Raw genomic sequence first — 52,500 nt, 5'->3', positions numbered from 1 at the left:
CCGCTGCGGGCGGCCTCGCCGGGGGGGGGGGGGCGGAGCTGCCGTGACCCCAGCTCCGGCTCACCTGTGCCCGTGCCGCTGCTATCTGCCGACAGGAGCTGGTCACAGGGTTGCGACCAGATCCCTCCTCAAAATTCCTCCTCGTAGAACACAAGACCTGTCTGTGCGACGACGCGGCCCCGAACCCACTTCCGAGGTGCCGCGTAGCACCCAGTCCAGACCTCGGTGCCTACGCCGACTGACCGGAAGCGGCCGCCAGTCGCTGTCCGCTGACGCTGCGCGCAGTCCCGCAGCGCGTCTTCTGCAGTCGGGGTGAGTAGGTTCAGTTGTGTTCGGACGTAGCGGCCGAACATGATGCCCGCCGGTGCCCGTCCCGTGCTGGCGTGGGGAGTGGAGCGGTGCGCCATCAGCACTCGGGCCAACACGAGTTCGATGCCGCCGCCGGCTGCCAACGTTGCCTTCAGCGCATTTTTCAGCGTGCAGACGGTGCGCTCCGCCATGCTGTTGGAGGACGGGCGATGGGGTGCGACTCGGATGTGATGGGCGCCGTTTGACGTCCTGAACTGTGAGAATTCCTGGCTGACGAACTGTGTTTCGTTGTCCGGCACCAGCACCAGGGGCAGACCTAAGCGCGCGAAACAAGACCGTACGAGCGCAGACGGCCGCTCGGCGGTGGTGGACTTCATCGGGATCATTTCCGCCCACTTTCTGTTGTTGTCCACCAGGATGAAAAGCCATACCCTGCATCGGTCCGGCGAAGTCTGCGTGGACCCGCCGCCACGGCCCCTGGGCCGGCTCACACGAGTGGCGCTCCGCGTGCGGTGGAGCTGCGCGTTTCGTCTCGCAGAACGGACAGCCGCGGGCAAGCGCCTCGAGCTCGGCGGCCAGCTCCGGCCACCAGACGAAGCGACGCGCCAGTTCTTTCATTTTCGTGCGGCCGACGTGTCCCTCGTGTAGCTGTCACTTCATGCGGTCACAGAGACCCTGGGTACCACGACACGACCAGCCCAGAGCGCACAGTCCGCGTCTGTTGATAGCTCCTCTGTCCTGTGCTTGTACGGCGAGAGGTCCGCGTCCGCTGTCGCCGGCCAGCCTGACCGCACCGCGGCTAGCACGCGTCCCAGCACCGGGTCTGCGCGCGTCGCCGCGGCGACCGCTCTGGCCGTAAGGCAGGGCCACTGCTCCTCCGCCACGAACATGATGCCTCCTCCACCGTACTCGGCCTCTTCGTCCGCCGCCTGCCGCTCCTCCGCGGGGCTTGCCACTAGCTGCGCGACAGTATGTCCGCCGCGCGCATGCTCTGAGTGCGCCGCAGCTCTACGTCGTACTGGTAAGCTGTTAGCTGAAGAGCATGGCGCTGCATACACGCCGCTGCGAGCGTGGGGAGCTCCTTGTCCGGACTAATGATGTGCGACAGAGTGCGATTGTCCACCACCAGGGTGAAATGTAGACCCATCAGGGACTGGTGGAAGCGTCGCACCCCAAGCGACACGGCACTTTTTCTTTTTCCACTTGCGCGTATTTGCGCTCCGTTTGAGTCAGAGACCGCGATGCGCACGGCATCGGTATCTCCAGGCCTTCAGCGGTCACCTGCGTGAGCACCGCGCGCAATCTCGTCTCACTGGCGTCCGCCACCAACTTCAATGGTCCGGTGGGATCGAACCGCATCAGCACCGGCGCTGGCACCAACATCTTCACCTTCGTCACTGCTGCAGCGCATCGATCGGTCCAGCGCCATTTCTCACCTTTCTTCAATAGCGCTTACAGCGGCGAGCGCACTGTAACGAGGTCCGGCAGGGTTCGTTTGTAGTAACTGACAGTGCCTAGCAGCGACTTCAACTCCTGTTCGGTTTTGGGGTCCAGAGCTCTCAGAATAGCCTCCGTCTTCACCACCAGCGATCGGGGGGCGTCTGCTGACAGACGCCATCCCAGATAGGTCACTTCTGGGATGTTGAAGCTGCATTTTTATCGCTTCAGACGGATGCTGAACTCTTCCATTCCCGCCAGAGTCGCCTCCAGACGCTGTAGAAGTTCCTCGTCGGTGTCAGCCCCCACCAGCACGTTGTCCACGTAGCTGACTGTGCCGGGAAGCCCTGCCGTGATTTGATCCATCACGGACTGGAGCAGTACTCCGCAGGTGGAGATGCCAAAGGGTACCCGGTTCATCCGGTAGTCTCCTCGGGGCGTCGTCACTGTCGTCGTACTTTTGCTGTCCTAATCCAGTTTGATTTGCAGGTAGGCACTCTTGCAGTCCAGCTTCGCGAATAACTTTCCCCTGATGCCGGAGAACAGCTCCTCCGCCGTTTGCATCCGGTACTGTAGCGACTCAAGCTGCGGGTTGCCGGTCAGGCGGTAGTCTGCGCAGATGCCAACGCCGCTCTGCGTTGGGATGACCACTAGCGGGGTTCCCCACCCGCTCCCCGGCGGCACCTTCTCCGCTACTCCTTGTTCCTCCCACTTGTCCAGCTCCCTGTCCACCGCGTCCTGCAGTGTGAATGGCACCGGGGGCGGCCGACGGTGTACTGGTTCGGCGTCCGGCTTCAGTCGGAGACCGACATGGATCGGGGCGTGCCCCAGCTCCTCTCCGAAAACCGCTGCGCGCTTGTCTAGCACGTAGCGCAGGCTTTGCGCCGGCTGCACACAACACTCGGGTGACGGTGACGTCACGGCGCCTGGGCCCTGATCCAATCACGACCCATCAGCGGCCAGTGCGATCCGATGTCCGTGACCACCAGCCGGAGGCGCGTCGGGTTCTGCCCACACCCGAGACGATCACCTTCGCCTCCCCTTCAGAGGGATCACCTGTCCGGTGAATGGCGTCTGACGTAGACTGCACGGTTCATCACCAGGCCCCTTCGCAGCGGTGAAGTTTAACTGACGAGAGGCAGAGCGCTGCCCGTGCCTTCTATCATCGTCAGCTTCTGACCGTTGACCAGTGGTGTAAAGATTTCCGCACTGTCCGGGCTCACCGGGCGCACACACCACATGCCACCGTCCACACCTCCCTCATGGGTGTCCTGCACCAGCCGCACCCGCCTCTGTGGGCAGCCCGTCCTCACGTGGCCCGGACGGCTTCGCACAAAACACAGGCGTGGACGGCCCGTCCTCCCGTGGCCCGGCCGCCCACACGCAAAACACAGTCGCTGACTGTTAGTCCCTGCCCGGTGCTGCTGCTGGCTGCAGTCTCGCCGGTAGTGCCCGTACTCGCCACATCGGAAGCACGCTTCGCGTTGGCGTGCCGTCACCTCTGCCGCCCGTCGGGTCTCGGTGGCGCTGGTTGGTGCTGGTCCGCGGCTGGGCACTGGTCCGCGGCTGGGCGCTGGTGCGCGCCCCCGCGTTGCCGCCGGCCGCCGGATCAGGCCGACGCCGCTCTCCCCGCCGGCCGCTTCTTCCGTCGGCGCCGGGGCTCCGCCGGCGGGTCCGCCGCTGCGACCCAGCTCCTCCACAACCCGGCCGGTCTGATCTACCGTGTGCGCCAGGGTGACCACCTCCTGGAGAGTGAAGCCACGACCCCCTCTCTGCCGCCCGGTGGGTTACCTTTTCCTGGATTGGCGGTCTGCAGCCGGTAATCGCTTGGTCACCGAGGGCAACGACTCTCCGCGCAGGGCTAAAATTACATCTGTCAGCCGCCAAGCGCAACTGCACTGTGAACCCGTCGAAGTGTTTCCTCCGGCTCACGCGCGCGCGCTGAACTGTCATTCTGTCGACGATCGGGTCGCGAGTCCCGGCGAGGTACGACGTAAGCTTGGCGACGCATGTTGCGCCCACTCCCAGCGTCGCGGCGGCCGGTTCAGGTAGCGTCGTGTAGATCTCCTGGGATTCTGGTCCCAGCAGATGCAGCATAACGGCCTTTTCCTGTTTTTTGCCGTTGGGTACAGGTCCAGACTCGCTATCCACCGATTATTAGCATCCCCCAGCTTGTGTGGGCTCAATCCCGGCAGCCCATAGACGCCATCCTCGAAGCCCAGCGCCGCCACCTGATCCCCCCCCCCCCCTCCCCCGCGCCGGCCGGCGAGCGACCAATCGCCCCGCTGTGCCCCGCGAGCTGTAGCCAGCTGTAGTTTCTCCGCCCCGCGCCAGATGAACCACGCGTCGCGAGTGCCGACGCTGATTGGTCGCGTGGCCGTTGCGCTGACGCCGAGCGGAGCAAAAGCGGGCGCCACCGTGGGCCGGACCGCGGGGTTGCTGAATCTAGAGATTATGTGAGCCTTGGCATCCAGCGACGGACTCATAGGGGACCAGATTGCGTGCTAGATACGGCGTTTTATCGGCTAGATTGTTGGGCTAATGCAGCTTTTCTCAGTAAGACGGCCTCCTATAAAAACTCAACGTAGTAGGGTTTGGAGAGTGCCATGAGATCTTGGTTGACTTGTTATTCGAGTATATAACCAAGGTAAGCCGTAGCAATTTAGTAGATGCCGTTGTATGCTTAAGGTTTCAGTAGTGCTAAATTTGATACCTCCCAAATCCATTGTTGTCATGGTTACGGGCATGAGTCTCCACAATTTTATAGCACGACATAAGTTTGGGGAATTAAGTTTAAAGCCTAACTATACTGTTTTCGCCCATCCACGTCACCCAAGATTTCCTGCGCAGAATCGTGTCACGGCGCACCGTGAAACAAGAATGCGGCGGATGCTGCCTCATCACTATTTCTCAATGAAAACAAGGCAAGACGCGCAGTACGGCATGATTTCGTGCCTGCCGGCATGAAACACCTGCTCAGGATTTTAGGAGCCAGGGTTTGTTCGAAACATTTTATTGCATGTGGGTTCTGAACGCGATTTGCAGTTTCAACTACTCCATCTCGCGAAGGACCCTGCGCGCAAGCCCGACGTGAACACCGCAAAAAGAGACTCAGTGGCGGCGTCAGCGCCTTCCCTGATCGAAGGGTCGATGAGGAGAACACCGTCAAGGCGCGCTTCCCCTCCCTAAAGGTTTTTGAAGACATCTTCCCAGCATGTTATGCAATCGTGCCCAAGTTCCTATGTCATCTGGGGCATTCATAACCCGTGTTTGGCCACACAAATGTGTCCATAGCATCTGACTTCTGAAGCGATCTTTTTAGGCGATCTTCGACTGGTGCGTGCGGCGGGCGGCAACCAACAAGGCCGCCGTTTGTGGCGTCGGGTACCTCACCTGTTACATTAGTGGAGCCTTACATTATATATATATATGCTCAAAATACACAAACCTAGATGCCGTATGCTCAGAATGAAACTCTTGAAACGTTTATGTAGCTTTCATGGTGAGGTGGTTGGCGTCGACTCTCTCCGCTATCAGTTTGTGCTATAAAAAACAGCGAGTCAGCGCGACGGTGTGACTCTGAATTGGCGTTCAGACCTGTGAATGGCGTACCCTTCTCACTCGCGGGGACGCCAAAAATGTTGGCAAGCGCCAATTTTGAGTGTGAGTGATAATGCCAAATAACTAGGCTCAAATGATTCCAAATAACTAGGCTGGTCAGGTCCCTCCCCCCCCCCCCCATCACGCTTCCAGGAGCCGTTGAACGCGTTTCTGAGACGCGTGGTTCTGATGCGTAGAAGGCAGGTGACGCCCTCCAGACTAGATCGTGCTACTATCAGTTGGCCTGGACGTAAAGACTCCGGTGCATCTCTGTGCGTTTTGATGCGAACAGCATGGCGCCTGGCTTGCCCACTGCTACGACACTTTTGGTATTATTGCTGCTTTCTGCGCTTCCGGCATTTGGTAAATATACTACTATCTGGTATCGTGTTGTATTTCTGTGTTGTATTTCCGTTTTACATGTACTTTACATCCTGTACATCGCAATAGATGCACTGAAATTATTAGTTTGCTCGGGGTTGTAATCTTTCTGCATATGACCTGCATATACCTGGGCAGAGTTGTTTTTCGGGGACGGTTGTCCTTCGACCAACCTTCTCACGCAATGCTGATGATGAATTCAAAACGTCGCATGTCGTCGTCACGCGTTCAATATTCAGCCAGTTTAAGAGGGTTAAAAGCATCAATCATGATAAGACGACTATCAAATTCTCAATTCAACGTCAAACTCAATTGGCCCACACGTGAAGGTAACCAATACCGAAGCCGGCCGTCGTTTGACGTTTTACCTATAATGACAGGCAATTGACCCGAGAATATAGCTCAATGACGGAACAAAATAAAGGGAAGGCATTTGCGTGCAATGTGTTAATATATTTCGGACCCAGCAAGCACAGCTTGCATTCCAACGTGCAGACCGGCTCGAGAGGCAAGATGCAAGCAGGGCCCCTCAAAATTGATCTGGCAACCCCGCTGTGACGTCACGGCGGGGTGTCTGGACGAGCCACAGCATTGCAAGCCCATAGAAAAGGGTCTTTTTCAGAGGCAGCTTTTGGGCGGATTGAGAGCGTTCAGCCGGCTAAAATGCTTTCAGCGGTAGACGAAACGCATGGTCTCTCGTAAGCCAGCTGTGCTTTTGAAACTCAGTGTTTTGGCTTTTGAGTTGCAAGTCATTTTGCACAGGCGTTGCAACACTAGCCTAGGTGGCGCCACTACTACCAACGCATGGTTTATAGAGGGCGCTAGTGTTGTTCTTCCGCTATGATGCTCATCCAGTTTTCCTAGATACTTACATCTTGCTTCTAAAGGCGTTCTGTGCGTTGGAATGAAAACTGTGCTCGCTGGGCTCGAAATATATTAAAATCTTGCATGCGAATGCTTTTTCTTTATTTTCTTTGGTCACCAAGGCATGTTCTCGACTCATCTGCCCGCCATTCTAGTCTAAACGTCGCATGATGTTTGGTCACGGTACTAGTTACCTTCGTGTGTGAGCCTACTAAGTTTGGCCTTGAATTGAAAATTTGACAGCCGCCTGGTCTTGATTGACGCTTTAATCCTCCTGAACTGACGGAATATTGAACGCGTGACGACGACATGCGACATTCCGAACTCACCATCAACATAAGGTGAGCATGTTGGTGTAAGAAAACTCGTTCGGAAAACCGACGATTCTGCCCATGTCTGAGATGCGGGCCATATGAAAAAAGGTTACAACTCCGTGCACTGAACTCCCTGAGCACCTTCCAGGCGTTCCCATCGACGTTCTGAAGTGTTCAAAGGTACTTTCTTCAGAAACACTGTCGTTTTCGTCGGCTCGTTGGTCACCGCCTCGTGTTAGACGCAAGACCCAAACCACACGACCTCTGGAGGTTGCAATGTCGGGTGTCGGGATTCTGTGGTAAGGCTTGCGAGCGCGCGTGACCAAAACTGGGCTATGTATTTCTTCCCTTACTCGACCTGAACAAAGTTGAGCATTTTGAGACACGGGTGTCGATTGGTATTCCTATGTGAGGGCCCTGGCCCTCCCAGTGTTGAGTCGGGCTCCCCAATGTTGGCTTCCCCCCTACCCCCCCCCCCCCCCCCCCCCCCCAGTGTTTTTAGCTGGGACACTCCAAAAACGTGGGTAAAAGATGATCATAACACAAATACTGTCTTCTTTGATCTTTCTGCGCAGTGGTGTCTCGTATCACTCTGATACCAAAAGTCACGGTTGCTCTCACCTCAGGGTAAAAATCGTTTCAGCTGAGCGAATAAACAATGTAATAAATTTCACATACCTAGCGCATGAGACAATGGTTTGTGAGGTTGAAGTAAAAAGCTCTGAAATATATGGATGACCTTAGTCCTTCATGGCTAACCCCGTCCCCATCCCCCACAAAAAAAATGCTTGCCGCATTCCATGACCGTCATAGAAGAGCGTTATTGGCGCCCTACAGTGGCTTCTAAAGGGACGCCTTCACGTGCTGATCAGAAGAGACGCGTGCATCCAGTGCCTATCCCCTGCATGACGCTTTTACTGCTTAAATTATACTTTTTTGAATTATGCAAAGATTAAAAACATCTTGCGTTTAATCAAAATAAAGTGCGCTATATCCGACGAGAAAAAATGGAGGAGCGGGGGGGGGGGGGGGGCTTAGGCTGTCGGGCCTTCGGTTCGGCCGCCCCAATAATTTACAAAAACTGACACCCCTGTTTTGAGACCAAAACAACTTGACGTGCATGTAAATTAACAGCCTTATTTCGATCTCAGGTCTATGTTCACGATGACCCCGTTCAACCCGGAAAATTCCGGTATAGCCACATAATGCTCTCGGATTAGAAGGAGTCCACTGAAACATTGGAAAATGAATAGCACCTCTGTGTTTCCTTCAGTTATTGACTCTAAAATGCAAACAGCATTATATCTATCGATGACTTCTGGCTTTTAATAAAGGCAGTCAAGGGCTTGATTCCCTTTGCAACCGAGTGGGCAATATCCGGCGACTTCTTTGCGTGGGGGCCTTTCACCAGCGCGGGGGGGGGGGGGCTTTCACCAGCGGGGGGGGGGGGCTTAGTCAACCCTGTGTCCCACTCACCAACTACCAAGACTTTGGGTGCGTCTCGGCGTGGATACACCCATTGAGCACCGAGTATGCGCACGTATCATCGCATGGTAGCTGAAGAGCCAGCTCAACTAGCAATACTGTTACAATCAACATGCATTACGCAAGGCATTGAGATGGCGGATGTCTCATTTCTCACACTCTCGAAGTGGAACGGGTGAGGGTTCTTTTCTCTCCAGAGGCACAACAGCTTAGAACAGCGGTCCCGACGACTATAACGGGCTTCCATTTCGTGTTTGTTGAAAAGAGCGGGAAAAGGAATTCTCGACAACAAATCATGCATGGAGTGAATCTTATGATAATACAACTGCAGCCAACGATAAAAAAGTCCAGAACTGTTGGCCCAAAGCAGCTCATGGGCAAGTCCCGCTGCTCAGTGGAATAACGGCAGAGCTTCTTAGTCTGATGACCACTGAAAGACGTGTCAATCAAGTGACTGAAAATGGACCAACTAAGGTGCCGCTGGAACAAGTCCTGAACGAGCAGAAGGAAGTTTTTGATAACAAGCTGGGACAACTAGCCGACATCAAGGCCAGCCTGAAGTTAAAAGAAATAGCAGAGCCAGTGTTCAGGAGAGCGAGGCCCGTGTCATATGCGCTGCAAGACGAAGTCGACAGAGAGCTGAAAGAGTGGGAAGACTCATGGATCGCTGAAGGGATCGAATATTCTGACTGGGGCACACCCCTGGTGGCGATGCCGAGGCCCGGCGGAGGGGTGAGGCTGTGCGGCGACTATCAATGCACGGTTAACCCTCAGCTCGAAGTTCCGCAACATCCCATGCCGAGCTTGAAAGATACTTTGACGAAACTGGCCGGTAAAAAAAGGTTTTACAAACTGGATATCAGCACGGCGCATCTGCAGATGAGGCTGGATGAAAACAGCCAGTCAGCAGCTGACTGTATTGAACACACCCAAAAGGACTTCTAAAAATGAAGCGCTCACCATGTGGTGTCTCAACATCGCCTGCCATATTCCAAAGCACGATGGAGAAGGTGCTGGAAGGCCTCCCTGGTGTAACCTGCCTCTTAGATGACGTCTTGGCAGCAGTCTCAACGGATATCGAATCTCTGGAGCGGCTGAATAAAAATCTGAAGATACTGAATAGGTGGAAGCTCGTCTTGAAGGAGAAGAAGTGCGAGTTCATGATTATTTCAGTCCAGTATCTGGGAGTAGAGCTGAGCAGTGAAGGCGTCAAACCAGTGAAGAAAAAAGTGGACCCCGTGCTAAAGGCACCAAGACCTCAGAACACCGGCGAGCTGAGAGCCTTTCTGGAAGCAATAACCTTATGTGCCAGATTTATGGCAGACATGTCCAAGGTGACAGCTACGCTGCATCGATTGCTAAAAAGGGGGCAAAAATGGCAATGGACGGCAGCTGAAGAAAGCAGCTTCCAGACTGTGAAGGAGAGACTCGCTCAGGCTCCCGTGTAAGCTTATTATGACGGACGAAGGCCAGTGAGATTGGTCACTTATGCAAGTCTACATAGTTTGGGTGCCGTGCTAATGCAAGTGGACCAAAATAGGAACGAGCGACCTGTGAGATTTGCCTCAAGAAGTTTCGCTAAAGCTGAGAAAAACTACGCTCAAGTAGAACAGTAGAGACTGGCCGCCATCTTCGACGCCACCTGACTCAGGCAGTACCTCTGGGGCAGGAGATTCCCTCTGGTGACTGATAACAAGTCTCTCACTGCTCTGTTGGGACCAAAGACACGGGCTCCCGCGCTAGCGACGGCCTGAATGCAGAGATGGACGTCGGCTCTGGCAGCCTATACATACGATGTTGAATACAGGAAGGTAGAGGAAATTCCGATGGCGGACTTCCTGCCACGCATCACAGTTCAGAGGGAGGGAGATTCAGGCTGACACCCTAGATGAGGCTTCAGTTTTGCCTCCTGGAGCAGTTTGGCAGGATGGAGCCGCTGACCTGTGAAGCTTTAAGACGAGCCACCGGCCGTGATAAAGTGCTATCAGGAGTCGCTCAGAATCTCCACAGCAGCCAGCCGGAGCGGGGACCGCCGGAGCTACAGCCGTTTGAATCAAATAGAAATGAGTTGTCTCTCAGCTGTGGCTGTGTGCTGTGGGGCAACAGAGTACTCGTGCCCGAGCGCCTGCTGAGAGTAGTCCTGAATGAGCTGCACGACAGCCACCCTGGTATTAATAAGATGAAGATTTAGCCCGCGGCTATGCATGGTGGCCAAAGATTGATGAAGACATGAAAAATGTGGTGAGCAGCTGCGCAGGGTGCCAGACCGGGCAGAAAGAGAGACCGGCAGTGTTTTTACACCCCTGAAAACACCCGCAGAACCATGGGAGTCCAGTCACCTGGACTCCCATGACTTGCTAGACTGCTGGATCTTTCAGAAGCTACTTCTATTAGGTAGTGGTGGATAACTATTCCAAGTGGCCAGAAATCGTCACAATGAAGAACGCCACTACAGAAGTGACAATCAGTGAGCTGTCAAAGACATTCACAACATGGGGAATTCCAATGCAAGTAGTGACGGATAACGAAGCGCAGCTGGCGCCCAAAAGAATCGGAGGGTTCATGATCAAGCTCGGGATCAGGACACATACAGATTGCACCGTATCGTCCTAAGTCCAACGGACTCGCTGAAAGAGAATGGTGCTGACAGTCAAGCAGAGCCTAAGGCGTGTCTTGTGAGTGAAGACGACCGTTCGCTCGAGCTACAGCTATCATCGTTTTTGATGAGCTATCAAAATACTCAACACAGCACAACGGGAGTGGCACTCGCGGAAGTCATGATGGGAAGAGTCATGAGAACCAGACTGAAACTACTGAAGCCAAGGCCCGCCGAAAATGTGCTGAATGCTCAGGCCAAGCAGATGGGGAATGCCAGCAAAATATTTCCGGAGTGAGCGGCTGGCGATCCCGTATTGGTGCGTAACTATGCTGGCAGAGCAAAATGGAAAAAAAATTGCCACATTAATGGCCGCACTGGACCTGTTTTTTACCAAATAACGGTGGGCAGGATTGACATGGTTACGTCATGCAGGACAGCTGCTTCCTCTTGCCGATTTCACAAACCACGTAGAAGAGAAGAAAATGCTGGTAAGAGGACGGCGTCGTATCTGTCTGTGACGAGACCTGAAAACGGCAAAACGTCATAGACGAAACGATGAAAAAGCAAGATGCAAAACTATGCCATAGTCAGCGACGCGGCGGTGCATATCGCCATTAGCTAGAATGGAGAGGCTCCGATCCACAGGAACACGTGTCACTGCGGGCCAGCGGCAGTGGGTCAGTGGAAGATGGCAAGGGAATAACACATAATGTCAATAGTGAGACGTCAACTGGTAGATCTCCAAACGCACCGGAACGGAGTGAACGCAAGAATGAAGCGAAGGAAAATGGACCCACAAAGAACAGTGAGGAGCAAGCTCTGATCCACCAGTCACCATTCGAGCCAGCCAAGATGTTCACAAGGAGTGGTTGGGAGGTGCGCAAGCCCATTCGGTTCCAAGCGGGCCAAACCTGACGGCCACGGGCTAGGGCCACTTCACTCCCAGGGGTGTGAGTTGTTGTGTCGATCATTGACTTTTTAGTGTTATCGGTTATTGACCTCATAAGAGTTACCCGTGAGTAAGCCATCGTCCTGAGAGTGAGCTTAAATATTGGTGCGTATTCTCGGCGGAGAAATATGTTGTAGTCCGAAATGTAAGTTACTCGAATAAAGTCTTCTTCTGTATAGTTGCAAACTCTGATTTATAACAACCCCGTTCCCGAGAAATACATCGGTTGAAGTTTGAACCAGTCAGTCACGTGGGTCATGTGATACTATCATTCCCAAAGTCAAAGAACGCCTCGACAAGATTCACTGTGGTGAACGCGAAAGGGGAAAATCAGACCGATCTGTTGAATTTGTGGTCTGCGTAACGTTTCGTTCAATTCGCTGGATAACAGCTGTAGGTTTGCATTTCGTTTCTCCTAATAGTGTTTGAAGCTTTCATAGCATGTAATGCACAAACATTTGGCACATTAGTGTGTTGCAAACATTGTAGAACAAACAATGGGGAAAGAACAAGGCAATTGAAATGTACTACCACCATGGTGGTGAGCAGAGAGTGACATAGGATTTCTTCCGCAAGGTCAGGTACTTCAAATCAAAATGCTGAACTATTTAGGATTTCGAAAGAACTGGTATTACTGATCAAGTGGTCCGCACCCGATAGAAGTGAAAAGTAAGTGAAAGTGAAAAGCACAAAATGGTGGTGCACCCCTTTTAACCCGTTGATTGTACTCGCCTTGAATTATGTGAAACTCGAATGCTTTAAGCAATGCGCCAGCATCCTCAAAACAAAGTGCATTCATTTGTCAGCCCCATTGTGCCAGCCCCAGATGCCAGAGTACAGTGCACGTGCCAAAGCCCTTGACATTGCTCTAGGAAGTAGCTGACGCTGTGCGTGTGCGGCTGACTGGGAGGGCAGCTGTGACCGTGACGCGGCTCGGTGCCAGGCCAGGTGTCGGAGTGGCTGCAGTAGGCGGCTAAGCGGCTACGCCAGACCTGTGGACTGATGGTGCCGCCGCTCCGACTGTAGCCGTGCGCCGCCCACCAGACCTGTGGACTGATGGTGCTGCCGCTCCGACTGTAGCCATGCGCCGCCCACCAGGCCTGTGGACTGATGGTGCTGCCGCTCCGACTGTAGCCATGCGCCGCCACCAGGCCTGTGAACTGATGGTGCCGCCGCTCCGGCTGCAGTCATGCGCCGCCCACCAGGCCCGCAGACTGATGGTGCCGCCGCTCCGGCAGCAGCCGTGCACCGCCCACCAGGCCTGCGGGCTGCTGGTGCCGCCGCTCCGGCTGAAGCCGTGCGCCGCCCCACCAGGCCTGCGGACTGCTGGTGCCGCCGCTCCGGCTGAAGCCGTGCGCCGCCCGCCAAACCTGCGGACTGATGGTGCGGCCGCTCCGGCTGAAGCCGTGCGCCGCCCGCCAGGCCTGCGGACTGCTGGTGCCGCCGCTCCGACTGTAGCCATGTGCCGCCCACCAGTGCGCCGAGTAGGCCGACGCTGGTGACCCCCAGCGGGCGCGCCGCCGCGCCGCCCGGCGGGCCCGATTGGGGCAGCCGGGCCCGCCATTAGTGATTGCACCCGTGACCCCCCCCCCCCCCGCCTGACTGGGTCTATTGCGGGACCCTAGGGCGTTAGATGGTGATACCGGCGTCCTCAGAACACTGAACTGTGTGAAAACTGCTCATGAAGGCTTTGCCGTATGAGAAAGACCCTGCGCTCGGCAAACGAATTTGGCTGAAAAGCTATGCAATGCAAATATCAAAGGCGTAAAATGAAGCCAACGTTTCAGTAGGATTTTACACACTTATTTCCGCTTTTGTGCGATATGTTCCCCAAACAACCTGGCGACTAACGTTCTGATAAGCATTCGAACCCGCGCAGCTTATTTCAGCGCGATTGGCTGCTGAGTGCCCACGTGAACGTGCTGTTCAGGCAGGGTTTGCGCGATTGGCTACTGAGTGCCCACGTGAACGTGCTGTTCAGGCAGGGTTTGCGCATTCCATTCCATTTGCGCGTCGAAGGAGCTACGGTCGTAGAGGGGCACGGGATGGTCAAATTAAAGGACAGTTCATCCCACATGGAGCTGGGGTGTAATAAAGCTAAGGGAAGACGCCGGATGTTACGCCATCGCAATAAATGGTCCAAAATAAGCTCATGCTTTACTTCCGCCGCTGCGTCAGTTTGTCGTTTGGGCCAAGTATGATCCGTTATGTCCGACCAACCCGGGTCATCACTGCAACTGATGCGTTATGATATTAGTAAAGGCTGTCATATGAGCATGGGTAGGATAAATGGCCGGGGATTGGCTTGCGCTTGATTCGGCTTGGATGAAGTTTATTCGGAATCTGACGCAAAGCAAATGAAGCCCGATCCGATTTCGACATAAAGATCCTTGAAAATGGGACTGAATCCGAGCTCAAAAGCAGAAGAGGTGCACATTTGAATTTTTGCATAGAAGGACATTGCCATCCATGCCCGAATCTGGTTTGCTAGCCTCTAGCCGCCTGTGAGAGGAAACTGAGGCATTATGGGTGAAATCGACAGGCTGGTCCCGCAAACCAAAACCACAAAAACAGACGTTCGGTGACTCAGTTATACACAAGCGTTTGCACGCTTGCTCCGCTGCGCTAATTTAAAATTTAGACATATAATTACCTATCTTTTGGGCGGCCTGCCGGCGAGAGAGGGCGCATTTTGCCTGCGCTTTCTGTGATATAGGCAAACCTATTCCATGCGACCGACGACTGATCGTGGAACGTGGCCAGTGATTTTGTCCCCTTCCATCAACTGTCCGCTTTTTGAATGACGGCAGCGCGCACTGTCGTTGCATTAAACAATATTGTATTGTATCGAACAGTGAAAAACGGTGGGTATCGGCCAAACCAATTTTCCTGCCTCGCGCCCCCGTGACGCTGCCTTATATACCACGTGATTGTCGGCTCGATAACCCACCAATGCATGCTACTCCCGGGTGCGCCGGTAACCTGAGTGAAGAGATGTAGCACACAACGTTTAAAACTGGGGAAAAGATAAAAATCCATCATACTCAGTTAAAACCATCCATCCACCCACCCGAGTGAAGACGTAACATGTTTTGCGGTTCGATTCACGGCTCTGCCTGCTCTGTGTGCCGAGATGTGACACCAAGCGTGTAAACCTGTGGAAAAGAGCTAAAGCCATCTTCCTCGCTCGTGTGTGCCCGACACGTGTAACGTGCAGCCCCGCACTTGTGACACCATCGAATTTCCCGTTTAATGGTATATCGCAGCATGCCAGTCTCGTGTTACTATGTGCCATAAGGGCGAAAATCCCACGTAAAGCCTAAAAATGGACGAAATCGGCAAATCACGTCTTCACAGCTGATGTGCACGTGTCACACGACACGTGCAGCGTTATATTGAACACGTCTGAATGATTGCCCGACCAGATTGCCTATGGAAGCATACGAGTCTCGACGTACTTGACTCCCCGGGTGCTGAGATGTCGCAAAAACGTGCAAGCCCCCAAAAGGGCACAATCGTGTGAATCCATAGTTTGGCACGTGGGCACCATGACTTGTGGCACGTGTCACCACACATTATCATCGCGCTCCTTCCATTCATCATCGAAGCGCGCCAACCCCGAGTTTGTTCGTGCCATGGGTGCCGAGATGTGGCACAAAACGTGCAAAACTCGTGGAAGAGAGCGAAATCCATCTGTGAGCCTGTGCCACGTGATACGTGTTACCGTACCATTTTGCAAGATACACGACCCTTCCCGTGTCGTTATCACCCACCGTTATCGAGATATCGGTGCGAGATGGCATAATCAGTCGGAGGCAATTCCTTACGGCGGCCAGTCACGTCATCAGACGACCGTTTGACCTCGAAACAACTTCCGGCGTCGGCCGAGACGCCGGACGGCGCCATTCCGTCGCAGCGTAGAAAGCCGCCATGCAGCCCATTAATCTAGGCTCATTTGCGATCAACATATGTCAAAACGTGACCAACAACAGTGTGATATACGGAGAGAGTGAGTCGCCGACAAGCTGATGTAATTTTCAACGCCAAATCATGAATAGTTTTGACGGTAGTAGCTTGCATATTCGGCACCGATTCTTAAAGCTTGGAATCTTGTAATTTGTCCTGCAATTTGTAACACGACGGTGCGTTGCACAAACTCCCGGTGCGACTGAAAGTGTAGCCGCGTCAAATGCGGATGTTGGGAAACAAAATCCACGCCTGTACGCGCACTGTGAACACAGCGACCGTCACACGGCGCGAGGTCGACCAGCATGCGTCAGCCGAGATTGTGCTTACGGAGGACCCGTCCGCCAGTGAACAGCCGGACAGACTGCACGCAATGCTACTAGAGAAGGCTATGCAGACGTGACGTCACCATAGGGCTAAAGTTTGGGAGCCCGTAGTATGGTTTTTGGCTGATACTACGCGAAGGTTGGTAGATACTAGCAGCATGATTACGAACGGAGATCTCGCCCGTGAACTGGGTAGCCACCCTGTTCTACATCTTGTGCCTGTGCCATGTGCCTGAATATTTATATGTATTGCTTCTTGCGAAACGTATATTTATTAACAAATAAATGAATATCATCCGTTATGTTAACAATACATTTATAAGTGGGCAATAACTGCCCAGTTGTCGTCGCACTGCAGTACCTAAATGGTGACATGTGAACATAAGACAATGTGTGGAGGGCAGGTGCCAAAAATTTCGCTGCTTCTTTACTATGATCTTGCTAGTCATTGGTTAACTTGCAGGTCCGTAGTGTCGGATGGGTAAGGTGAAAAAGGTACGCAGGGAATAATTCCCCGACTACCCTTATATACCCAATATTATTTCCGAGCTTAGAAATGGGTCATCACCCTTGGACTGGCACAAATTGCGAAACTTGCCGGACATCGTCCCATTCTGAGTAAAAATCTGCTATCTTGAACTGAAATAGTGTGCTCTGCATATACGCCTCCCGGGGGCCACCCCTCACTGCCTCCATTCGTGAAAGCCAACCCTGCATCCTGCCCGGCAACAGGAATGGCTACAGGCTACAGGATGTGCATTCCAACTTCTCAATGCGCGTCCCAGGCTGCTGCAAGCCTGTCTGGGCCGCCGTTTCTCATCTTCACTCCACGCTGTTGTTGTTGTATGTTGTACTCTTACACAGACTGTTTCTAAACACTCTCGGCTAGAGTTCTCCGGGATAAATCACTGGTGAATGGGTGAATGGGTTACCCCATCTCTCTGTTGAGGGCAGACTGGTAGGGTACTTCAGCAATAATTGTGTGGTTCTGGTGCAAACTAACGCCATTTCCCAGCCGAAAATGTTTCATTGAATGTGCCAGATCGAACAAGTTCGGCCTTTGAAAATATTCGTGTTTAAACCAACCCACAAAGAACAGCGTTTTCGCGCCGCCATAGCGCTGGCGCCATTTGACTTGGTCCCATGATGCCGTCAAAGCATTGCTACCTAGAATGCAGTAATGCGGGGGCTTAGAAGCTATATGAACTGTGGGTCGACACCTGGGCAGATTTAGCAAGCGTGGGTTGATCGAGAAGAAAACACTGAAAACACGTGACGAGCGTATTCCACCGACATAAAATGCATGTTTCCCGGGCCGCCGTATTATAGTTATCACTGCGTGCAGAGTGACCGTCGTTAGCTCTGTCGGGCTGTCGGGCGGGGACTTGGGCAAAACAAATAATTTTTATCGTCGTGAGACTTGCATTGTTGGCCGACAATGCTCCAGCAATGACATCGTATGTACAAAGTTGCACTCTTCGCGCACAAGTAAATATATTTAAAACTGGATGTCGTATCTTTGGAAATCACCGCTCGGGCGGGCCCTCAGACACTGAGTTATACGCCGCAGTAGGATCGACCGAAGACAATTTGAAACCCAAATCGGAAGAGTGTTTTACTGGCAGCTGATAGCGCCTCACCGGTGCTGTTAAATGCACAGGGTCTCAATGCAAACTTCGGGTTGGATTATAAGTACTGTTCCGGGCCGCTAATCTGCGGCAGCCCAGCCGCCGTTAGCTTTGCTTTGTGATAGGGTAATTTGAACAAAAACGGTCATGTGCTCCCATGCAAGATTCCATAGCTGGCCGATAGTGCTTCTACAGTAACATCGTTAGGACAAAGTTGCACCTTCCGCGCAAGTCAAAGCATTCTAAATTGAGCGCTGTATCTGTGCAAATCATCGCTTCACTCGATCAGCCAGTATTCCGCGATACGCCATCGGTGGTTCAACCGAAAAATCGAAACTAGTCTGACAAATGAGTTGTGCTGGAAGTTGATAGCCCTATATCCGTGCTTTCAAATGGACACGTCTGCAATATTGGAGTTTGATTATACGCATTTACGCATACGCACACGCATACGCGTTTCCATGACCAATATCTGGCCACCACTCCACGTGTCAGTCGTTATGCGCCGACAACTGATAAGAGCAAAAAATGTCAGAACAGTCATGTCAGTCAGTGGGAAATTTACATAACCGACCGAGTGCTCCCACAGCGACATTGTGTGCGCAAGGTTGCAACTTCCCCGCACAAGCAAAAGCATTTCAAGCCGGACGCCGTGTCTTTGCAAATCATCGCTCCAGCCGCCCCGCCATTATTCGGTGATGTACTGTTGAAGTATCCGTCCCAAAAATCGAAATCAAAGTATAAACAATAAGTGCACTGGCAGCTGCTGGTCCTATAGCAGTGGTTTTTAAGTGTGTTAAGATTGTTGAACTATAAGGTGCCATGGAGACCGATGTCTTCTCGAAAGCCCCAAAGGAGACCGAAGTCAACGACACATTTGATATATCCGAGAATGAAAGGCAGTTACTGCGGAAAAAAATCCCTAACTAAGAGCCCGAAATTGCCCACAAAAGGTATTCTTTCTCACTCACAACACTAGATTTTGACGCGTCATGTATTTTTGGGTCATTTATGACGTCCAAGATTTGAGGCCGTTGTCTGAATTGTTGTCGGTGACCTCTAGCTAGAAAAATGGATGAGTGTAGGAGCCTCGGTGCCTTGTTTCGCTAAGGAATGCATGTAAGGAATCATGGAATGATATGGCAATGCTTCATTAACGTCGAGCTATCGAACGAACACAGCAGCAATCTCCGCACCTGACCATATTACTTTCCCGGGGTACTGCGTTATGGTTAGCACTCTGCGTCCCGGCCCGGAGCCGCCGATAACCTGCGCTGCGGAGCGAGTGATTTTAAACAAAGTCACGGTGCGCCGGTGCTGCGACTGGACGTATGCCGGATGGATAACGCTGCCCATCATTGACCTGTACGGCATGATGCCCGCTATGTTGTGTCAATATGCTCTTATCATTGTAACACCGGTTCCCGCGCTCAAGTAAACGTCTTGTGTTGGTACCGTGATAAGTTGCTCTCTGTCCTGCCAACGTAATCATCGTCCTGGGGGGCACAAGTGGTTTTTAGCGCGCATGCGCTGTGGAGCGTCGTACACATCTACGTTTGGGTTCGATATCAAGAGCTGCGGCCTTCCTTTTGTAGATCTTTTCTTCTTTCGCGTGTTCTCGCAAGCTACGTGGGTGGTCACGGGACCCGGCCAATCACAGGCCGTGGGAGTAGAGTCACATGGGCCTGGGGGTCGGGGTCTGCGTTGGGTCAGTGGTGATCCGGGCGGGCCGCCTGGAAGGTAACCAGCCTCTCGTTGATTATTCCCGACGTAGCTGGGCTCCTTTACCTTCCGCTCCCTTTGACTGCCCACATCCGGTCCTTCTACTACCCTCAGGCTTCTCGTTGATATACACGACGTACAGCGTGTCCTTGTCCATCCATTGCTATCCACCGATGTTGACACAGTCGTAGTGAGCCGTGTTGTTTACCGACAACTGCTACTGCCCCTTGGGGATCAGAGCCGCCGGTGTACTCTTACCGCACAGGGTTCTAGTGATGTAGGGAAATTGTGAATGACTTCACGTGCCTATATACTCCTGTGATCAATATACCCTATTTTGGTTAAACGCCTTTGGTCTACTAGAGATTAAATCGAGCCCGCCCAACATAAGTGTTTACAATTTTGGACTGGTGCAGTGGACATGGGACATTTGTCATTGTTAATTAATATCTTTGACATTTTGCACTGGACACGGACAATGTTATGACAGGCAGCAGGGTTACTGGATGGAAACACTTCAATCACAACACGCGATGCATCACTGCTCGCCGGGACGGTGTGGGCGATGAAAGAAATAAATTGAATGCAGGCAACTAAAATCTATCCGAAGTTAGATGAACTTTTTACCTTTTTGGAATCTGAGATAACCGAGTAATGATCCCGTTGTACCTTCACCTGTTCTATACAGGTCCACTCAACGCAGCTGATATCCAAACATAGCGTCAATGCTGCACCAGCCAAATCACGTGTCTGACTTGAACCAAATGATTAATCTGACTTTTCTTGGTCCGTGAGGTCCCGCCCAAAAGCCCAAAATGTCCCACCGGTCACTACTGCATAACGACGGAAAATACATTGCATAACTAGTATATTGCAACATAAGATCTCAGCAGCATGATTTCACGACCATACCCCATTGCAGTCAAATACACATTTATCACATGGCCAACTTATTAACAGGCTAGTGCCGGCAGGAGTCCAGACAGAGCGTAGCCCCGCTACTAAAAAAGTTGAAGAAATTCCTTGCTGGCATAGGCGAAAGACACGGTCGGCCAGTTAAGCACACGACACTGCACAAACCGGCGAATGAGTTCCTCTCGCAGACACGGACAGGGAGCTCAGCCATGGCCATGTCTGCATGTACAGACCGGCCTCGGTCATCACGTCTGCGTGTACAGACCGACCGCCGCCATCACGTTTGCGTGTACAGACCGACCGCCGCCATCACGTCTGCGTGTACAGACCGGCCGCCGCCATCACGTCTGCGTGTACAGACCGACAGCGGCCATCACGTCTGCGTGTACAGACTGGCGGCGAACACGATGTCGCGTTTGATGTCGGTGCTGGCCTGGCTCGCCTTCTCATAGAGCGTGGGGTTGCCGATGGTCCGGGCGGCGTTCCTGACATCGCGCAGCGTCTCATCCAGCCGCTGGATGCAGCGCACGATGATGCCCTCCTGCACGTCCGTCAGCTGCACGATGTTGTTGAACGTCTGCGGCAGACCGGATGGCGCTGAAGCCGGGCCGAAGCCGAGACCGAGCGCGGTGCAGCGGCGGAAGTGAAGGGAGCTGACAGGTGCCCGGTGACACCGGCCAGGCAGCCAGACACGGCAAAAGGCGCGGATGAACGCGACCGCACGGTCAATTATTTTGCGCAGTTGATTCTGCTTCCCGTTTGAAATACACAAGCTCAGCGCTATCGGAGAGGCGTTGCCCGCAGCTTACGTTCTCTTTTCCACATATGGTTTGATACCGCATATCATCCTAGCATTAAGCGACCGGCGGATCAGGCGATACAAAATCAATATTATCAATCTGGCATTGACATCATTATGCCTTGGTGAATGGGAAACGCACTCCCATATGGTGCCTGCTATGGCACTTCATGTGAATTTGTAACACCACGGCAGACGGTCCGCTATCAATGCGGCACGACTTCTTACATCAAATTGCACCATATTTGAACAGCCTAGGATTCGATCCCTGCACTCCAGTTCTGTGCCATCTGGATTCGCTTGTATCACGTAATTTGGACCTGATCTGGGCCCTTTCACTCTTGCAATTCATGCAAGTCTTTGGAATTTGGACCTATTCCCCCTGGTATGTCATGCTCGTATAATTGGGTCGACTTGAAACTGATATGAAACAAATCTCCGTTTTCGTCCTACCATTCTGCAAGTTAAATGATCGATAAGCGGCGTCTTTCGGCAGGAAGCATGATGTGCAACGAACACAATCGTTAACACTGTCGTCGCTTATCTCATAACATCTCAAAATATTTTGCACATGAGATGCAGTGGATGACAATGGGCGTTCTGCAGTTTGATACTTTTTTAAGTTAGAAAATCAAGAAGACAATTACATCCATCCAGCGACATTCGTGAATGCTTGTAATCATTTTCACGGCGGAACTCGAATCTATAATAATTAGCTCAAATACATTTATAATCGCCCAGAACTCTACTTGTACTGATTTCGTTGCACAGCTATAAACGCACGTGGGTCACCCGGAACTGCACCGTGGTATTACATACGCTTTACACTGAGGAACCGCCCTGTGACGCACCAACACAATGAAATCAGATGTCCTCCCTCCATAAACGTGGTCTTTTAGTATCGCTTTAACTTTCGGATTGCCAAAATTAACTAAATAGCTCTAACATTCCTGCGGCAAAGGAGCTTCAATTGCATCCCTGAACAGGAATAGGAAACCTTATCTGCAGCCCTTTTCAAAGAATCACCCGAATATTCCATTCACGAGTCACCGACCCCTACCGCCTTAATGACCCGAGGTTCCCAAGTTCTTGCTAGTTTGCCCGAAAACTCTCAATCCACAAGCACTTAGCCGGAGCTAGCAAAAGGTTCCAGTCTCCTCGATAGTATCGATCAGGAAATTCTCGCTGCCGAGCGCGGCCAAGCTGACTACGCCCGGGCGGTGCCCTCTTACCATGCCTCGGGCCCACTCGAACACCACCTCCACCAGGCCAAAGTTCAGCATCTCCTCGTGTTTCTCGGCGTCGCCCAGGTGACATTCGTTCTGGCAGTGGTCGATCTCCCGGGCCACACTGATCAGCTCCTCCTTACCCTGCAGTGGTCACACGGGACACGGCGGCGGTCACACGGGACGCAGCAGCGGTCACACGGGACACAGTGGCGGTCACACGGGACACAGTGGCGGTCACACGGGACACAGCGGCGGTCACACGAGGCACAGCGGTGGTCACACAGGGCACAGCGGTGGTCACACGGGACACAGCGGTGGTCACACGGGACACAGCGACGGTCACACGGGACACAGTGGCGGTCACACAGGGCACAGTGGCGGTTACACAGGGCACAGCGGTGGTCACACGGGACACAGCGACGGTCACACGGGACACAGTGGCGGTCACACAGGGCACAGCGGTGGTCACACGGGACACAGCGGTGGTCACACGGGGCACAGTGGCGGTCACACGGGACACAGTGGCGCGAGACATTGACCAGCGCGGCGGCACAACACTCCTGATGAGCCAGCTGGACCACACGCAAAACATTACACGACGCAAGGCACGGCTATTTAGTACTAGTGTCAGGGATACCCAGGCGCCGTGAAGGGTCCAATAGCCCGGCGCCTTAGAGTCAGCTCTTGAGCACCTGAGTGGTCGATAAGCTCACAGGCGCAGCACGCTCCCTGCTGGGGTGCTGACGTCCGCTCTGGTCTAAGTGTTCTGATGGACGCCATATTTTGCCTGCTGCGGTGTTGGCGCCAGCTCTGTCACCGCGAACGGCTCGGGCGTTGACACATGCCGCACGTTACCTTCTCGAGCGCCGGCAGTAGCTGCGGCTCGCTGCAGCGCTTCTGCTCGAACACGAGTGCCGAGAGCAGGGCGGCGATCTCGGCCGGCTCGCGCCGCGTCAGCACGTCGTGGAACACCAACTCCGTCACGAGCAGCTCGCGGTATCCCATCTCGCAGCCCACCCGGCCCTTCATCTTCACTGTGAAACAGCGGGGCGCAGAGCGTCAGAGGACGCTCCGCGGCCCGCCCCAGCGCAGCGCCGCAGCTCAGATCAGCGGCTTTTCAGACAGGACTTCAGCCACGATCGAGCCCGTATAGCTTGTGCAGAGTGATCGATGACGATCAGCTCAGCAAGAGCCTCACCAACTCGGTCCCAGGCTATTCTCCGCACTTGGCGTTTCACGAAACATTCGTTCAGATCAATATCGCGTTGGCGCGCGCAATGGCGCAGGGGAAAAGCGTACCAAAACGCTGACTGACATCATGAAAATGAAAATTATTTCACAGCGCCGCAGAGGCATTCAGCAGAACAAAACGTAGGACATATAAACATCGGGGCGCAGTGAACACAAAACTGCATATGGCAAGTCATGAAAGATCCCGGGCCGCTGACGCTCTTCCTTGACACACGCGATCGACGGATCTGCCACACGGTGTCATTTACTTATTTACCGACACATCAATTACGGCTGGCTTTTAGCACCAAGTTTGCCATCAATAGTTATATGTAAGAATAACATAATGAAAATGCAAGAAGCACTCGCTAGTGTAGTTTCAAAATCGGAGGACAGAGGGGAACTGTGTGGAATATCCAAAAAGAGCATTCCATAACACACAGATAGGAGACAATCTCAGAAAGATTGGTGCCGAAACAAATTTGAAGTTAAGCATTCTCGGGAAGCGTGGGTCCTATCGCGCCCTCTTCCTATATCTGCGTACAACACTCTGTCGGAACATTAACAGCCAGCAACATCACGCATCAGTCATGACAGCAAAGACGGGAACAGTACAGGCACTGTTTTCCTGCGCATTTTCGAAAGCATCAAAATGGAACGATTTACAAATCGCTACAAACGAATCACAGCCCAAGTATAAAATTTTGTGTTCCTGAAAGACAAAACGTCCCCTGCATCATCGACTTAGGTAAATGTGCTCTAGAGCATTCTCAGCAGCTGGAGCCACCTGCCCCCTCCCCCTCCCCCCGGCCTCCTCAGACCGCACGGGCAGGCATGCGACGGCCACTTACCGACGTTGTTCTTGTCGACGTAGCTGAGGTGGCGGAGCACGTTAACGCGCAGCTGGTACTCGGGGCGCAGCCGGAGCGAGGCATCCGACAGGCGGAACTGCAGGTCGGCGATCTCGTCCTGCACCGCGCGGTACGCGCTCACCGCCTCCAGCTGCCGGTACACACACACACACACACACACACCGGTCAGCGCTCGCGCTCCGGCGGCCAGCCCGGCGTCACACAGAGACGTTCGCAGAGCACATCAGGGCGCCGTCGGCAGTGTAACCACCGTTAGTACGGGCGAGCCAGCTGACAAACGAAACATCGCCACAGCTCAGTCAGCTTCCAGGCTGGAGCCGGCAACACGGCTCGGGGTATACACAGTTGGCTGTGTGGTTGTGGACCGCGTACCCACGCACGCACGCACGCAAGCACACAAGCACGCACGCACGCACCGGCTTGTCAGGCACAAACACAATAAGATCGCGCTCTCATAGCTCATGTACTTCACAATTTGCCTCGACCCCAACGATATAACCAATAATAACTCCTTTAAATATTGTCCTAAGGTCCTTGGATATTGTCATTACAAGATATATGAGAACGACGACCACCAAATTACGCTAAAACCTACATAGGGACACACAGAACACGCACCAGACACACGTTCTCACAGGTTAATGAAGATTCGCCAGAACAACTTACACATGAATGGCTGGAGATTATTCATGCCTGACTCACAGTCTCGGGAAACAGTCGGCTCTAGACACACACCAACTGCATCGACTCACCCACCGTCTCGGGGAACAGCCGGTTTTAGACATACTCCAACTGCACTGACTCACAGTCTCGGGAACAGCTGGCTTTAGGCATACTCCAACTGCCATGACTCGCTCACCGTCTCGGGGAACAGCGGGCTCTGGATGCATTCGAACTCCAGCAGACGCTGCCGGAGCCGCTCCAGACTGGCTAAGTCGTCCGCCAGCTCGATCTGGTTGACGTGCAGCTGGCGGGCCGCGACGCCGGCGGCCGCCGCCAGCTCCCGGATGGCGCGCGCGCACGACTCGGACGGCGGGTTGTCGGCGAACCGCGGCAGCTGCCGCCTCTTGATGTCGTCCACGACCTTGGAGGCCTCCACTGCGGGCGTCGCAACCAAATAACTCAGTAAGCTCTGTAATAATCATACACCGTAACACAGGTGAGAATGGGATGGCAGCGAGCAGAGGCACGACCGACTCTACGATCAGGACTGCCGAGGGGCCGGATCGGAGCCGCCGCACCCGGCCGCAGGTCCGACGCGGGTCGGCGCGGCGGCCGCCTCACCTTTGACCGTCTTGGTCAGCAGCTGGTCGACGTCTGCCCGGGTCACCGTGTGCAGGCCGTAGGTGGCCGGGCCCACCGGCTCCAGCAGCTGGTCCGAGACGGCTTGGCGCATGCGCCAGGCGACCGGAGACGTGTCGTCGGGCCGCACGCCGCCCTCACACGCCAGCACTGAGAACGTGTGGCCGGCTGACCGCTGGAACTGCGGCCGGCCAGGGTCGGCCCGGGTCAGCTGGGTCTGCCAGGGTGGCCACGGTCCGGGCCGGCCCGCGAAGACCGAACCCACGTACTGCACACCGTCCTCACAGGGGAAAAGCGGGGGGGGGGGGGGGGGTGGATATAACACCCCTGCCCGAGGAATGTACGCATGCCAAGTGACGGCCACGGGCACGACGTAAGTCCCCTAACAGTCACACTTCAGAGGGCAGCGCAGGGCTGACAGCTCGCTCAAGCTCGTTGAAACATAACACTGTACGGCGTGTACATCTCCAGAAACGACACTTACCCCTTTCAGTTTTCTATTCGTGGCTTGACCATGGGCAGGTCCTCTTTCTGCCACTGATTGACGTCAGCTTTGAATCGGGCCCTTCTGTGACCCGACCCTTTAGTGACGTATCACCCTAACGCCAAATCGCCCAATGACGCACACGTAACAACCCATTTCCCATTTCCATCAGTCCGCGCCCTGTATCTGCCGGGCTGATCAGACACAGCACCAGTGCGGCGCTGGAGCCCGCCCGCGGCCGGCCGCCCGACACAGCACCAGTGCGGCGCTGGAGCCCGCGCCGCGGCCGGCCGCCAGACACAGCACCAGTGCGGCGCTGGAGCCCGCCCGCGGCCGGCCGCCCGACACAGCACCAGTGCGGCGCTGGAGCCCGCACCGCGGCCGGCGCCCGACACAGCACCAGTGGCGCCGGAGCCCGCACCGCGGCCGGCCGCCAGACACGCACCAGTGCGGCGCTGGAGCCCGCACCGCGGCCGGCCGCCAGACACACCAGTGCGGCGCTGGAGCCCGCACCGCGGCTGGCCGCCAGACACGGCACCAGTGCGGCGCTGGAGCCCGCACCGCGGCTGGCCGCCAGACACGGCACCAGTGCGGCGCTGGAGCCCGCACCGCGGCCGGCCGCCAGACACAGCACCAGTGCGGCGCCGGAGCCCGCACCGCGGCTGGCCGCCCGACACGCCGGCGGCCGCCCGGTCCGCAGCCACCTGAAGCACGACGCCGATCCGGCGGGACAGCGTGTCCGTGGAGAAGACCACCAGCTGGCCGACGCTCTCCAACGCCTTGACGCCGGCATTCGTGGCGTACAGCCGCTCCTGACGGGATGAGGCATGCGCGAGTCAGCGGCGGAGGACGGCCTCCTCCTGCCTGCCACTCGGCATGGCGCCACGGCACTGGCAGACACCAGACGCGGCTCGAAACAGCCACGGCTCCTGAACCTTACGGTGGGTTCAACTATAAAAAAACGACTTGAAACAATCACTGCAATGTGCAAGATAGTGTTGGAAAAATCAACGCTTCCTGGTATCATGTACAGAGTTTCAGAACATTTTGCACTCCAGGATTATGACTGGGCAAAATGAAATATTTCGTACTCCACCATGGCGTAACAAAGGAAAAACTCCCTTTTCCTTTCTGTTTCAGGACAAAATGAAACTAGAAGGTACAGCGGATTGGGACGTGCTGCTTAAATCATGAGCCATGTATCGATATTTGCAAGAGCACAAATCGTGCACCGATCAGACTTGAATGCCCAATAGCAAGCAGCCTGTGTTGCCACCTAGCTGTACCACAAATCATGATTGGAAATGTGAAAAATAAAAGGGATGAATTTTGAATGAAACCATCTTTGAACAATACCGAGAAATGAGAGACCAGAAACAGAATCGCACCGGTCCGTAGATTAGTAAAGCTCTCAGTTCCTATGCCCTACGCGGACCAACTCAAAATCAAACATGATCTAACCTACCATTAACTACGAACCGCATCAACTGCCTAGGATGCAACGAACGGTGACAAGCACCACACACCCAAGCACCTACCACGGACGGCCACTTACTCACGCTCCATCACTCTGTCATGACGATGCAAATGTGAGAATCACCCACAATTCTGCGTCGGAAACGTCTTAACTATTCAGTGGCTTGCGCCCGCCTCCCAGCTCATGTTGAACGTTGAACATAGCAAAACTCTCCGATTGGTTGAAATGACTCGCCTCCTCCTGACTGATTTGTCAAGACCATAAATATTATGCTCGCGCTCAGGCCTTAAAACATATTTGTGAACATTCCGAAGGAAGCTGCATAGAGATGGTATCACAATTGCGAAGGAATTATTTGTAGCCGTCCGGAACCGCCCTGTGGTTGGACTTCTGGCCCATTCTCGGTATCCGGAGTACGACAATGTAAAGACAGCTAACAGGACAGCTACAGGGAGTGAAACGACATTAAATTTGTCATTTAAAGGTATGAAATTAAAGCTGGTAATTCAAGCTTTCTAAAAAATCCCTTTCAGACGAAAAACGTTGCTTTAAATAGCCAAAAAACTGTTCGGAGACAGCCATCTCACTCCGGCAAAAACTTCAGGGAGACTAGAGTGACATGAGCCCATTCATTTGGTCTGACAAATTGAGGAAGGAGCGGAATTAATTATGGCAAAAACGTCCGTAACTTGGAACAAAAGCCATCATATCTCGCAATGTCGGTTAAGGCGCATACAAAATCCATCAATACATTTTATTATCCACTGGAGTCAGCGGAGTGACTGAATCCGATTCCTTTTGGCCGGCACGGACAGGTCTGTCAGACATTGTACTTGCGTTGGCTCGGTAAATAAGTTACGAGTGCTGTCTGTCTCTATTGTTCGGCTGGGACATACAGGGCCTCGTGTGTTGTCCGGGAGTTGGAAGGTCGAGGGCATGCAGGTTTTGCCGTTTTTAAAGCCCGTTACTAGGTGGAGCGTAAGTGGCGTGACAGTGGTGGAGCGTGAGTAGCGTGACAGTGGTGGAGCGTGAGTAGGTCGCCATCTGTGGCACACTCATTGGCATTCTTTTGTTTCATTCTTCACTGGTCAGATTCAAACTTATTTTCCGAAACTGCGCCGCCCACTAGGCGACTTGTTGGTGACTTCGGGCGAATTGCATAAGAAGCTTAATTTTTTACAACAATACATTGGGAGAAAACAACTTGCCTAGATCCATAGTAGAATAAGTTTCTTCACACACACACACACACACACGCGCACGCGCACGCGCACTCCTCTCTCTCTCTCCCTCTCCCTCTCCCTCTCCCTCTCCCTCTCCCTCTCCCTCTCCTCTCCCTCTCCTCTCCCTCTCTCTCTCTCTCTCTCTCTCCTCTCTCTCTCTCTCTCTCTCTCTCTCTCTCTCTCTCTCTATCTCTCTCTCTCTCTCTCTCTCTCTCTCTCTCTCTCTCCTTCCAACACTGATGTGCATTGCTACCTACAAAAAGCCAGTTACGTAAGACCACAACAGCGTATAGCGTAATTCCAGACGCAACCGGCATAGCATAGCCTAGACCCTTGCCAGGGGCTAGGTTGCGAGGTTTTGAGCAGGCGGCGACCGGCGGCCTGGCGGTCCGCCGCGCGAGGGCGTCTCTCACCCGGACACCGTCGCGCATCTGGAGGTAGTCGCGGCAGGCGGTGAAGAACGGGTCGATGTCGGCACATGACCTGTCCACCGACGGCCGCTGTTGCTCCACGCTCGCCTGCAGCCTGCAGAGGCCCGGTCAGGGGTCAGGTGGCGGCAAACGACCCGGCGACGGCCGGCTGCCACCGCTGCTGCCGCTCTGCTCGCAATGGACGACGAGAAGGCGCAGCTGGCGGCGGGCTCACTCATGACCGCGAGCTCGGCTGTGGGCCGGACCCAGGCCACTCGCCTGGCGACCCGTCCCTCAGCTGTGGGCCGGACCCAGGCCGCTCGCCTGGCGACCCGTCCCTCAGCTGTGGGCCGGACCCAGGCCAATCGTCTGGCGGTCCGTCCCTCCGCGCTACATGCAGCGTCTAACTATGATCACAACAAACAGGTTGGATGCATCGTGAAATAGCGGGATGTAATATTCACTCTTCGTACAGTGGACTTTTTCTGAGGGAACGCAACTGCTTGCCATGCTGGCGCCGACTGCACAGGCTGATGAGACAGGTCTGAGCGAGCAGACATGGCCGCTACATGAGTCCTCCTCTACGGCGCTTCAGAACAGGGTAAGGTCGAAAAAGTTAAGGAAAGGGAAAAGCGGCAAAACGAAAGCAAGTATGCAATGGATCATTCGCCGTTGGCATGTTGGGTTGCCTGGCTCGGAGTCGGGCACAGAACTATAACCATTCACAACAGTCCAGTATACGGCAAAATACGCCATACACCAACATGTCACAATCTAGCAAGCCAGAAAAAATGCATTTAACTTGTCTTTGAATTCGGTTAACATTGAGGTGAAAAACATGGCAACAAACCCAGCTGGAATGAGAAATCCTTACCAAGAAGATTTGGTAAAGACGCCTATACACAATACAAATTATGAGGCATCGGCTTTACGGGTTAATCACGAGATTCGCATAGAAGTAAACAGATGACCTTAACAGGCCAGAAAACCAAGCAGGCGTTAAGTCACTTGAAGTAAGAAACACGTACACGAGCATTCAGCTGATGAGCTCGCCATGTAAATCATGTATAATTTCATCTCGTATCATATTTCTCAACGAAACACCTGGGTGGTTGCAGGTACTTCACAAAATAAGCGGCACTCAAGTCGCAAGAAAATTCTGATAACGGAAAAATATAGGCTCTATCAATCCTAATCTGCTGGACATTCTCCAGTACAGGGACGCACCTAGACAGCCGCTGTTCATTTTCAGCCCGTGTCTTTTGACCGTCGACCTCGGCGAAGCTACTCTTCATGATGTCCTCGATTCGCAGCTGCTGAATACGCAAAAGGTTCAATATCATGCTGTAGGTGAGATGGAACTGCGACACCAGCTGTGTTGGCTTTCCTGTCGACAAAGCAAGACCGTCCGAAGTGATAACATAACATACAGCGAACTGGAAACATGAAACTCTGTATATAGTCCCTGGCCACCCCTACAAGTAACAGTATCACAACAGAGATTGTGTCCAGTGCCAGGGACTCCGCCGTCTTAAGCCCACGCTGGCGGACATGATCAGCAGCATGGTTCGTGATCACTCGCTCAGCCACCGGTAGATCGGTCGGCGGCTGGAGTTTCTACCTGCGTAACATGTTGCAGGACATACACATGAGCGGACGAACCGAATGGTAGGTTCCCACGTTGGCATACGGCCAAAAGACTGTCATAGTAATCCATCCCCCGATCCGCTAGCAGCCATGCCAGCCCTGCACTCGTGGTCGGCCGCGAACACCCACTAAAACTGGAGCGTGCACCCGCTCCGAAACCGCCGAAGCAACGAGTCGCGGTACTCAATAACCGCTCAACGGGCCCCCGGACATGAGGGGACGTTCCACCCCAGCTGCAGAGAAAGCCAAACTGACCCAGCATCATGCCCTGTAGCTCAGAGCTCTCGGGCACTTCGTGCTTGCACATGATGATGACGGTGCCGGTGGGGTCGAGACCCCGCCGGCCTGCTCGGCCCGCCATCTGGATGTATTCGCCTGAAACAAAGGAAGGACTTGCGGCCAACCGACGGACGACTGCTGCCTCCACGAGACACACGATCCGGGAGATATTCCGCACAGTGCTTACAAAGTGAGCGACGTCGGCCTGGAGTAATCAAATGTTACCAAAGCAGCGCCAGTTGATGTCCCACGTAAACTTGATGCACTGCAGGCATCTTGACGAGGAACGAGTGCATTTCACACCTTTGAACGATTGCCGGTGTACGCAGTTTTTTTTTGCGCACGAGCAGTCTTGAAGCTCCGTCATGAGCCGTTGGAAAAAGGCACATAATTTCAAATTAAGTGTGACACGACCAGTGCCAAACGGAAGGAAAATGGCCGGAAGATATCATTAAATATTTCAAGTGCAAGTGACGCTGGACTGATAAAGGGTAACATGAAAAACGTAATACGTACCTAAGGGTAATCAAACTGGAGGCCAAGACATTTTGCCCTCGCGTTTTAAGTCACACCCAAGGTAAAAATGTTCACTTGAATAACCTTAAGCCAACAATAAAGCTGCAATCTATAAGCCACTACAAGTTCTTTAAGACAATGACCAAACAATTTGTGTAAGAGGCATAACAAAGATTACCGAGCAATTAGCTCGCACACCTCTTTCCTAAGAGAGCGCCCAGCATGACCGGAATAGAACCAAGACAAAAGACCGCATACCCCATGAGCAGTGTACCGCAGTGTCCCGCGTAGTCACGCCTACGACAAATTCAGCGGACGAAAACGTCGGTAGAGCGAGATCCGGTGGATTTTGGTAGCCTCTATAGCTCCGTGTAGTCCTGCCCACGATAAATTCAGCGGACGCATAACGTCCGTAGAGCGAGATCCGGTGGATTTTGGTGGACTCCATAGCTCCATGTAGTCCCGCCTACGACAAATTCAGCGGCAGCATAACGTCGGTAGAGCGAGATCCGGTGGATTTTGGTGGCCTCTACAGCTCAGTGTAGTCCCGCGCACGACAAACTCAGCGGACGCATAACGCCGGTAGAGCGAGATCCGGTGGATTTTGGTAGCCTCTGTAGCTTGGGGCTTCGTACGCCTGTAAGATGAGAGCAAACAGAGAACGCCGGGGTAATTGAGCTATTAGAGGCTCTGTACCCAAATGCACTCCTGAGCATCTGTCGCCGCCGCCCCAGCTCCAGGAGTCCGGCTGGGCCTGCCACCCACCTGGTAAAAGGGTGCGGAACCCTTTGCCGTCGTGTTTGCGGATGGAGTCGAAGATCACAGTGCGGGCTGGCATGTTCACCCCCATGGCGAACGTCTCCGTGGCAAAGAGAAGCTGCAGTGTGGGACAAACCACGCTAGACGGTCACCCGGAGGGAACAAACATCATGGCTCAAAAGGGCATACAATGAGCTGTGAAACGTGGTGAAGACAATATGCTGGTGGCAAATTTGTGCTGAAAAACGAAGCGGTCCTTAAGGTGACTTCTAGAATACAGGGTACGTGAAAACGAACATATGCCAGTGGCGAACATGATTTGGCACAAACTAACAGCCGTGGCCCGCTTACAGATGAGATCCAAATCGCACACCCAACCATGCGCCTCAAAACAAAATCAATTTCCTCCGCGCGCACTATCGCGCAGAGGGTGTGCATCGGCGCGGTTCAGATGCAATCTGTTGGGCACGCCCGACACCAGCCCCGGTAGACAGCCTTGAGGGGGCGGACCCCGTGCCCGCCAGTCACCTTGACGAGGCCGCGCTGGAACAGCATCTCAATGACCTCCTTCAGGATGGGCAGAATGCCGCTGTGGTGAACGCCCACGCCGCGCGCCAGCAGCTCCGACATCTGGGTCACCTGCGGCAGCGGACCGTGACACCCAGACAGCCGACAGAGCAGCGCCTGCCCGGCTGAGCGTCGCGGCTCGCCCCCCCCCCCCCCCTGCCTCCCAGCAGACCGTGCCACCCAGACGGCCCGACAGAGCACCCCCTCCCGCCTCCCAGCGGACCGTGCACCCAGAGAGCCGACAGAGCACCCCCCCTCCCGCCTCCCAGTGGACCGTGTCACCCAGACCTGACAGAGCACCCCCCCCCCCCCTCCCGCCTCCCAGTGGACCGTGTCACCCAGACAGCTGACAGAGCACCCCCCTCCCGCCTCCCGGCGGACCGTGCCACCCAGACAGCCGACAGAGCACCCCCCTCCCGCCTCCCAGGGGACCGTGTCACCCAGACAGCTGACAGAGCGGCGCACGCCCGGCTGTGGACCGCTCCTCTCCGCCTCCCCCCCCCCTCCCCACCACCACCCTTCCAGCGGACCGCGTTACCCAAATAGCCCGGCTGAGCGCCACCACAAGCTCCCTGAGACGGTACACGGCCCCCCGGCTGCTGCTGAGTGGTGTTTGAACGACGGGCGGGCATACCGGTGGCGGCGGGCTGGATGCACCGACAAGACGCATTGCAAGCCGACGACCGTTTTCCAGCGGTTCGGTCGATGCCGTTCTGGGACAGATTTGCATAACAAACCGTTCGCATATCACTCGGACAGATGCTGAGCAGAGCGGCGTGCCCGCCACTAACCTGCGGCAGCTTCTGATCGGACAGATGCTGAACTGGGCGGCGTGCCCGCCACTAACCTGCGGCAGCTTCTGATCGGGTGCTGTCAGCCGCTGCAGGCAGCGATTGAAGAAGTAGCGGATCTCGTTCTTCTCGCGCTCGGTGGTCAGCGCCAGCGAGGTGAGTGAGGCGGCGTTAGAGTCGCAGCGCGCGCGCGAGAACGTGAAGGCCACCACTGGCAGCAGCTCGCGGCGGCGCAGGTGCTCCACCAGACCGATCCACGTGTTACGTTCCTGCTGCGGCCCGCCGCCATGGCCGCCTCCGTGGCCTCCGTGGCCGCCGTGGCCGCCCCTGCCGCCGCCACCAGCGCCGCGGGCCCCGCGACTGTCCCTAGCGCTCGTGCCGCCCTTCTTTATAGCGCCCTTCTTCGCCTCCATCGCTTGCAGGTACCTGAAAACGGGTTCGCGTAGTCAGATACACCGGCTTGCGGTCTTTTTTAAATGGTTTAATTACCCAATTTTCGGTTATGCAAAGCTACTCACACCCGGACATGGTACATCCTGTCTCCAGCCAGCCATGCCAAAAGTCCTGCCGTGACAAAAAAACTAATTTATTCCGAAAATATCACGCATGCACCGGTGGCCAGGGATTGTGCGTTACCAACCACTACATAAGCACGGTAAGAAGCAGCTGGCGGTACTGAACTCCGCAGCACCGTAGACCAGTGGCAACGCCGCTGGAGGCTTGCCAATATCAAGCGCTTACCCTGGCGTGATGAACTGGCCCCGTGAGTCCAGCACGAGGAACCTGTCGTCCCTCGACTTGCCGCCCTGGCCCGTGTAGAGGAAATGCTCCAGGGGCACGGGCCGCTTTGCAGTGCTTATCACCCGCAGCTTCCGTTTCTGTCGATCAGGCGGAGCGTGTCCGATCAGACGGAACGTGCCCGATCAGGCGGAGCGTGTCCGATCACACGGAGCGTGTCCGATCAGGCGGAGCGTGTCTGATCAGACGGAGCGCGCCCGGTCAGAGGGAGCGCGTCCGATCAGATGGGACGTGCGCGATCCGACGGGACGTGTCCGATCCGACGGGACGTGTCCGATCCGACGGGACGTGTCCGATCCGACGGGATGTGTCCGATCCGACGGGACGTGTCCGATCCGACGGGACGTGTCCGATCCGACGGGACGTGTCCGATCCGACGGGACGTGTCCGATCCGACGGGACGTGTCCGATCCGACGGGACGTGATCAGCCCCGACGGCAGATCGGAGGGCCAGCTCCGTCTCAAAAGCGAATGGCACTGGTCGTGGGTTGCGGACTGAACATGGCGTATGTTCCGGCGGACTCGTGCTTGACTACACTTCAGCGGAATCTATTTCAAGTCTGACAACGCATGAAGTTGATTCCAATTCTCACTACCATCAGCTCAACGCAACTTGGTGACTCCAATGCCGACCTCTGACTTAAGTCCAGCCCTGATCAGTCACCGTAAAGTCAATTTCAATGGCAACCCTTTAGAAGACACTTGGCTCCATGACCTTTACTGAACATTAAATGGGACATTTAGCTGATACCGGTACAGCTACGTATGACTGTGTTCCACCTCGCGCCCATGTCAGCTGTCAGCTGTCAAACATAAGCCTGTGTTCAAGACGCGCTATTTGCCGTTGAAGGTCACCAGGCTATGTCGTGATACTGGCGGCAGTTACATGCGATCGAAGCGCTGCTCTCTTAGCCGTGCAGCACGCAGTCGACATCCGTTGGCGGGGTTCTGCTCGTCCTATCCGAAATCTTAAGACTCTGGCCTGCTATTTCCGGGTTTTCACGTGGCATTTGTCCCACAGTCTCAGGCCCTCCTGTGGACACATATGTGGGCCGTCCCGTTTCCCACAGGCCCCGCCCTTAACACGCCTGACAGAGGCTGACTGACTGACTGACTGACTGACTGACTGGACTGACTGAACCGGTTAGACCGATAGGACTGACTGGCTAGCTATCACCCACGAGCTCGGACCCAGTCGTGTACCACACCAGGGGTGGGATGGCCCAGCCGCGTGCCCCCCGGCCGCCTTACCTTGATGTGTCCGATCCAGTCGGCGAACTCTAGCGCGTTCGGAACGGTGGCTGACAGCAGCACAATGCCCACCGTGTCGGGCAGCAGGATCAGCGACTCCTCCCACACCACACCACGCTGTGAAAACAGGTCCGCGGTCACGGCACAGCAGGCTCAATAACACACTACACCATCTTGTAAACACAGGTCAGCAGTCAGCTGGTGAAATAGCTGTCACAGCTCAGTCACAGGAGTGCGCGTCTGTGCGAGGCCGGGCCCTGCATTACCTCCGGGTCGTTGATGTAATGCACTTCGTCGAAGATGACCCACTCGAGGTCTCGGATCAGGTCGCTGCCGTTGTAGAGCATGGAACGCAGAATCTCGGTGGTGCAGATCAGACAGGAGGCCTCCTTGTTGATCTGGATGTCGCCCGTCAGCAGGCCCACGTCGTTGAAGGTGGTCTTGAAGTCGCGGAACTTCTGGTTGGACAGCGCCTTGATGGGCGAGGTGTACACCGTCCTGGAACGGGGATCCGGTCACAGCTGATCCACGAAGTTGAGCGCTGGTGCCCCCTGTTCGTCCACCCGTGATTCTCGGATTGCAGCGATGTGTGTGGCCAAAAGACAGACGACATTTGGGGTCATACAAAGGCTCATTTGTGACGTCAAAACAACGTTTATTCATTGGTCACTTTGTTCCCAGATGGGAACGTGTTACAAGTTAGGAGCATCATATAATGCTGCAGATATTGTGCAATCTGTACATTCGATCATAACATTTTGCTTGTGAACACCCGTTCAATATGTAGTTGCGCACTGCCGCTGCACGACACAAGTGCAGAGACATTGTACACATCCAATTCAATGTATAACCCAAACCTATGCAAGTTTGACAGGATTATTCCCGTTTTAGGGCGCGCCGACGGTGGGTTACGTGGCACCCATATGGTTGAAACGAGCTGTGTTTTGTCTGTTAGTCCCACATGATGTTTTAACAGCTCACAAAGCCATTGGAAGCAGCGTTTCCAACCGATCCAGGACGTCACACACGTCCCGCCGCCCAATCCTGCGCAGGCAGCCCACACCGCCCCATCGGCCCCTGCCAGCTTACTTGGTGCCGTTTCTCCTGGACATGGCGATGGCGTACTCGGCCACGGTCGTCTTGCCGGCGGACGTGTGGGCGGCCACGAACACGCTCTCGGCCCGCTCCAGGTGCAGCACGGCCTGCCGACGGCGGGGCGTCACGGCTGAGGGTAGGCGGCGGCCGCTGCCCCCAGGCCGGTTGACACCCACACGCGGGGGACGCTGGCACAGTGGCCATACGGACCACAGTACAGCCGCCGACGTCACCGCTCGCCCAAAGCTCTCAGACCAGAATACAGCCAGGCACGTCCCGGCGCGTCAGCTTAGAGCCGCTCTAAACAGAACAAAACACAGCACACCATACTGCATTAACCTCCCAGCAGCATACACACAGCTGATGTCTTAACCTAAATTTGGTGTCTCTATCGCATGTGGTCTGTCCTTCACACAACAATAGGCGAAATTCCGTGAGGAAGATTATTACTTCGGATTGGCGTAGCGGTAGGTGTAGACGTAAATGACCGGTAGGGGACACACACCAAGCGTGAGAAAAGTACGGTCCGCTCATACGCTATGGTATGGTGAGACATTATTGGTAACACAAATTTTGTAGATAAGCCTCGCGCAGGCTGCTGGGAAGCGAAAATTACACCGATGAAGCAATGATAGGACGAATTGTGTAAGCCAATGACTAACTCCTGAGAGATTCCGATGTGTTAGCTCACGAGCTTACAAATACGTGTACATAACAAGTGCATCAACATTGAAAATAAAAAAAGCATTTCATTTGGCGTGCAAGGATGTCAAGTCAAAGACTGCGGATAGTTACTGACACTGGTGAAGCTGCAATGCAGCTACCGGAGCATGCAGCTGCGGCTGTGCATGTGGCTGTGCATGCCGAAGCAGCGCCAGCCAGCACCTCGCACCACGTGATCACCTGCTTTTGGAAAGTGTCTAGCTCGTAAGGAAACTTGTGAGCCATGTTGGGCACCAGCCGGTGGAAGTCGTCGATGGGTCGGCTGATGTCCACTTCCTCGGCCCACTTGGTAGACCTGAGGCGGCGGCCGGGCCGGGCGGCCTCCGTGGTGCCCAGCACCGGCACCACCGCCGGCTGGGGGCACGGCATCGGCTCGGACATCACGAGGCCGCGCGGCCAGCCGGTCGGAATGGCTCGGACCGCGCCCGTTGACCAACACGGCAGACGGCGGTTCAGTAGAGCCCACCGGACAAGCACAATACACAGAGTCCAGTTTCAAAGCTTACTTACTAGGTCCATACGCCGTGCGTCCCCGGCCCATGTCTACAATCAGTACGGCGCCCAGCGCGTCATCACAATACGCGGTTCTCCTACCACAACATCATTTACGTCGCTGCCTCCCACCGCAAGACTCAAAATAACCAGCGCCGTCGCCGTGCCCCTAGGTCGACATCGCCCATCAGCGAGACGTGTGGTTGGCAGCTGGTTCTGACCGTGAGCGCGGCCTCCAGCTCGGTCTGCTGCTGCTGGTCGGCGGGGCTCGGGCCGGACTGCGGCGGCTCGAGCGACGGCTCCTCGGCGGCCGAGTCGCGCTGCCACACCCAGTCGTAGCCGAGCTCGGGCACCAGCGGCTCGCCGGCGGTCGGGTCGGTGGCCGGCGCCCAGTCAGGCTCGGCCAACTCCAGGCGCAGACCGTCCGAGAGGCCCGGTGCCAGCGTCAGGTACTCTGCCGACGCCGGCAGTGCTGTCAGTCAGGCGCCGGCAGTGCCGACAGTCAGGCGTCGACAGCGCCGTCAGTCAGGCGCCGGCAGCGCTGTCAGTCAGGCGCCGGCAGTGCCGTCAGGCAGGCGCCGGCACGCCGTCAGTCAGACGCCGGCAGTGCCGTCAGTCAGGCGCCGGCAATGCCGTCAGTCAGGCGCCGGCAGTGCCGTCAGTCAGGCGCCGGCAGTGCCGTCAGTCAGGCGCCGACAGTGCTGTCAGTCAGGTGCCGGCAGTGCCGTCAGTCAGGCGCCGGCACGCCGTCAGTCAGGCGCCGCAGTGCCATCAGTCAGGCGCCGGCACGCCGTCAGTCAGGCGCCGGCAGCGCTGTCAGTCAGGCGCCGGCAGTGCCGTCAGTCAGGCGCCGGCAGTGCCGGCAGTCAGGCGTCGGCAGCGCTGTCAGTCAGGCGCCGGCAGTGCCGTCAGGCAGGCGCCGGCAGTGCTGTCAGTCAGGCGTCGGCAGCGCTGTCAGTCAGGCGTCGGCAGTGCCGTCAGCCAGGCGCCGGCAGTGCTGGCAGTCAGGCGTCGGCAGCGCTGTCAGTCAGGCGCCGGCAGTGCTGTCAGTCAGGCTTCGGCAGCGCTATCAGTCAGGCGTCGGAAGCACTGTCAGCCAGGCGTCGGCAACGCTGTCAGTCAGGCGCCGGCAGCGCCGTCAGTCAGGTGCCGGCAGTGCCGTCAGTCAGACGCCGGCAGTGCCGGCAGTCAGGCGTCGGCAGCGCTGTCAGTCAGGCGCCGGCGGTGCTGTCAGTCAAGTGCCGGCAGTGCCGGCAGTCAGGCGCCGCCAGTCCCGTCAGTTAAGCGCAGGCAGCCAGCAAAAGCTGTGGTCTAAGTCCGGTCTGCCACACCGCAGCCCGATGGCTACATGATCTGAGAGCTCTTGAGATGGGAGTAGTGCAATCTCAACTGACTCAAACCAGTCTTAAAGCTGTTTTCACGCAACCGGCAGAATGCAGCATTTGAGGGATCAGCTGTTGTACTCTCTCCCTGTGAAGTGTGATGGAGATCATCACTCCGACAACCATTGTGAGCAACGGCCGTGCGAGAGCCAGTGAGGACCACCGGCGCCGCTGCGGCAGTTCCGTCTCACCGCTGGGGTCGAGCTCTTCCAGCTCGGGCTCGGCCGGCGGCGGCGGCGCCATGCCACCCGGCCAGAATGGGAAATTGGCCACGTCGCCCCGCACGTCCTGTTCGGCCGGGCCCGGCGCACGTCGCAGTGAGAACGAGTTGCGCGCCGTGCGGCCCAGCTCGGCGGGGTCCACGGGCACCTCAGTGAACGCGCGGATCTCGCCTGTGGTCGGGTCACGGTCCACCTGCGCGGACCAGGGCATGTTACCACCTCAATGAGTGCCTGGACCCACCCTGTTCTTTGGTCACCATCCACTTGTGCAGTTCCAGGGTCACATCTCTACTAAGCTGTCACAATGGTGACACAAATCATCTGTAACACCAACTGCCACAGAGCAAACAAGAGCTCCAGTGTTCTTGCAAACTTCAGAGCTAAATGCACCTGAGAGAGAGCTGGCCTACCTGTAGGGTGGTGGAGACAGGGCTCCGCTCAACTGCCAGCAGCTCAGTGAAGTCGGTCGCTGGCTCCACATACTCTTGACAGTACCTGCTCACACAGAATCAAGGCTAACAATCCAAACAGGCACAGTGTATGTGTTAGCATTGGCAGTAGTGTCACAAATACATGCTGGGAAACAAAGACCATGACAATAACACTGCTTGAAGGGAGAGAAATGCTGAGCTGAATGCTGAATGCTCATTCCTTTGCAGGAATGAGCTTTAGCACAAAGTTTGTTATTGTAATTTTTCATTGAAAATGTAGATTATTCTGATCTCAGAGACTAATGTTTCAGCCCCATACATTTAAAACAGAGAATATATTGCTTCCCTCACATTTTGAACTCAGCCATAATGATACACACTAAAAGGATGTCACAATGAAAAGTACTTCCAGCTGGTACTGCCAGCATTCAGTGAACATGTGCTAAGGTAACAACTTAGTACATTTTCACACATGAAGGATACAGTGAAGCAGACAAACATGCACATGAAGAGATATATTATCAACCAGGAGAGCATGTCTTAGCTTTCTGCACATGAAACAGAAAGATAATCCCAGATAAGGTCAGTCCCATTAGTCTGTAACAGCTAGATTTTGATTTCAGTTGCAAGACCATACAAACTCTGCATATACAATTGGTTTTCATGTTTAGGTGCTTTTGACAAACAAAGCTCTCCAATCCATATTTCCAATGGCCTAGCCACCTCAATTCAGATAGCCAAAGCTCACCTATAATCATGTATGGGAAGGTTGTCAGGATGCAACAAATAATGATCAATCCGCTCTTCCAGTGCAGAAAATGTTGGAGGAGGCTCAGTTGGCATCTGCAAAGATCGCAAAATACATTCTTTTATGAAAACTTGATCACCTGTTCCAAATCCACCAGCCACATATGTTACGGGCCTGCACAAATGCAAAGTGTTAACATTGCTTTGAATAATTTAGCAGCATCAGCATTCACTATTTTGATTTAATATTTTCACTTCCAAAACCCTTTGTTGGGGCATACCAATTCATCAGTCAAACCATAGAAATGCTGGTAAATACAATGAGCACAAGGTAGTAGCAAACCTTTTTCAGTCACTTCTCAGCTAACCTCTCAAACATCCCCTTGCTAGTTCCCTACACCCTTTCGACTCCATTACAGGTCATTCTGATAATTATTGTTGAATGTGGAGAGCGTGGGAAACAAATATTTAACGAACATTGGGAGAGCCGCGGTGGTAGAGGATAATGCAGACTTCCACACTACAATTATTCATGGAAATAATTTACTTCACTCCCTTTGCGAGTTTATATTCGCGGAACAGCTTCACCTCTACGGAAGTTTCTTCGAGACGTCAGCTGATTGAAACACGTAACACAGGACACCCAACCCTGCTCAAAAATCCGAAAGGTGCTCAGCAAACTAAACGAAACGACAATAACTGCTCGCGCCATTCCTCGAGACAGCAGAGCCATGATCGAATTTGTAAGGAGCCATGAAGGCCGTGACGTTAAAGTGCTGCAAAGGATTTGAACGTTCGTGAAGCCGGCACCACATTCACGTTCAGATTCATGTGGAAAATTAGAAAAATATTCTGGGGTATGCGTTGGTTCGCTTGTTGGGCCTAGAAAACCTTCACCATTTTGGGATCCCAATTCTCATTTGAATGCGAGCCGCTCCTAGGACGCGACAAGTTCGTTCGGTTGGTGGTCAGTGGGGAGCATGAGGAAGCGATTGGGAAACGTGCCTGGAGAAACTCTTGCATGTAATTTACAGAAGAGTGTTATCTACCGGCTGAGTATGATATTGGTATATCCTGTACTACGAAGTCATGGGAAATACTGGTATCCGGGTAATGTGGAGAATGGGATAGGAGTCTCGAGATGTAATGGTTACCGTCAGTCATCAACGGCGGATTAAAGGGCTTCGAGACGCTTGTGTCTTCTCCTATATACCGTTTTTGTTTTCGTTTCAAAGAAGTTCCTACCATCGCCGTTGACAAAACAGGCGGCTTCCAGCGAAGCACGTCAAACCTCGCGCCAATCGGCACGTCATCTGACCCCGAAGCAAAAGGGTTCACTAAACTGCACAAACGGCCGCACAGCAAGGCGGCGCCACTTGCCAGAAGTCCTTGTCGCTGCACCGTCTACCGTCCCTGTTCGGGTGCTATCTACGAAGCACGTAGACGTAACCGCTGTGCATGCGACATTCCCCCCCCCCCCCCTCCCCCGGTGTTTCCCACGAACCTCTCCTGAGCGGGTACTCCAGTCAACGAACACAACAATACATCTTCAAACACAACAGACATATCTGCACCACTTCCTGTGCCCCTGAACCACGATGAATGGATGTGGCTGTTAAGAAATTCTCTGATGCTGTGGAGAATTTCCTCTACGAGTGCTTGTGCTGCCACATCAGGTGGTTGCTACCAAACATGGCGGTCTTGGAGCACGCTTTGCGCTGGGCAATGCTTTGGTGCGCGTCGGTCATCATGTAGTCGCTTTGTTTTCACTGATGTGAGGTGACAATACCTAAGATACATCTTTTAATCGGTCTTTAAGATGATGAACAAAGCAGAGATCGTAACGGTGGCCACTAAGTACAAGGTGATATTTCAAGGCGAGGACTGGCGCGAAGCGCTGGCCAGCAGCGCAAGATCCTCAGACCTTTTCTTTTGGTGCAACAAACCTAAACTAGAAGAAAAAAGGAATGCAAATATTTTCATCTGACGTTTCAGGTCACGGCCCTAAGTGCTGGAATCTTTAACATTTGACAACGCGCACGAGCTTGTGGCTACCTTTCAAACCCTTTGGGCCATTTATGTTTCCAGTCGGACCTTTGAAAATCGGTCTCGGAAGGCCAATTGGGCCCTTATTCGGGCCCCCCCCGGACACTGTCCCCTGGCCGATTCCGGGCCCCTTGCCAACGCAGGATCCCCTGTTGCCGACACTGAACGCCCCTCACTGGCTCTGTGGCACTGGCCAATACTATTGTCCATGCTTGAAAAATAGACCCTCCTTAGCCCAGGTGGTGCCGGCCGGACACAGAGACCCTCATCGATTCAGGCGCCCTAAATCGGCGCGAAGCTGGCTGGTACTTAAGTGTCGGCCCGAAAGCCCGAGGCCCAGGACCCTTAACATGACCGCCGGCCAGCCATTCGGACCCTAAATCGTTGGTCCCGACGGTCCTTCGGGCCTCCTCGGGGCCTCAGGGGGCAGAGGCGTACCCCTATGCTCCCCCTGCCTGCGCCACTGATGATGGTAGCAGTCTTCTAAGCATCCACCATTACGCGAAGGTGATCGCTAAACAATATCGAACTGTGCTGGAACAGAAGCACCACTGGCTATTGTGACGGCAATGCATAGATGTAGCGCGGCAGTAATTCGTGATAGGACCTTCACCACTGTTCAAAATCATTCTGACACTGAGGTACATATCTCCTTTTATCCTCTCGAGTTAGCCATCCAGCGGACGCAACAATCATGGGGAGAGATGCCCCAGCGCAGGCGAGAGGTATCAGCCGAACTGGGCAGGACTCGTTTTCGGTAAGCAAGAGCAATATCCTGTCAGCACAGATGTGGGCTGCGTATCCAAGCAGTGCGCAAAAAACAAAAACAGTGAAGCTGAGGGTTATTCTGCGGCATATGCATGTTTTACAAGACGCAGGGCCTGGAAAGGCAGCCGTACGAGTTTTCCACTGATGCATGGCACGAGAAGTATGCCACAATAGCATGGATTTTTCTACCGCATTGGAGCGGCGCAATCGTCAAGACATACCTCGCTAAGTCAGGAAGACACGCTCACAGGCAAAACCCGCTCACTAACGCAGGCACGCCCTGAGTATTGAGATTACTCAAAATATACGAAAAGGCGCAACCATTAAGGTCTTTCGAAACTGGTATTAAAAGTACGCAGGCACAGTGCCACAAAAATCCAAATGCGAGCAATAACGTCCATAGTTGAATGGAATGCTGACAGCACTATCATATAACAGCAGCATGGCATGTGGTATAGACAGCTAAAGTAATGCTCTAAAGTTGTATCTGAAATTACATTTGTGCCCAGGGTTACTGGTTGAACTAGCTCCATACAAAGTTTGTGCGCGTCTGTATGCATCATCTTCGCACGAGGCAAATGTATGATTACCAAGTCAGTATTCGCACGTGGAGAACTTTTGACGGAGAATATACAATAGGTATTTGGCGAGACTGCTTAGCTTAGATACAGCACAGGTCTTTTTCTTGACTAGCAAGGAGATAATGTAAGCACATCTAGCGATACAACAATCTGGACGTAAGCAATCATGGCTCGGTGAACGGTGTTAGTGCACACTGTTTATTCACCTTAGAAACAAACAGTGCAATGCTCGGAAACGCTGTCTGTCTTCTCGGGTCCCTGGATGGGCTTGCAATAGTCATATCTGTTCCTGAATGTAGGTCTCTGCAAACTGGCTATCCACATCGAGGTATGCACATTCAGATGTATTGAGCACGTTGTCTGCGATAGCGCAAGCCCAGGAGCTTTACATATATCCGAGAAGAGCCAAGGCATTTCCGATGCACGAACTCGTGTCCATTCCAGGAAACGCTTACGCGTCATTGCGCGGTCCATGGCGATGATGACAAGCTTAAAAACGTGCAGGTATATCATAGGTGGTGTAATGCAACGCTCTCACACCACCCACGACGACTGCTACTTAGGAACATGAGAAAAGAGAAATGAGAGGATACATACAGCAAGACATGAGATGAACCCAGCAGATACATTATGAACTAGTTTCGCAGTTTCGGGGTACCAGGTCAGATCATCAGGGGCAGGAATGCCGGGTAAGACCATCACAGGGTAGGTACCAGGTTGGACCATCAGTGCAAAGGGTACCAGATTAGACCATCAGGAGACAGGGGCATCACGTCAGACCATCAGGGGACAGAGGCACCTGGTCAGACCACCAGGAGGCAAGGGTGCCAGGTCAAATCACCGAAGGGCAGGGGTACCAGGTCAGACCACCAGCGACAGGGGCACTGGGCCAAACCACCAGTGGGCAAGGGTACCAGGTCAGAGCGCCAGGGGTGCTAGGTCAGCCCATTAGGGGACAGAAGTGCCATATCAGACGACCAGAGACATGGGCACCAGGTCAGGAATATTTATATGTGACTTTCGGATACCTAGATGTGAACAGACTCTACCCCAGTATATCATCGCGGAAGGTGATTGGGGCGTGTCAATCGGTTCTAGACCAACGCGCATCGCCAAAAAAATTCTGCGGAAAGCGCACTGAAAATTATTGAGTTAGTTTTAAGAAAAACAACCTTAACCTGATATCAGACGTTCGTTTTACGCAAGTTGAAGGCACAGCAATAGGCTCGAAATTGGAAAAATTCAAGGTGCGTATTTGGGAGCATGGGAAACAGAACTTGATTAGAAGTCGGACCTAAAAACTCTCGTTCACCTAAGGTATATCAATGACATTTTTGAAGCATGACTGCTTGGTCAGAAAACATTAAGACATTGTCATAGCGTTGCTGACAGCATACACCAAAAAATTGAAGTCGACGTCTGTTCTTGCGAAATAACTGTGAAATTCTGAGGCACGGTTGTGAAACTAAAAAACTGCCACATCCAGACTGATTGGTTCTCAAAACCATTCAACAACAAAAGCTACCTCTATTTTTCATCAGACCATCCTTAACACACCAAAAAAGCCGTGCTTTTAGAATTAGCTACGCGGTTGTATAGAATCTGCAATAGCCGAAATGAGGATGTCCGGAATAGACAGTGCTTGGAAGCAAGGCTTCAAAAACGAGGTTATCCCAAGGGGGTAATTAGCGATAGTTTTAGCAGGCTCAACAAAAAATGGGCGTGAACTGCTTTTTGGCAGCAGAACACAGGGCAAGAATCTAAAAATAGCGACCCGGGTTCACTCGTTATAACGTTCTCTTGCCATCTACCCAATATTACACAAATACTTAATATACAACACTTCTTGGACCAGTCCAAGCAATTAAGGGAAGTATTTACCAACCAACCCCTGATATCCTGCCGAAAGGGGACCAAGCCTGGGGCACCGGTTAGAACATCCGAAAAAAAAGGTTATGAACGGTCAGGCGAGGAGCAGACAGGAGTGCGGAAACTACATCTGTCAGCGGACTTATCAGCGGCATATATCAAGAAGCCTAAAATGTCGCGTATTTATGATTAACGCGCGCCCGGGTGGCCGGCTAGATACCCTCCGCTCGGGTGAGGGGGGGGGGGGAGGGGGCGGGGGCAGGGGATCAATTTGACCGTCTTGAGATTTCGGGCACAAAGAAAGCTAGAGGCACCAAATTGACAGGGTGTGCTGACCTGTACGTAAACCCACTTAGATCAAAGTTTGAGCTGCCTAGGCCATGACCTTCAGGTCAACTAAGGTAAAAAGCATTAAATTTCAGGTTGGTCTCCAAAGTGCCCCCCAAAACCTAGGTATTTGTTTCTAAGCAAAAGTTTACAGGTCTATCTGAGGCCAGTGACCTTGTTTGACCTATTCAAGGTCATGGTGACCAATGTCATACAAGACTGCCCCCGAGTTTTGCATTTGAATAACCGACAAAGATTACACTAGGCGGTATGTTCCTACAACAAAATGTCGACCCGGATTATCTCAGGTCAATGACCTGTTCTGACCTCTAAGAAGTCAGTGGGAGATGCATAATGCGGTTCCTGCTGTCAAAAAATTCGAGCTGAGCACCAGAAACTATCCCATACAGAAAGCCCTAGAGTAATAATTCAGGTTGGTTTTGACCCTGGTCTGTCCTTTACACCTGACCTTAAGTCAACATAATTTGCTCATTCAAAATTTGTGGTGCCTAAGAAAGCATCTCAAAGATGTAGAGTTTGACAAGCACTCCGATGTTGCATCAGATTAAACGATTCCCTGGAAATTGCCTTAGCTGAAACCGTGGTCTGACGTTGACCTGCCATAGGTCAGCGACCTTACAAGGTACATCTAAATTTTCGATGTCAAACGATCCGCTATTCAACCGTCTACAGCTATACAAAATTTGGCGCGGCCACGTCGCGCTGTTCGGAAACCATTTGGAAAAACCTTTGGGGGGAGGGGTCAATTTGAACTCCGCCCGAGTGCATGTTGAAGAAGCAGTATTGTTTATGGTGTTCATGGCAACATGTGCACATGTGTATGTTGTGTCGGGGAGACGGGAGGAACTTTAAATACCTGTTCGGCATATCGTATATCAACTACCAAGATAGAAAAAGCAGCGTTGGGGCGACTACGTATCCATCCATTTTAACTCACAGCGCACCTCGATTAATTATGTAAAATTTGTTGGCTTGTAGAAGGGGTTGAGCAAAACAGGTGATCATAGGAGGCTCAGAAAGAGAAGGTGGATTTATATGCTGGGAACATCATGACAGGACTTAACGTAAAAGCCAAAAAGCCAGAATCTAATCTACAAAATGCGTTAAAAGGTGTCCATGAGGTGGTTATCCCACAATCAGTGCACACGCATGGATTACTAATTTTACGATGGGACTTGGAAAAAACGGGTCGTCCAGACTGAAGCAGGCTCAAGCTGACCTGAAAGTTCGCTTGGCAGAATGTTAGTATTTCAATACGAATTGTTCAGAGCCGAGGTTGCTACATAAACATATATATATATATATATATATATATATATATATATATATATATATAGACATGTGTGTGTGCGTGCGTGCATGCGTGCGTGTTTTATCTGTGCTAAGGCTTCATGTGCTTATCCACAGCAATCACATATGAAAACCTAGGAACCTTGCATCAGTTTTGTAAAAGCACATCACTTTGCGGAACTGGGGAAGTGCAGTTGCAGCTCTCTATGCATGCTAAGACGTAAAATTAGCGTATGATACACCGTTATGTGTTAAGGTAACATGCTTATTTTGTTATGCATTCATGACAATGGAATACCCAGTCGAAATGTGGCTGTCACAAATTGTTAACACGCACTTTCTCTTCATGAGAAATTTCATTGGCAACACAGATGCATTCCAGTGAATCTAAAACAAAGCATAAATCCCTCTCCACGCACCATTCCAAAACAATGAAGCACTACATTTCGCCACACACGGTCAAGCAGGTGCCCTCGTGTTAGGAATGTCTCTTCCTCCTCGTTTCAATGAACACTGCATTGCGAGCCTGTCCGTACCCCTGCGGTACACAGCCCGAACTGCTCCGCCTCTGAACGGAAAGCTACCGTCTCCCGGTTCAGTTCGAACGTGCGGCAGATGATACTCCCGGTATGTCCATGTCTTGCGCAATGCAGGTTGAAGCATGACAGCGTTACTGCTTGAGCTGGCTCGTCGGTGACCATGCAGTTGTCCATCTGCACGCATACCCGGTGCTCGGTGGCCCACCCAGCCTAACTACTTTCAGGAGTCCGGACGGCATTGGATGATGATCGTGCGTTTCAAGGCTTTCTGTCACTTGGCCTAAAAGGAATTGAACGCAGCACCCGTGCAGCGTCTGCTGCATCCACAGCAGTGGCGCCGTGGAGCACTCGGCAGCACTGGTGATTCCATTGTTTGATGCATGAGGTTCTTTGGGATCGGATGAGAATGAAAAGATAGCACGACTGGAATCCCTGTGCACTTATGCACAAGTTCATTAAGTTGTGATGCTCAGTACAGAGTATCCTAAGAAATAGCACTGAGGTTATTTCCAGGCATTAAGTGACTTCATGAAATAACCATGGGCGCAGTGAGAGAGGATTGCAGATCAACGGGACTAACCTGTGTATTGATATTGCCTAAATTGCCCAACCCCATTCATCTGGGAGTGGGACTTGAAGGGAATGTTCCACATTTGTATAGCGTTTTGAAATGAAACAGCCATAATGAGCACCTTTTGATGCAGTTCGCGGTCATGTCCTTTTTAAGACCCAAAACGATCTGAGTTCCTGAGTTACACGCCCGCAAATGTGGCGAAAATGTTTATTTGGAGCCTATTTCAAAGTTCACTCGGCATTGATGACGTCATAAAAATGCCATGCGATCGTGGTTACTTACATACTTCAGGCTGTTTGCCATACTTCAGGCTGTTTTCTGTCTCATAGTCAAAACAGCATGGCCGCTGGCTCATTCGCGAAAACGATGATGCAGCACGTGCAATGCAACGCGCGGATGATGGTTGGCTGTTAAAGATTCGCCGCTGAATGCGTGTCGCGAACGTAAGCGTGAGCACTTTCGGGTTGTGCGCCACTCGTCGTGAACGGGTAATTTTTCCTTATTCCTAGGCCACAGGTCAATGTTATACAAAAGAACGCCACTGTCTGCAAAAAATACGGCAACCCAAAAACGGGCACTCTGGAAAGTTATAAAAGAGAAGACGCGACAGCAAAGCTGTCGTCATAACACATGACATGACAGTCATAACACCGCATTTCACCTTGACCTCCCTTTAAAAACAAAGTTTCAACGGGGTTCATGGCAATGCGGCTCAAGAGGTTTCTTCAAAAAGAAAAACAACGCCAGGGCCGAAAATCTGTGCGGAAATCGCGAGAAACCTGCGATTTGATAGTTCCGCGAGTCGTGCAAGTGTGAGATCACATTTATTCGACAAAAGAGTGTGAATCGGGGGCTTGAAACGTGTGTGATCACTAGTGGTGTATGCCAGTGGCTTGTTTGATCTTGATGTGATGGGAGTGTGCGTGCGAGGTTTGTACATTTGAGAGAATATGGTTTTGATATTCTTTAAGTTAACTGACTCCCAATAAAATGTGATGTATTGATACCTGCCTCTACCTTTATGTTTGTGTTTGAACATGACAAAGAAACTCTACAAACCAAAAGACGCACTAGCACTCAAATTGCAGGCGTGCGCAAAGGCAAGCTGGTACTTCATTATGATCTTGCCAGCATTTTGAATTTAATGAGGTGTTACAGCATGTAATTAATCCATCGTGTGTTATTATATCAGCAATTCATTTTGGCAGCAGGGGCTGGTGCGTACAGCTCATCAATGCACATGGTCAGTAAATGCTCTCATTATATGGCTTTGCAAAATTGTCTTTCCCTAAAGAGTTCTGAAAATATAGAGTTGTATTATTTCTGATGCACATTGCTCTGTCTTCATAAATTTCGCATGCAGGCGGGCATTGCTCATGAGTCATCATCATTGTCAATGCAACTCGCGTGAGATATTGGGTGCTGAGAAAGGTGGAAAAGTATTACAGTTGGTATCTTCAATAGCGCTTTATAATTATCCTCATGAGCCTTGCTTGCACCGGCAGCTTCATGACTTCCTTGCATTTTGCCCATCGCACTATAACTAAATGCACTTGTCATGTTTCCAGCCTTGTGCAAAGCCAGCATGTTTGCAGTGTCACTTAACCACATGTAAAATTTTCCTGTTATTTTTTTAGTAAAGCAGCCTGATGGCCGCAGCATGTTGCGTGACTGTGGAAGTGGAAGATGTGTTTGCATCTTTCTCACCTACGTTTTGTGGATTCCCAAAACAGGCTGAACAAGTGATGCCACTGATGAGTTGTCTGCTTTGCTGAAAGTGATCCATACATTGTACCATGTGTTTTTGGTCACTCATGAGTCAGATGGGGTGTCAATACAAGAGAGCACACTTGACCCAATCTTTCATGGTGGAATTTATTATGAAAGCAGACATAAATTGCACTACAAAAACCCTGTAAGTGTTCGTTATGTCATGGCACAGTACAGCACTGAGGTAGTGTTACAACTGTTGACCCGTGCCAGCACACAATGTACCACATTGATTGAGTACTCTGCAAGCCTATGAGACAAAAAGCTTATAATTTATGAATGACTGGTAACAACTGGTTCAACAATGCAAAGGAACTATCAACAGCAATAATGGCATTGCATGACAATGATTATACCAGGGTTGACTACTAATTGCTTAAACAATTCTGGGCCTAAAACAATTTTGGTAGACAACCTTGCCATCTTTACCAGAGGAATAGCAATGTTTTGGCAATCATCCATAGCAACGTTACAAATTCATTATTTTCACAGTGCACCACATTTTCAAGTACAAACAAATTAAAGAAAGTGACTACTGAACACACATCACATGATATAAATGTCAGGACTACAGCACTGCAGCAACGATGGGTCAACAATAAAATATTGACAAATCATAAAGAGCGCGGCAGCAACAGCAGCAGCACAGCATATCGTGCTTTGATGCTAGCAATCTACCAAAAAGCTGGCGATCGCTACGTTGCGAATGTCAGACAGTCCACCAAAGCTTTTCTAACGGCCAGCACCAAGACAAAAAATCCACAAACAAACCATCCACTAACCCGCCGCTCGACACAGCCCCCACGGCGAGACTGGCCAGCTGGCGTCAGCTTTCATGTGTTTCGAGGTGTTCTTTAGGTCTGGCTGCCAGATGATGCCAGGTATTGTTGTCGTCACATAACCATTCCATGACGGCATCAAACAATGACGTAATGGGGCGCATTTTTACAAACTATAATTTTGCTACTCAGCGTCGTTTTTGAATCTTGAAAGCTTAGCAATAGTTACAAGTAGGCTTTTCCCTATCATATTTGATGCCTACATCAATATCTTCAACTGTGGAACATTCCATTTAACCGACAGTCAAAACTGAATAGTGAACAAATAAGACCAGAGGGTTATGTACATGCGCGCTCGCAAGTCTTAGAAACAAAAACCACGGCGTCCGGCGTTGTAGTCTACGAGAGCCACACTGCTGTGCCCCTTGCTAACACTAGGTGGTGGCCAACGGGCGGAAGAAAACGATGACGTTTCGGAAAGAAACGTCATCGTCGTGATGCGCCTTTAAGCGCTTTGATCTCAGACTCTTTCCTGTGGTCTGTGGCAGGGGTTGGACATAGGAATGCAAGTCTTAGAGAAAAAAACACATCTGTTTTGCCCTGTTCTCATGTACGCTGGCGTTCAATGCAACGTCCCTCACAGTTTTGACAAACCTTGAGAAATCCACCAACGCCCATGCTGTATTGTTTTAGATGGAGCACTTGAGCAATTGCGA

The 52,500-nt window shown here is 53.0% G+C and overlaps 1 protein-coding gene across 2 annotated transcripts; it reads right to left on the bottom strand.

Annotated features, from left to right (window-relative positions):
• Nucleotides 1-20,433: 20,433 nt before the first annotated feature.
• LOC119108270 (helicase SKI2W) lies at nucleotides 20,434-41,891 on the bottom strand. 2 transcript variants are annotated; one of them, XM_037231859.1, is made up of 23 exons: nucleotides 41,809-41,891; nucleotides 41,222-41,316; nucleotides 40,453-40,537; nucleotides 40,013-40,235; nucleotides 38,661-38,893; nucleotides 38,128-38,301; nucleotides 37,219-37,331; nucleotides 36,396-36,627; nucleotides 36,130-36,246; nucleotides 34,822-34,958; nucleotides 34,137-34,506; nucleotides 33,251-33,361; nucleotides 32,729-32,840; nucleotides 31,424-31,543; nucleotides 30,749-30,908; nucleotides 29,525-29,636; nucleotides 27,116-27,223; nucleotides 25,910-26,108; nucleotides 25,485-25,723; nucleotides 24,605-24,755; nucleotides 23,379-23,557; nucleotides 22,527-22,664; nucleotides 20,434-21,072 (listed from the first exon to the last, which is right to left on the bottom strand). In XM_037231859.1, exons 2-23 carry the CDS (start codon nucleotides 41,314-41,316, stop codon nucleotides 20,869-20,871), a joined length of 3,612 nt encoding a protein of 1,203 aa, XP_037087754.1. In that variant the 5' UTR covers nucleotides 41,809-41,891; the 3' UTR covers nucleotides 20,434-20,868. The 2 variants fall into 2 exon arrangements, with proteins under 2 accessions (XP_037087754.1, XP_037087747.1); XM_037231852.1 differs by lacking the exon at nucleotides 41,809-41,891 and adding an exon at nucleotides 41,698-41,790.
• Between the last annotated feature and the right edge of the window lie 10,609 nt (nucleotides 41,892-52,500).

This window comes from Pollicipes pollicipes, unplaced genomic scaffold, assembly GCF_011947565.3.
Source record: "Pollicipes pollicipes isolate AB1234 unplaced genomic scaffold, Ppol_2.1 Scaffold_2555;HRSCAF=2994_pilon_pilon_pilon, whole genome shotgun sequence".
Lineage (NCBI taxonomy): Eukaryota > Metazoa > Arthropoda > Thecostraca > Pollicipedomorpha > Pollicipedidae > Pollicipes > Pollicipes pollicipes.
This window is presented reverse-complemented; position numbering and strand designations above follow the sequence as displayed.

What these genes read in the sequence shown, in the direction of transcription:
- LOC119108270 (XM_037231852.1), bottom strand. Translation starts at nt 41,754, where the DNA reads ATGAATAATTGTAGTGTGGAAGTCTGCATTATCCTCTACCACCGCGGC. An exon ending in TCCAGGAGAAACGGCACCAA is followed by an intron (nt 36,628 to 37,218) that starts GTAAGCTGGCAG and finishes TCCCCGTTCCAG; the next exon opens with GACGGTGTACACCTCGCCCA. An exon ending in ATTACATCAACGACCCGGAG is followed by an intron (nt 36,247 to 36,395) that starts GTAATGCAGGGC and finishes CTGTTTTCACAG; the next exon opens with CGTGGTGTGGTGTGGGAGGA.